General features: G+C 43.1%; 6 protein-coding genes across 8 annotated transcripts in view; 2 read left to right on the top strand and 4 right to left on the bottom strand.

The window, feature by feature from the left end:
• LOC120026075 (E3 ubiquitin-protein ligase RNF165-like) overlaps nt 1-747 on the bottom strand; it is a 17401-nt gene extending 16654 nt beyond the window's left edge. For both annotated transcript variants that reach the window (XR_005473059.1, XM_038970865.1), the window contains exon 1: nt 623-747. Coding sequence is in view for 1 of the 2 variants with exons in the window: in XM_038970865.1 (XP_038826793.1) it covers nt 623-683 (61 nt within the window). In the remaining variant the exon portion in view is untranslated. The remainder of the gene's footprint in view (nt 1-622) is intronic.
• Nucleotides 748-3044: 2297 nt separating this feature from the next.
• Nucleotides 3045-20276, bottom strand: c31h18orf25 (chromosome 31 C18orf25 homolog). Of its 2 annotated transcripts, XM_038970304.1 has the most exons (5): nt 20100-20276; nt 17265-18140; nt 6799-6990; nt 6114-6225; nt 3045-5755 (listed from the first exon to the last, which is right to left on the bottom strand). In XM_038970304.1, the coding sequence occupies exons 2-5, from the start codon at nt 18073-18075 to the stop codon at nt 5557-5559; spliced, it is 1314 nt and encodes a 437-aa protein (XP_038826232.1). In that variant the 5' UTR covers nt 18076-18140; nt 20100-20276; the 3' UTR covers nt 3045-5556. The 2 variants fall into 2 exon arrangements, with proteins under 2 accessions (XP_038826232.1, XP_038826233.1); XM_038970305.1 differs by lacking the exons at nt 3045-5755; nt 6114-6225; nt 6799-6990 and adding an exon at nt 9356-11406.
• Nucleotides 20277-30110: 9834 nt separating this feature from the next.
• haus1 (HAUS augmin-like complex, subunit 1) lies at nt 30111-32230 on the bottom strand. Its single transcript, XM_038970414.1, has 9 exons — nt 32119-32230; nt 31806-31980; nt 31454-31589; nt 31213-31347; nt 30985-31108; nt 30671-30736; nt 30514-30585; nt 30365-30412; nt 30111-30269 (listed from the first exon to the last, which is right to left on the bottom strand). The coding sequence occupies exons 1-9, from the start codon at nt 32137-32139 to the stop codon at nt 30192-30194; spliced, it is 855 nt and encodes a 284-aa protein (XP_038826342.1). The 5' UTR covers nt 32140-32230; the 3' UTR covers nt 30111-30191.
• A 296-nt stretch (nt 32231-32526) lies between these two features.
• Nucleotides 32527-38492, top strand: atp5fa1 (ATP synthase F1 subunit alpha). The gene is made up of 11 exons (XM_038970413.1): nt 32527-32663; nt 33851-33929; nt 34178-34347; nt 34661-34834; nt 35531-35697; nt 36263-36563; nt 36762-36986; nt 37206-37313; nt 37625-37769; nt 37995-38145; nt 38275-38492. The coding sequence occupies exons 1-11, from the start codon at nt 32604-32606 to the stop codon at nt 38351-38353; spliced, it is 1659 nt and encodes a 552-aa protein (XP_038826341.1). The 5' UTR covers nt 32527-32603; the 3' UTR covers nt 38354-38492.
• A 710-nt stretch (nt 38493-39202) lies between these two features.
• Nucleotides 39203-59254, top strand: LOC120025772 (transitional endoplasmic reticulum ATPase). Its single transcript, XM_038970412.1, has 18 exons — nt 39203-39345; nt 44184-44295; nt 44500-44672; nt 44793-44935; nt 45473-45603; nt 45842-45973; nt 46158-46260; nt 46525-46658; nt 53613-53748; nt 53987-54099; nt 54253-54417; nt 54651-54773; nt 56287-56499; nt 56727-56905; nt 57140-57269; nt 57548-57703; nt 58069-58223; nt 58727-59254. Exons 1-18 carry the CDS (start codon nt 39329-39331, stop codon nt 58830-58832), a joined length of 2421 nt encoding a protein of 806 aa, XP_038826340.1. The 5' UTR covers nt 39203-39328; the 3' UTR covers nt 58833-59254.
• A 6919-nt stretch (nt 59255-66173) lies between these two features.
• On the bottom strand, nt 66174-70106 carry LOC120026123 (dnaJ homolog subfamily B member 5-like). Its single transcript, XM_038970945.1, has 4 exons — nt 69938-70106; nt 68719-68974; nt 67922-68490; nt 66174-67061 (listed from the first exon to the last, which is right to left on the bottom strand). The coding sequence occupies exons 1-4, from the start codon at nt 70034-70036 to the stop codon at nt 66828-66830; spliced, it is 1158 nt and encodes a 385-aa protein (XP_038826873.1). The 5' UTR covers nt 70037-70106; the 3' UTR covers nt 66174-66827.
• Between the last annotated feature and the right edge of the window lie 18 nt (nt 70107-70124).

Consider the following 70124-nt stretch of genomic DNA (forward strand, 5'->3'; position numbering starts at 1 on the left):
CTCGCCTACACCAAAATGGATAAACAATTGATGTCACTGATGTCATGTTCGCTAACCAGCTGTCTGGTCAGATTAAAAACACACAGCTGTTACGGTATTAGTAGAGGGTGCAAAATATAATTAACCGTTAGAGTGGGACAAATTGGGAGAAACGCCACTAGCTAGTTAGCTAACGTTACATCCAAAATGACGGTATTCTACTGACTACTCGCGCGTCTATAACCAAAATATTAGCCTGTCCAGATAAACTAGCTAGCTGTCTTGTTTAGCTAGTTACCATTTTGTTTAGTTGGCTTGAGAGGATAACGTTTGACAATAATAAGTGTAAGCTAGAACGGATGGCAAAACATTAACGTTACTAATTCGTTATAGCTGTATTAGCTACATAGCTAACTATTTTGCATATGTCGTTTGACATGGTTCGATTACAACCTTCACTGCAAACCCGGATTTTATTCGCTCGAGCGCAGCTGACTGGCTGTCTGGTTAGCTCAGCAGCTAGCTTTCTGGCCAGCTAGCATTATTAGCTTGGCCATTGCAGATGACAGCTAGTTAGCTTTAATATTTACATATATAGGAACGAGAAGAGACAAAAATGGATAGAATAAAGAAATAACTTTACCTCTATTTCTTACAGAGCCAAATACGGGAAGAACCAAATATCCAACATGTACTAACACCATCCTGGCTCCCTTTGTTGTATCACTAGCCTGTGAGACAGATGGTCCATGGAAATGGTCCCTTCCAATCCCTGCACATTCAAACGGGACAGCCTTCTCAGCTGCATCTCAGACAAAGACAGAATGAACCAATCAATGAACACCTCTGTTCGGAAGCCTCTTCATGTGGCACCCGGGACAGCCAATCAGATTAGAGACCAGTCTTTCGCAAATAAACGGAACGTCTTATCGACGCCCGCTCTAGTCTATCAAGCTCAGATCCAGTTTTGAATATCATTGCATTTATTTCATACCAATACACCTTACTGTGAAAAATGTACAGATTTTGCCATGTTCCTATACCCCAGGACTTGTTTGTTGTAGGTATATTGTAAGCAAGGCTATGATAGAAGGATAAATTGTCATGCCATGGCATCCTGGCTAGACTCAAGTCTGCACCACCAGAATTAAGACAGGAGCTGAGCAGAGGTGTATACTACAATGCAGGATCAATGAGTTAGCGAGGTAACTTGGATTAAGCAACCAGAAATAACAATTGATTTTATGGCACATAAAAAAAAGCTACATTTAGATATGTATTTTTGTTTTTTAATCAATCAGACCATGCCCATTTCCATCCTATATCAAAATATTTAGGCAAGTTAGCTGGCTAACTCCATGATCCTGCATTGTAGTATACCCCTCAGGTCTGACATGGGAACAGATGGAGAGGGGAGGTGGAGGGGTCATTAAACTCAGCCCCATATGTCACTCTCTACTCAGTGGCAACCCTTAGGCCGCCTAGCCTACCACAATCCCCATATAATCACCTCTGGTCTTACACAAAGGACCCTAAGCTCTGCTACTGCACCCCCAGCTGTCCATTTTCTCTCTAGGCCTTTATGGAGGTCATGCTCCAGCCGTTGGATCTCATTTACACATAAAATTCATATCATATTGAGTGAACAACACTTTCACATCGCCGCTATCAAACTGACCCTTAATTTAGTGTGACACCAGTAGACACACAGGTCATATGGATCAATTCAGCAAAAAAAGGGCTAACCCTTCCTATGCATTGTTCCCCAATGAGAGGTTTGGTTGATTGTGTATTCTTGGTACAAAATATGAATATTCAGACACACAAATAGCACTACACTGATCTACAAATCCCCATCACATAGCTATCATCTATATATAAAAGGGTAGACCTGCACACAGAATTTTCGGAGTTAAGCCATGACATATTTGTAGAATACTGTGTGTAGGCTACAATGTTATGCAAAGTGACATCTCAGTAGTCCTCCAGCAGGCAGCAGCTACCGGAAGTGAACTCAACACTATTTCCATACCTATGTTATATACTGTATGGCTTTAAATTGATTGCGGTACACACACACACGTCCCTTTCAAAAGTCTAACAAAGTGAAAACTTACATGTTCCTGAATGGCATTGCAAAGGTGTGATATAACCTTATAGACTTGTGGACAGTAAACAACATTGAATAACCTAGTATTTTACTTACTTATTGGTCCTTACCAATGGTACTTCCATGAACATTCCTTTGTGATTTCTGCTGGCAGAGGGCCCTCTGGTGGTCAGGTGTGTACTCTACAATCACAGATGTGATTGCAACTGCACAAACTAAAGGCTACTCAAATATGCAAACACCTCCTTCAGAGCTGCATAAAATACCAGCACAGAACAATTTAATTTATTTTGTAGGCTAGTAAAATATTAGCAATTCTTCTTCTGCTCACCAATGACAAGAGGACTAGCTGTGGAAATTAGCATACAGCTGTGGTGGTGCCCTCAGGATGAGCAGAAGGGCTCCAGGGTTGAGGTTACGATAGGCATATTGCACAGCTCCGGTCTCTCCACATGTCCCCCTAGCAGCCAGTGCCTCTTTGCCTTACCTTTGACCCTGTCCCTTTGTGGGTGAGGGGTCGTATTGTTCATGAAGAGAGGGATTTGTCTAGACAGCCTGGCCGAAGGCCAGAAAGGAACAATGAGTGATCAGCGGAACCTCAACCCCCATAGCTTCTCGTGGTTACAGACACGCACACACATGATCATGCATACCCTTCTACACACGTGTTGTACATTGATAGATTAACACCTTTTCCATATGCACAAAATTGCTATTGACATGCTCACAAGCCCATGCCAATGTTCTCACAGGCACCTGTCATGTACGGCACAAATGAGTGTCAAAGAGAGATGGGTCAGCATACAAGCATTTTAGGATGAATATCGGTAGTCACTAATAAGACATTTATCAATTTTCCCCCAACAAACAAATTATCTAGTCAAACTGGGTTAAGTGAATGTGATAAGGGAGCAAACCAATTGGGTAAAAAAATCAATCAACAAAGTACTTAAATAATAGTCCATTTATTTAGTTTTAAAATTGTTTCCTTTTAGTCCTACAGACATATCATTTCAAGGAAGTCAGGGACTTGCAGACGCGACAAAATATTAACACTAATTTCTTGTTAATTTAAAATACTGACAGTAAAATAAACAAAAATAAACAGAATAAAATAGTTAAAATTACTGAGAACGGGTTGAAACAATGTTTTACTTGACAAAAAAAGAAATGGTATGTGCAACCCTACTTGAGCATCGCTGCCCTAGTTTCATACAGAAAGCAATCCACTAAGCCTAAAGGCATGAGCAATGTCTTACTTTACTGACATTTAACAGAAATCATAATGAAGAGCTAGCTACACGACACGAATGGGCTTAGAAGTGCTGCATGCAAGAGGTCTGGAATAAAAGCGTATTTTTCAGTGCTATCTGCATACAGTGGAGAAAACTGGCCAGTTAAGAGTCAAAGTGATACTGAAATGTTGATATAATTATGACGTCATCATCTAATTTATACAGCGTTTTGCTCTGCGAGGAGAGTGATGTCGTTCAAGTTGAACTCAACTCATCAAGAATAAATTCAGAGCTCAAAATAATTTTATAGGTGCAAAGGAAAATAAGTTGTCAAAAGCTTAAATATCACAAGTCTCTAAGGTTAAGTCTTTCGTTGACAAACGTTCCATTAGACTTTTGGTTCAGTTCCTGGTGTCGAGTAGGACTTTTCCACTTTCTGTGACCAGCAGGAGTGAATTAAATGCTTCAATATAACCCTCTCATGAGGGAGAGAGAGACCAGGGAGGTTCATGCAGTTCAATTGGATCTGATGTGTCATATTGGACCATTGGTAAAAACTAACCAGGCCTGCAGTACTGCATGAGTACAATAAACACAAGAACCACAGGGAGAGTCCTGAGGAATCAGGGTTAAAACCATTCATACATTAAATAGGTCTCTCTATAAAGCCCCCAAATGGACACAAACTCACCTGTACTTTGCTTCTTAATATCTATGTAGTAAATTCACATCTATTATTAAAATATCTTTTTTTGTAGAGACAGTAAAAATCTGCCATGCTTTAAGATAAAAGAATATACATGATTCTGAAAGAAAATAGTGCACATTCCAAGGCATTCAGGCCATCTTTGCTTTGCAATGTTCAATGGAAGATACATTTTCTCAGTTGTAAAAAGGGGGTCCCGAGAGGTTAGGAGGAGAGATATCTCATTCACACTGATATACACACAATCCATATAAAATGCAACCAGTCAGCCCTGCATGGTCATACATTCACTGACTACCAGAACGACAACTGGGACACTATCACTGTTCTCCATAGCAACAGCTTGGCTCAACAGACACAGTAGACCTGTCTTACAGTAATAGTACCGTACATAGCCTGCACTGCCGGAGGACTGCAGCAACTGCCTGAGTACTGTGTGTCTGACCACTTGCTACCCAGAGAGGAGAAAGAAGAGAACTGAACAGACCAGACCTGGGTTTCTGTACAGCACTTCGAGATATTAGCTGATGTACGAAGGGCTATATAAAATAAAATTGATTGATTGATTGACCAGTGTTGTGGTTTGTTTCCTTGAATAAGACAAAAAAAAGAGTTGATCTAGCTAGCTTAGAACTTGATTCAGTTTCTATCTTAAACACATATGCTCCAATCATTGACAGCAAAATTATCAATAGTACAAATTATATATATAATATATATATATACATTTTTTTACTAATCACCTTCTTTAAGCACAATAGGGTAAACAACATAATCAATGTAGTTTGACCAGTGAGGGTAGAGCCAGTGTTAAAATCTTAACATATACCTAAGTGACATCTCTACTGGAGTACGGAGCAGGTCAGGTCAAGCCACCAAAGCTCCGTCACATGCCGGCATATCATGCTGCAGACAGTGTACCAGCTGCCGTTAAGTATCGACTGTAAGCCCAATCCAGTCAGCTGGAGAATAGGACACCAGTCTGTAGTGCAGCAGATTTGAGCTACTGATACTGCCCTACCCTCATGCAGCAGCTTCAAGTCCTATGTTACAGCTAGCGGACAGACAGAACACAGTGCCTACCTATGTACGGACAACAGTCCTCAGGATCAATGAGGTCCAGGACAGGGAGAATATTGCTATGTGTTTTACTGTAACACCTCTGTATGGTTCAACCTGCACTAGTGTCTTGCCCTCTTGATTATGTATTTTAAATCCATGATCAGGGAATCATCTTTGTTAAAATGGCTTTGATAGAAGGTTCTACAGTAGGTTAATAACATCAGAGGAAGTCCATGAGGCTGCATCTCTAATTACACCATACTCCCTATATAGCTCACTCCATTTGACCAGAGCCCTATGAGGTATAGAGAATAGTGCGCTATATAGGGAATAGGGTGTCATTTGAGACGCAGCCCATGAGTCACAGGTGGTGGCTGTACCACTCCGGAAGGGCCTTTGCCGTGGTGGGGAGAGGCTGGAGGAGGAGGAGAGGGGAGTAAGGAAGTCTTCAGTGCACGAGTTGCTCAGAGTAGGTATTTATGTCTGGTGTCCTCGTCCAAAGTGAGGTCCACTACCTCCGGAGGGGACACCCAGTTGGGCTGGGGGGACACGGTAGTCCAGAGCTGGGAGGATTGCCTCGTGCTGTTGTTGAGCTGCTCCAGTGAGTTGGGCTTCCAGGCAGAGGACAGGCTCTGAATTACCCCGCCCCGAGGATGGGCACATCTGTTAAGAGAAAGGGCACAATAACACAACAAGGACATTAGAGCAATGTTAGAGAAACATTAGGGTAACAACATTATACTGACGACTTAGTAACGAAAACTGTTTGTTCATTGCAGTGCACCAGTTCCATGACAGTCCCAAGCAGCCATTGCCTTTATGAGCTGTTGACGGTGTTGGTGTTACACAGTAAAACTATATTGACCGTTTTGTTGCGGCAATAAAACATGACTGCATGACCATAACTCTTGAAGTAACATGTTGTAGACCAACACCATATAAGGATTACAGTTTTGTAGTGGTTGTAGTGCAGGCAAATCTGCCCTCGACGTGTGTTGCAAGTTATGCTTTCTGAACTCACCTTGTGTTTTCTTGCACTCCTACTATTTCTACCTCACTGTCTGAGGAGGGGATGTTGATGTGGCCCTTGTGTCGAGGGGGTTCCCTGTGGGCCAGCTCTGCCTCCATGTGACCTGCAACACAACAACACATAAGACATTTTAGAACGTACAGGGACATGTAGAATAGCAGTACACCTCACAGACACAGACATTAACAAAAACAAAAGTCATTGAAAAATGATGCAATCCACCCCTCTGGAAGTTTGATGGACACAAATATCTGGTTTACTCTTCATTGCAGCAGATATCTATGTAAATTTACATCTATGTCAATTGACCAACTGAATTTCTATGAAATACGTGTACAGCAAGACAAAAAATAAAAGGCAAACAGAAAAAACGCATTTGCAGCACCTGAAAGGAAAACACCTGTACTGTAGACAGCCTGTATCATTTCTGCTTCGAACTCCTAAGATCCCCCTTTTCAACCGTGGAGCACAGTACAAAACGTATGTTTTATTCAACTGCTCTTCCACCATGTTTTCATCTCTGAGATGTTGGTTCCTAGTACCTAGGCTACTGGTTGCACCAACATTATCCCTGTTAAACAATCTCCTTGTGCCTGTCACTGTTTGCGGATTATACAGTAAGTCTTCCCAGAGAGAGTAAACATTTTCAGTGTGCTACACCGGGTTTGTAACTGACCTGCTGAGAGAGAGCACAGATGCTGTACTCTTACTGCCCCAGAGTTTGCTGCCATATCCTGGTCCCTGTGTGTTTTTAGCCTTTCATGTGTTATCACGGTGGTCCGGCGCACTCGCTCCGCAGTCACACTTAAGTTCTCCTGGTTAGAATCAGTGTCTGAAATATCATAGTGGCACACTACGGGAGTCCCGTCTGTAGAAACAGAAAACACTTCATTATTCAAACCACTTCGTCTCACAGGTTAGCGAACTTCAGTGCTCACAGTAGAAAGTAGCTACCTCCATCAGCACAATAATTGCATTGCTAGTATAGCAGCTCATGATAGGATTTCAGCCGTGGTATCTGAGTGGATCAGAGACATACATACCCTCACCCTACAACTTCCAATATCTTATTTGATATTCCCGACTGCTAAATGCCACCTGCCATGCATGATGAATGAAAAAAAACATTTCAGCTGTAAATATATTTGTTGTCAGACAATTAACAAGTTAGGTTGAATAGTAATAATTTAACTAATTGCCTCGTAATAAAGCATTAGTATATAGCAAATATGCCTACATAACTGCTTTGTTTTGCTCAACTGTAAATGTTTGAATACAATATCTAGGCTACGAGCCTTATTCAAAATGTCAAGATGACTGACATCAAACTGAAGATGTTCAGAATTCATAGAATGTGTATCTGTGCCCAGAGTTACATGTGTAATTGGCACATCTGATGTGCAACTATAGCCTATTCTGTGTGTTTTATGCATGACCTACTGATATATAGTCTGCAATTAACTCATAAACAGATTACATAATTTATTTTAGGTATCCTTTAATGCTTTTCAAATAACAGCCACTCACAAAAAAAATAACTACCAACGGATGCAATCATTACAAACAACTAAAAATCTGAAATGTTCTTTATACAGTTCAAAACTTGTAATTATCATGTGTATGCAATAAAGCAAGTAAACAAATTAGCAGCAGTTTGACCAGTTATCAAAAACAAAAAAGCTGCTCCCAAAAAATAAGATAAAATGTAACAAAGGGTTAACTTAGTTATGTTGTAGAAAAACCCTGGTAGAGTATTGGGGGACATGCGTCGGTCGAGTGTCTGCTCTGTTCTACCCTGTAAGAGAAGTCAGTTACACATAGCCTAAGCCACATGCCTGAGGGTCATCTAGACCAGGTTTTCCCAACCGCGGTCCTGGGAACCTTGCTGTGTAGTGCTAGGGCAAAAACCTGCACCCAGAGGGAGCCCCAGGACCAGGTTTGGGAAACTGATCTAGACAGCATACTTTGAGAGCGCAGACAGTGCAGTATGGGAGTCAAGTCAAGAGCAAAATGGGCACCAGTGTTACAGTGGATGCCAGGCACTCAAGTCTAATACAGCCACAAAGTCATAATGACTAAACACCCATTTCTAAAATTGATCTTCTTAAAAATCTGACTTTAAACCTAACCTTATCCCCAATTTTAACCACACTGCTAACCTTTTCCAGGCTGGTCAGGATTAGGAACAACTCCTGATCCTCATAACTAGTGAAGATAAAAGGAGCTCCAAATGTATTGGGACAGCGACATGTTTTTGCTTCTGTACTCCAGCACTTTGGATTTGAAATTATGCCTATGCAGGTTAAAGTACAGACTGTCAGCTTTAGTTTAAGGGCATTTTCATCTGTATCGGGTGAACCGTTTACAAAATCACATCACCTTTTTGTACATAGTCCCCCAACTTTAGGGGATCAAATGTATTGGGACACTTCACTTGTATTAAAGTAGTCAAAGGTTTAGTATTTGGTCACATATTCCTAGCACACAATTACATTAAGCTTGTGACAAAACAAACTTGGATGCATTTGCTGATTGTTTGAGTTTCAAATTATTTTGTGCCCAATAGAAAATGGTAAATAATGTATTGTGTTATTTTGGAGTCACTTTTATTATAAATAAGAATAGTTTCTAAACATGTCTACATTAAAATGACAAAAAGTGCTGTAATTTCTAAACAGTTCAGCCAATATGTATAAAAACACACAAATTAAAGCCGACAGTCTGCAGCTTAACCTCAGTCATTGTATCACTGTAAATCCAAAGTGCTGGAGTACAGAGTCCCCCCCCCCCCCAAAAACAAAACGTGTCACTGTCCCAATAGTTTGAGCTCACTGTAAACCAAGATTCTCTCTTTGGTAAACAAGCTTGTGTGTTGTATAGCTTTATTTAACTCTGCGTCATTGGAAAAGAGCTTGCAAGTAAACATTTCACTATAAGGGCTACTACACCTGTTGTACTCAGCGCATGTGACAAATACAATTTGATTTTAATACCGGTCCACAATGGAAAATGACCATGAAGGTATTTGATGCACTTGTATTTATAAAAAAAAAAAAAAAAATTCAGGCTCTTTTATGTGAGCTGCTGACATGATACAATACTGTGGTAAACAAATGGAAGACCATTTACAGTACTGGGATCCAAACAGGACAAGGCGGCAAACTAAATATGTCAGATGAACTGTGCGTCATGAATTTGAAGGCAGGAGACGAGAGCTGGACCAAGTCCTGTTAACATAAAACCAAAAGGAAGTTGTCACTCTCTACAATTCATGAGCATACGAGCAAAGGTTTACCTTGCACACACAGGCTAATCAAAAGTTATTCTTTGACATTTGCACATATACATGAAGGGAAGTTCACATGCAAACAGTAAAACTTTATGCAGATTAAACAGTGTGAAATTGAGAACTGTGTAGCTATATTTTATATGCAGTACATTTTCATGTGCAAATTACAATGCTCCAAAAGACCACGGCCCTATTGAATATGCTTCCAGCTATGTTCCTTTAGCTATGTCCTGGATGTGTAGGTAGTGTTTGAAGAAGTCATTCTTGTTTTTATAAGTAGCTGGAGAAGGTTATTCAGACTCAAGCAATCACAGGATCTGAACCAGAAAAGGCTGCATTGTCACCTGTATGTTATGTAGGCCTATGTAGAAACCAGTAATCATTAACATGCGCTATACTTTTCTGGAGCCCAAACTATATATTGATAGTGTGAAACCTGGTTTCAGTTTGATAAAAGTCATCAATACAACTACTATTAAAAAAATAATAATAAAAAAGGCCGAATTTGCTTTAAGCACAGGCCAGATTGGCAGAAAAACTATTTTAAGGATATGGACAGACATGAGGCTCTTGATATGTTACTCCTATTCAGCACAAAAGATCCCACACCCACGATATCCACACGGAAAAAAAAGTCTCTCCACTGCCATCATAGTATTAGGCCTAATCTTTCACAGTCTCAGTGCTACCACAACAGAAGTTCAGGTCAAATAAAAAAAATAATACTTCTCTACCTACATATAAAAGTTTAACAATGTTCTGATTTGGACATCCAATTTCAAGGAATTGTATGGGGCTGAATATATTGCGTTAAGAATGTAATTCTCTCTAGAATGTTTACTGTTAGTAAAGCTATGCCACTAAAGTAAAAGGCTGTGAAAACATTGACAAGTATTTAAATCAATTACTAACCCAGTGCCCAGCGGATGTGGCTTTAAGTAAAATGGCACAATGACAACGTTCTTATTCCCAGCATTCCGTATGACAAGGCACATGCCATGAAGCAGCCCCCTGCACAAGTGACTGTCTGGGGTTCTGTAACGCACGTTATTGTATGAACTGACACAGTATGTTAGCTGGTAAACATGTATACTCTTGGAATAGGCATACTGAAAGCAATACAATGAGAGCCCTGACTTGACAGTCGGTCGATAAAATATGCATTGTCCATGTCAATGATGCATTTTTTTTCTATAAGTTGCAGTTAAAGTAAATTGGCTCCAGGAACCATTTAGATTTTTAAAAAACGCATTCAAAAGACTTAGATCTCACAGTGATTCAGCACCCACAGCTGCCATGAGCCACAAAGCTCATGGAGGACTTGAGTGTCACAGTCAAGGCCATGCTTACCATGTTAATTATGTAACACACATATTAGGGACTTCCAGTAGAATTGGAGGGTTGGTGATTAAAACCCCCCCCCCAAGAAAGTGGAAATTAGATAAGCACATTTGCCGTCATCACCGTATGTGTGATGGTAGTGGAACTTTATCCATTTGGAAAATACAGCACTAAAACCACTCCACAAGTCCAACAAGGGAATCTAAACGTTCAAGAGGCCGGGGTCTGGAACGTCCAGATTTCCATTTTGGGTAGCAGGCACTACATCAGGCAGGATGTTGTTGTTGAGGGGGTCAGGGGCCAAGCTGCTCATGGTGACGTTGGCGTTCTCTCGGGCCAACATGTACGCCGCCATTGTCTCCTGCGACTCCGAGGAGGGCAGGAAGGAGCTGGACGGGCGCGGCGCCCTGTGGCGGTGCCGATGGTGCCGCCCGGGGGCGTCGCTCGAGTGGATGGACGAGTCGACGCTGTCATCCGAGTCGAGGCGCGTCAGCTTCTCCATCCAGACGCGGAAGCGCTCTTCTGTCTGCCGCTGCATCACAGCGAAGCGAGTCATGGCCTCCTCCAGCACGCTGCCAATGCTGTTCCTGTCCCACGAGCCACCGCCGTCCAGCAGGCCCTGCATCTGAGCGCTCACTCCGGATCCCTCCGCAGCTTTAAAGACATTGAGGCCAAGCCATAAGAAACACAGTAGCACTTCATGTTCGCTGGTGGACTGTTTGTTTTATTTATAATTATTTAAAAAAATAGAAAAATGACAAGTTTCGTTGACGTGCAGATCGACTTTTTCATGCTGATGGACTACGTTCATGCAGTTGTAGCAGTCAGGTCTGTGTACGGAATGCAGTAATGGTTGATAAAATGGAGTCCTATAGATCCACCATAGACAGAAATTGGTGTTAAGAGATTTAGTTGCTGTAACTCATTGTAGCAAGTGTTTACTGAAGATTAACCGTGCATAGTTTGTGATAAGATAGACAACCAGGAAAACTTTAACTATGTACGCACCTACAGCGTAAGAAATAACCCAGACAGACACAGCACCAAGGTTTTGACATTTCTCCTTGGACATCAAATGTACTTAAACAAGCTAGACATAACTTATTTGAACTAGCAACAATTTCAAAATGCGATTCACATAAAATATGTCTACCTACGCACATCTAGAAGAGTTATGCAGTTGTGGTAATCAAGGAAAGCGAAGGGGGAAAATGTCAGTTACAGCTGACTATTGCCATGTTCTCTACAAATTATCTTACATACTACAATAGCCCTGCTTGAGTGCAGGCAGAGCAATGCACCACCATCTCCATGTTATGGCAGTGATTTAACCCAGTCTAAATTAGAACAACAACGCTACCTCAAACTAATATCAATGTTGTCACCCCAATGCCAAGATGCAACGTCAAAACCCACTTTATCAAACCAGATAGCAACATCATTGACATACCAAGTCTTAGAAAGAGGAAATAACTCAATATAAAGTCACGAGTTTAAAGCAATATAGATCTTCATTTGATCTGCAGTACAAGTCTTACTGTATTTGATCCATTGTACTCATTGAAGTTGAGCAACACATCCTTATTGTAAATCAAATCTTTCCCTCCAATTATCAGGAAATCAAGTCACAGGGAAGTCAAACACAAGGGCCACCAATAAAACAATGTACAAATAACACAACACAAGATAACTAATCTTAAGTGTGTTGTCAAATATATCCTAGCCTATGATAGATTTTTTTGCTAACTTCGACAAGATGCTGTGGTTAATTTATGCATTTTGAAATGACGACATCCTAAAATGGACACCGCATTCCCAAACACAGCAGTGAATCAGATGCCTATTACAACCTATTACACTTGAAGCATCTGTTTAACAGTAATCCAGAGCCTTGACAAACAACTACATCGAGACCTACTGCGCTGAAAACAGGCACAGCTTCAGTCTAAGACACTGGACTGGAGCCTAGGGGAATCTCAAAGGGCCACATTCAAATAATTCAACAGAAGTTCAACCGAACCAGCACGATAAGGTGCTACGTGGCAAAGGTATGGTGAATTAATGGAAGGCTCTGGGGATGGAGACATCTCATTCCATTAATCCTCAATCTCTATTTTGACCAAGGACAGGAAGAAGTCAATCACATTACAATGGACAGTGGCGCCTTCGATGTGAATGACACATTTACTACTATGTTTATGTCACAGCTTTGAGATACTCCTACTGTATGTTTATCACAAGGTTACTACCACACAGTGAATTCATATACTGTTGTAAAAAACAGCTCGCTATGGCAGCACAGACTGGAAAAGTAGAAGTAAAACAATGACCCAATTATAACTCAGTAAATGGTATCTACATTCCACACAACATGCAAACAATGAGTTTAAAAAGAACATTTCCTACGGGTGGATTACGTGGTGAAGACATGATAGGTTGTAACCTTCAAAATGCATGGTGAATGGAGACAAATTAACAGTTATTAAAACAATTTACATTCAGTGATGCCTGTGCTAGAAGCCATTGAAGATTAGCAAACATTCATAAACAGAAGCGTCAGTGTGTTTGCATTGGCCCGGGGATGCTATGGTTACTCGACATCTCTGGTAAACGTATGTGAAATGATTCATGTGAGATGTCTGTGGCAACTGTTTACGAGAAATTGTCAAAATTACCTGTGATGTCTGTAGTAAATTGTGATTATTACCTTATGGTGCACTAAACGTGGGTTACTTGGAATCCCTGTAGTACATGGGTCTTTCTATAGAGTAGGGTACCAGGATTTCCTATGCTGGAAAACTTGTTACAGCTGTTAAGCCATTTTTTTCTTCATGTCATTGCATTAAGGGGGGAAAATACAGTAGCCATTTTACATAAAATTCACAAGTTGATTTAAGAACTGTTTATCCCTTTCTCATGATTAGCAACTTGACGGATTTGTCCAAAAATCATGTGACAAGACATTACTTTTCTGTCCTTGCATTTATGGCAGTGTAAGTTGTCCTTATATCATATATTTTCATTAATTAGTTCAATTAGACATTGAACCCTGTAGTTGTTCTGTATAGAGATTTCAGAACTGCAATGTAACTACTTAAATGTTGTGTCTCCTTGTGTAATGGGGTGAAAACAGTTTATGGGCACACAAATCTCCCAAAAATGTATGTGATTGCAAACTCGAATGCTTTTAAAAGAAAGAGTCACCTTACCTTGATACTGAAAATCTAAAGCGAGAGTCATTAACGTGGTTCTTCAATAATTATGCATAATACATGTTGGATGCGCATTTGGTGTCTAGCTGTTTAACTATGCTGTGATATTTTCACACATCTGATCCAGGAAGGAATTTTCTGAATGACAGTCAAATGATGAACAGCTGTTGTGATAGCACATGTGATGAAACAGCCCAAGTGCTGGAAAAAGAGGTGCCCGCAAAAGAAATACCCAAAATATTTAGGGTCTCTCATTCCTTACGCTGATGAAGACCGTTGTGCCTGGATCTACATTGGATCTAATATCCCATGGAGAATTGATGTTGATAATCTGTTGTCTGCTAGATTTAGAGAATGGTCTCATTAGATTTAACAGAAAGTGTCAGAGTAATGAGTATGTTTTTGTGCCTTGGATTGGACGAGTCGGTTTGCAATTGCATACGATAGACAATTGTGCAACACCAAACTCTATTCCTGTTCATTATTCTGGATATAATGACAACAAATGACATAGCCTAATAGGCATCTTCACAACATAACCTGGTAATGAAATAACATGACAAATACATGTTAGTTTCCATGATACACCTGCAATTTTAAGCAATACAATGGGCTTGAAGCAGCCTACCTAAACTTGAAGAACAGATATTCAAGTACTGGAATATGCCTACCTTGAAAAATCAGACATTTACTAGAATTTGGTGCTTGAAAAGTCCTTGTAAATTATTGTAGCCAATTTATAAGTTCTCCTGCTTCCTGATAATTATCTGCGATTTCCTTTTGGATCCATTTCGTGAGAGATGTGGCCACTTCTGTTTCTTTCCAACCATTTCAATTGATGGGTGTTGCGCTACTCTGTTGCGGTAAAACCACATGCAGTGATTATGAAGACGACAAGATCGAATGCTGGCATCAACTTGGCTTTCCATACAAATCCTTCCATTATAAAAGGAACTGGGGTTTTAGCCACTTTCTCATGACAAAAACAGCCTGGCTTAATTGTGTGCCTGCTTCGGGCCACATAGGACACAGAAAAAGAATCATGCATTCATCCAGTTCATTTGCCTAGTTAAATAATTTTATTTACTTTTCTTTCTTAAAAAAAAAAAATTTGTCAGACAAGTCCACAGTATTCTCACATTTTAGAATGTAATTTTAATATCAATGCCTAAAAAAAATGCATTATTCTTAAAGTGGTAACGGCCTAGTTTGACAGTTCTATATTATGCCCTATATGTTCAATTATATAAATTATACAATTGTATAACACAGATCCTTGAAAAGTACAATAAAGGGCTTGAAAAAGTCTGAAAGACCTTGAATATGACTTGCCAATGTCGGTAAACCCTGCTTTAAGGATGTATAGTCCTGTTGTAGTATATATGTAGAGTTAACCGGCAATTGGCATATTCATCCAAGTACACATGTGGAACTGCATAAAACTTTTTATTTTTATTTATTTCAACCCATCTTGAAATGTTTATCCCAACGTCACACATTGGCCCCATTATTTATAGAAAGACCCAAATGCATTAAACATGGGATATACAGTGTCTCCGGAAAGTAGTCAGCCCCCTTTACCTTTTCTACATTTTGTTATGTTACAGCCTTAATATAAAATTGATTAAAAATGGCACCCCCCTCAATCTACACACAATATCTCATAATGACAAAGCAAAGACAGTTTATTTTTTTATGTTTGAAAATGCATTAAGAATAAAAACTGAAATCTCACATAAGTATTCAGACCCTTTAGTCAGTGCTTTGTTGAAGCACCTTTGGCAGCGATTACAGCATCGAGTCTTCTTGGGTATGATGCTACCAGCTTGGCACACCTGTATTTGAGGCACAAATTTGGCACACCTCTTCTCTGCAGATCCTCTCAAGCTCTGTGAAGTTGGATGGGAAGCGTTGCTGCACAGCTATTAACAGGTCTCTCCAGAGATGTTCGATCTGGTTCAAGTCCAAGTCCCGGTCCTGGTTGGGCCACTCAAGGACATTGAGACTTGTCACGAAGCCCCTCCTGTGTTGTCTTGGCTGTGTGTGTGTGTAGGGTTGTTGTCCTGTTGGAAGGTAAACCTTTGCCCCAGTCTGAGGTCCCGAGCGCTCTGGGTCAGGTTTTCTTCAAGGATCTCTCTGTACTTTGCGCCGTTCATCTTTCCCTCGATCCTGACTAGTCTCCAAGTCTCTGCCGCTGAAAAAAACAAACATTCCCACAGCATGATGCTGCCACCACGCTTCACCATAGGGATGGTGCTAGATTTCCTCCAGACGTGACGCTTGGCATTCAGACCAAAGAGATCAATATTGGTTTCATCAGACCAGATAATCTTGTTGTTCACAGCTTCCGTCTGGCCACTCTACCATAAAGGCCTAATTGGTGGAGTGCTGCAGAGATGGTTGTCCTTCTGGAAGGTTCTCCCACACTCACAGAGTGACTCGAGCTCTGTCAGTGACCATCGGGTTCTTCGTCACCTCCCTGACCAAAGCCCTTCTCCCCCGATTGTTCAGCTTGGCCAGATCTTTGAAGTCTTGGTGGTTTCAAACTTCTTACATTTAAGAATGACGGAGGCCACTGTGTTGTTGGGGACCTTCAATGCTGCAGACATTTTTTGGTACACTTCCCCAGATCTATGCCTCGACACAATCCTGTCTTAGAGCTTAAACAATTCCTTTGACTTTTTGGCTTGGTTTTTGCTGACATGCACTGTCAACTGTGGGACCTTATATAGACATGTGTGCCTTTTCAAATCATGTCCAATCAATTTAATTGACCACAGGTGGACTCCAATCAAGTTGCAGAAACATCTTAAGGATGATCAATGGAAACAGGATGCACCTGAGCGCAATCTTGAGTCTCATAGCAAATGGTCTGAATACTTATGTACATAAGGTACTTGTTTATTTTTGAATACATTTGCAAACACTTCAAAAAACCTTTCGCTTTGTCATTATGGGGTACTGTGTGTAGATAGATGAGGACATATATATATATATTTTTTTCCCCCCATCCATTTTAGAATAAGGCTGTAACGTAACAATGTGGAAAAAGGGAAGGGGTCTGAATATTTTCTGAATGCACCGTATGTGTGGTGAATATTATCCCATGTGAGTTGGGTTCGGTTAAATGTGTCTGGTGGTGATTGTTACCTGGGATGTCTGTGGTGATTGTTACCTGGGATGTCTGTGGTGATTGTTACCTGGGATGTCTGTGGTGATTGTTACCTGGGATGTCTGTGGTGATTGTTACCTGGGATGTCTGTGGTGATTGTTACCTGGGATGTCTGTGGTGATTGTTACCTGGGATGTCTGTGGTGATTGTCTTGCCGCCTGATGTCTCGTCGTCGTCTTCAGAGGAGCTGGTGCTGGAGTCACAGGTGAGGTCGCTGTCGCTCGTACTACTGTCCTGCAGCAGGTTGTATTTCTTCCTTGCCGCAGCCTCACGCTTCTGCCTAAGCAGCCGAATACGCTCCTTGTGCTTTTGGCTCCGGTGACCTTTGACTTTAGCCAGCCGGCCGTTGGTCTGCTTCTCGACGCCTGCTCCACCCACCACAGCGGGCTGGCAGCGGTTTTTCTTGGCTGCCATTGTGTTGGTGGACATCTCGCTTTCAGAACGTGAACGACGGGACTTTCGCCCACTTGATGCAGATGTTTGACCCTCTGCTGCAAGTCTGGTGTCGGCCCCGGGCTCTGTGGAGCCCCCCTCCACTGTCGCACGTGAGGCGGATCCCTCCTCACCAGAGGAGAGTGTGTCCGAGTCGGCCAGGTGGCCGCTGGAGGAGGGCGAGAGCATGCAGGGGTTGGAGGAGTCGCTCTCGTAGGCACGGCCCGAGGTGGGCTTGTCGCTGCCGGTGGAGGCGTGCGGAGACTCAGGGGAGTTCCTTCTCAGCTCCATCATGAGGCAGGGCATGGAGAGAAGGCTGGGTTCACCCTCAGTCTGCAGGGGGCTGTCCCCCTCCTTTTCTCCTGGAGGAGAGCTGGTGGTCTCTGTTTTAAGGGGCTCCTCCTGCTCCCCCCTGACAGCAGCAGCTGACCCCCCCTGCACGGGGCACTCTGAGAAGATCTCAGCATCCACAAACTCCTCTGTCTTCTCAGTGTCTGCCATCTTCATGCTAGTTGAGCGTAGGGCCCCGTGGTCTGACTGTTTTAAACAGGTGGACCAGGACAGGAACTCACCTGGAACAACAATATACGATATCACAGAGATTTAACTTTGGTTCAAAAAGACCTACTCTTGCACCCACTATAATATTGATATATCTTTAAGACTGAACACATTCGAAATTAATCATCCCCTTGCAGGATCTTTAAAATGACGCAATACAACAGACCGATTTGTGAAAGGTGTAACTCGGTGTTTCCCAACTCCGGTCCTCAAGTACCCCCAACAGCACTTATTTGTCTTGTAGCCCTAAACAAACATACCTGATTCAACTTATTGAGGGCCTGATGATTAGTTGACACGTTGAATCAGGCATGTTTGACAGGGTCAACAATAAAAATGTGTACCTTTGAGGTACATGAGGAGAGGAGATGGGAACCACTGAAAACTTTTCAATTAAATACCAGCAGCCTACAACAGTACCAAAAGGCAAATTAGCACTAATTAATCTGGCTGCATTTACAGCTGTAGTGGGGTGTGTTTACATTTGAGTCATTTAGCATACGTTCTTGTGCAGAGTGACTTACATGAGCTATTAGGGTTAAGTTTGCTCACAGGGACAGACCGATTTTTCACATAGTCGGCTCTGGGATTTGAACCAGCAACCTTTCGGTTACTGGACCAAAGCTGTTAACCGCTTATCTGCTGGTTATCTGCCGCCCAAAAACCAATAATGAATCAAAAGGGTAACATGGGTATTTGGTAGCATTCTCACATAAGGTTATCACCTAGATTCTGGCAACATCTGTTCTACTGGTTTAACTTTGAACCCCCACATGTGGTCAGCTTACAAATATCTGCTGGTTCCAAACGTATGTTACCATTGTGTGGAATGTTGGTCACATACCTGTAGGGAGAAGACACCTACAAATAGTGAGCTTCTTCTTTCAAACTGTATCATGAACTCTTCATTGCTCAAATTCACAGCATTCCACCAAAATACACCTAAACTTTAGATAGATGTGGCCCAGCTAGTAGACCGTCGTTGAATATATTACCCAAAGTTGTGCTATGGTGCTTTCAAGACAACTGGGAACTTGGGGGGGGGGGGGGAACAGTATAATCATGATGTCAGAGATATTCAGGTCGGAGCTCTAGAAGGATGCCCGAGTTTCCGACTTGGAATTCCGAGTTGCATGACCGTTCAAAAAGTTCCCAGTTGGAGCTCGTTTTTGTCCGAATTCCCAGTTATTTTCAATGCACTGAAGTCGGATATTTCAGAGTACCCCAGTTGTTTTGAACGCGGCATTATAACAGTAGTTATGTGGCTATTTAGAATGGTGTCATAACACCACTGTGTGGGCAACAACGAAACTCAAGTCCGGGGATCTTTGCGCCACACCTTCCAGTAGCCCAGGAAAAGAGCAAGTTCAGACAGAGCCTCATCTATCAAGTATGAATAACATAACTGACCGTTTTACCACAAAAACACGACATGTTGATCTACGTAGCTACCTGGATTGCTAGCTCGACAACATAACTAACAAACAATTAAACGCCACTATCAATTGGCTGGCTAGCAAGCAAAACATAGAAGCTAACGTCAACTACGCTAAACATAAAACAAACCAGCATCGCGGAAGCTGGCTTCCTTCATCCTTAGCGTTAGCTATCTAGCTTGATGGTAGCTTACCCGTCTGGCTAGGTAGCTAGCTAACAGGGAAAATATTAAGGCAAACTATGGTGAGGGCTTCGTTGGCTATCGAGTTAGCTTTGACTAACGACGTTAGCTAGTTTGCTAAGCAAGTTTCCCTTAAAACGAGTTGGAGTTGCTAGGGGGATTTCTAAACATAGTCCACCATCCATGCATGCATTTGTGATACCGCTAGCACGAACTTGATAGGCAACTAGTTAGCTACCTAAAATGGAAGCGACGTATGCTAACGACGATTCCATTTTAACGTAGCCCAGCAGCTAGCCAGCCAGTTCGCACTGACGGGGTAGCTAATTTGATAGCTAAACTAGCAACTTACTTGTGTATTAGGTTATACGCTTGTTTCTTCAGTGTCCGACTTCTGTGACATCTTCATTAATTTGAACGTATCACGCATGCGAGATATACAACTAATAAAGTAAATTTGGCTTGCAAAGTGAACCTTGGTCCACTAACGAATACCAGCTAGCTACTTATTTCAAAATGTCCCCATCAGCCGTTGTTCACATACAAATGTGTGCGTCACTTCCATGCGTGAGTGACATAGAAAAATAATTAGCGCCTCCGTGAGTCTAGGGAGAGGTATGCCGCGTTTATGACAACTAGGAACTCGAAAAAAAAAAAAACCGAGCTTCGACTGGTAAAAATCGTTTATCGGTCACTCCGAATTCCAAGTCGGAAACGCAGGCATCTTTCTAAAGCTCCGACTTGAAAATCACGTGTGTCATTATTAGAGCTAGTTTTTATTAACATTTCCGACAAGATAGAACTGCCAAAGGGGGCGCAGTTGCAATCTACTGCAGAGATAGTATGACAGAACTCTGCAAGCTATCCAGGTCTGTGCCCCAAAAATTATACTTCTATTTTTAAAAATCCACCTTTCCAGAAACAAGTCTCTCACAGTTGCAGCTTGTTATAGACCCCCTTCAGCCCCCAGCTGTGACCTGGACACAATATGTGAATTGATTGCTCCCATCTATCTAACAGTACGAACTCTGAAGGTGACTTAAACTGGGACATACTTAACACCCCGGCCATCCTACAATCGAAGCTAGATGCCCTCAATCTAACACAAATTATCAAGGAACCTACCAGGTACAACCCTAAATCAGTAACCACGGGCACCCTCATAGAAATCATCCTGACTAACTTGCCCTCTAAATACACCTCTGCTGTCTTCAACCAGGATCTCAGCGATCACTGCCTCATTGCCTGTGTGCATAATTGGTCCGCCGCGGTCAAACGACCACCCCTCATCACTGTCAAACGCTCCCTAAAACACTTCAGCGAGCAGGCCTTTCTAATCGACCTGGCCCAGGTATCCTGGAAGGATATTGATCTCGTCAGTAGAGGATGCCTGGTTGCTCTTTAAAAGTGCTTTCCTCACCATCTTAAATAAGCATGCCCCGTTCAAAAAATGTAGAGCTAAGAACAGATATAGCCCTTGGTTCACCCCAAACTTGACTGCCCTTGACCAGCACAAAAACATCTTGTGGCGTTCTGCAATAGCATCGAATAGCCCCCGCGATATGCAGAAACAAATACACTCAGTCAGTTTGAAAAAGCTAGCCTTAGCTTTCCTAACAGAAATTTGCATCCTGTAGCACTAATTTCAAAAAGTTTTGGGACACTAAAGTCCATGGAGAATAAGAGCACCTCCTCCCAGCTGCCCACTGCACTGAGAATAGGAAACACTGTCGCCACCAATAAATCTACGATAATCGATAATTTCAATAAGCATTTTTCTACGGCTGGCCATGCTTTACAACTGGCTACCCCTACCCCGGCCAACATCTCAGCACCCCCTGAAGTAACTTGCCCCCCGCTTCTCCTTCACCCAAATCCAGACAGCTGATGTTCTGAATGAGCTGCAAAATCTGGATCCCTACAAATCAGCTGGGCTAGACAATCTGGACCCTCTCTTTCTAAAATTATCCGCAGAAATTGTTGCAACCCCTATTACTAGCCTATTCAACCTCTCGTTCGTATTGTCTGAGATCCCCAAAGATTGGAAAGCTGTCACGGTCAACCCCCTCTTCAAAGGGGGAGACACTCTAGACCCAAACTGTTATAGACCTATATCCATCCCTCCCTGCCTTTCTAAAATCTTCAAAAGCCAAGTTAACAAAACAGATCACCGACCATTTCAAATCCCACCGTACCGTCTCCACTATGCAATCTGGTTTCCGAGCTGGTCATGGGTGCACCTCAGCCACGCTCAAGGTCCTAAATGATATCATAACCGCCATTGATAAAAGACAGTACTGTGCAGCCGTCTTCATCGACCTGGCCAAGGCTTTCAACTCTGGTCAATCACCGCATTTTTAAAATCGGCAGACTCAATAGCCTTGGTTTCTCAAATGACTGCCTTGCCTGGTTCACCAACTACTTCTCAGATAGAGTTCAGTGTGTCAAATTGGAGGGCCTGTTGTCTGGACCTCTGGCAGTCTCTATGGGGGTGTCACAGGGTTCAATTCTCGGGCAGACACTTTCCTCTGTATATATCAATGATGTCACTCTTGCTGCTGGTGATTCTCTGATCCACCTCTACGCAGACAACACCATTCTGTATACATCTGGCCCTTCTTTGGACACTGTGTTAACAAACCCCCAAAACGAGCTTCAATGCCAGACAACACTCCTTCCGTGGCCTCCAACTGCTAGTAAAACTAAGTGCATGCTCTTCAACCGATTGCTGCCCACACCCGCCCGCCCGACTAGCATCACTAATCTGGGCGGTTCTGACTTAGAATGTGGACAACTACAAATACCTAGGTTAGACTATAAACTCTCCTTCCAGACTCACATTAAGCATCTCCAATCCAAAATTAAATCTAGAATCGGCTTCCTATTTCGCAACAAAGCCTCCTTCATTCATGCCACCAAACATACCCTTGTAAAACTGACTATCCTACCGATCCTTGACTTCGGCGATGTCATTTACAAAATGGCCTCCAACACTCTACTCTGCAAACTGGATGTAGTCTATCACAGTGCCACCCGTTTTATCACCAAAGCCCCATATACTACCCAACACTGCGACCTGTATGCTCGTTGGCTGGTCCTCACTACATATTAGTCACCAAACCCACAAGCCCCAGGTCATCTATAAAAGTCTTTGCTGGGTAAAGCCCCACATTATCTCAACTCACTGGTCACCATAGCAACACCCACCCGTAGCACGCGCTCCAGCAGGTATATTGCACTTGTCATCCCCAAAGCCAACACTTCCTTTGGCCGCCTTTCCTTCCAGTTCTCTGCTGCCAATGACTGGAACGAATTGCAAAAATCACTGAAGCTGGAGACTTATTCTCCCTCTCTAACTTTAAGCATCAGCTGTCAGAGCAGTTTACCAATTACTGTACACAGCCAATCTGTAAATAATGCACCCAACTACCTCATCCCCATATTGTTATTTATCCTCTTGCTCTTTTGCACCCCAGTATCTCTACTTGCACATCATTATCTGCACATCTATTACTCCAGTGTTAATGCTAAATTGTAATTATTTCACCTCTATGGCCCATTTATTGCCTTACCTCCCTACATTTGCACACACTGTACATAGATTTTTCTATTGTGTTATTGACTGTACATTTGTTTATGTGTAACTCTGTGTTGTTTTTGTCGCACTGCTTTGCTTTATCTTGGCCAGGTCGCAGTTGTAAATGAGAACTTGTTCTCAGCTGGCCTACCTGGTTAAATAAAGGTGAAATAAATAAACAAAGGTTAAGTATGTAACCATGGTTATGTGAGCTATATGGATCGCTCCAATATATTGGTATCACTCCGCAGCGGAGGGATACATCCGAGGTGAGGATTAACTCCAGTGTAGACCTGTGTCACGGCTGGGGTCTGCCTCTATATATAGACCCAATGGCCGCTACACATGTTCTCTACATAATTTGAGGCGCCTCTAGCACCTTAGAAGATTGGAGTGATCCACATAGCTCACATAACCGTGGTTACAGTACGTAACCTTCGTTATGTTTCACTATATTGGATCACTCCAATATATTGGTATACCCGTACCAGATTTAGTCGGTGCTTGAGGGACCTGGCCAGACAGCGGCGAAGTCCCAGTGCGGAACCGAGACGCAGGGGCCGTCAATGTAGAAGGGAGGGTCCCGGCACAGTCCCCGGAAGGGGAGGCGATCAACCGCAGAGGGAGGTGCCACATTTACCCGATAGTACCTAGCAAAGGCACAAGAGGAAGCCCAGCTGGCCGCAGTACAGATATCAGCGAGGGGCACTCCTCTCAGTAGAGCCCAGGACGCAGCCACACCTCATGTTGAATGTGCCACCACAGACCCCAGCACTGGCCTGCCAGCCAGGCAGTATGCTGTCGTATTCGTGTCCATGATCTAGGGACAAAAAAAGGGACAAACCCCCTTCATAAACCTGGAGACCAAGGGATGTCGCCCCACTGGCCTGACCATCCACCCCACATGGCAGGTGTCGTTCAGCAGCCAAGCCCATAGACTGAGGCGGTGCAGTCTCGGATGCCACGGAGTTTCCCCGGCCTGAGACAGGTCAGGTCTCAGGGGCAGTTGCCAAGGTGTCCCAGACAACAGAGACAGGATAAGGCTGAACCAAGGTCGTCTGGGCCAGTATGGGGCCACCAGCAGCAGACGATGCTCCACCATCCTCATCCTGTCCAGCACAGTCTGGATCAGGGGAAAAGGGGGGAATGTGTAAAGCTCCATCCCTGGCCAATCATGAGCCAGAACATCCAAGCCCAGAGGCCCTGGTGGCTCCGACATGGAGTACCACATGGGGCAGTGTGCATTGTCCAAGCAAACAGGTCCAGCTGCGCCCTCCCGAACTTATCCCACAGGTGCTGCACCACCTGGGGTTGTAAGCTCCAGTTCCAAGGTGGCGGGCTGTCCCTCGAGAGCATATCCGCTGCCACATTCAAGATGCCAGGTACGTGTGCTGCCCGTAGAGATGCTAGACATCCCTGAGCCCAGAGAAGGAGAAGGAGCTCCCGTGCCATAAGATGATGGCGGTGGGACCTCAGTCGACCCTGATGGTTGATGTAAGCCACCACTGTGGTGTTGTCCATTCTCACCAGGACAGGTCTTCCCTTCAGATGTGGAAGGAAAGACCAGAGCCAGCAGTACAGCTCAGAACTCTAGTGTATTGATTTGACTGCCGCTCCAAGGGGATGGCCAACAGCCGCTGGCCGACCTACCCTTGCTCACCCCCCAGCCGCTCTGGGAGGCGTCTGTGCTGACCAGCTCCCAGCGGAACATCCTCAGCATATCCACCCCATCTGAGAGAAAGGAGCGACAGCGCCACCTCAACAATGCCCCGAGGCACTGTGCGGTCATCCACAGCTGTTGGTGACGGTGGTGCTTCGGGTGCAGCCGGAGGGAGTTGAACCACCGTTGAAGAGGCTGGAGATGGAGCAGGCCCAGGGGAATCAGCAACGAGGCCGCCGTCAGCAAGCCCAACAGGCGTTGGCAGGTCAGGGCAGATATGACCCGCCCCTGCCGAAAGTGGTCGAGGCAAGATAAGATCGCCTAAACCCTTCTGGTGAGCTCACATGAGGACTGAGTCCAGTTCCATGCCAATAAAGGCCACCCTCTGGGTGGGCGTCAGATGACTTTGTCATTACAGTAAATGCCCAGTCCACCAATGTGGGTCAGGAGCATGTCTCTGTCTGACAGGACCTGGGTCCTGGTTGGGGCAAAAATCAGCCAATTGTTCAGGTAATTGAGGATCAACAATCCTCAGGATGTGAGAGGTGCCAGGACAGCGTCCATGCACTTTGTGAAAGTGTGGGGTGCCAAGGAGAGGCCAAAGGGAAGCGAATCGGAGGTACTGCCAATGAGCTGGGTGAACAGGAACATGGAAGTACGCATCCCTCAGGTCGAGCGTCACAAACCACTGGTTCCTGGACACGGCTTGCAACACGCGGGCCGGGGACAGCATGTGGAACCTCAGTACCTTCTAGTATCCATCGAGGTTGCGGAGGTCCAGAATTGGTCAAAACCCTCCGTCTCTTTTTGGGACCACAAAATAAGTGGAGTAGAACCCATCTAGCCTTTCTGATGTCTCGATCCTGCAGATGGCACCCTTGTCCAGGAGTGAGGAGATCTCCAGTCGCAGGGTTCTCTTCAGGGGGTAGGCCACCGTGGTGACCCAAAAACCCCTGAAGGATGGGGGCCGGCACCGGAATTGGAGTCGGTACCCCTCGAGCATTGTGGACAACACCCAGGGGGACTCCACACCCATCTCCCACTTTGTTCTTTGAGACCGGGAGAAGCGGCTGAGGCCGGTGAAAAGTGGGTCAGGGGTCCTGCCGGGGCCCGCCTCTCATCTGGCGCCCCAAGCGCCTGGTCCCCCAGGCACGTCCCTAAGGCGGTGACGGTTGACAGGTTGTTGCTTCACCGCACACGCTGTGCCCCTCCCCGCTGTCGTCCCTCAGCACGAGGCGATGGGGCAGGAGAGGGACCACACTGTTGTTCGGGTGCAGGTGGGTGGCAACGGTTCGTCTGCCTTGGACCCGGAACCTGAGGGGGCATGAACTGTCTCAGGGTCTAACGGTCCCTACGAACCTTATCGGTCTGCTCCAGAAAGTCATCAACCCCTGGGCCAAACATCAGCCCTGGGGTGATGGGGAGAGTGGCAAATGTGCTCTGGACAGCAGCTGGCAGACGGGATTGGGCCAGACAGAGATGGTGCTGGGAGGTAACCACCAGTGCCATGGCCCATCCGTTGGCCCGGGCCACATCCCTCTGGAGCAGGGAAAGCAGGCGAGACACCTCCATCGCTTCCTGGAGGAGCTCCTCTGTGCCCTCCTGTAGCCGGGGCAACAGAGTCTGCAGGTAGGCCTGCAGCAGCATGGTCGCGTTGGTAAGGTGGCCAAGAGAGCAGAGGGACCCATATGTGGTTTTCAAGTCCACATCAAAGACTCTGGGGGGTCCCGGCTTTAGTCGCATGTTCCGCCCTATAATCTCCCGGTCCAGGAGGACCATGGCAGCTATCATGGTGTCCATGGTAGGGAACTCCCAGAAGCCGATTGACTCTGCGCCCGCAACATAACTCCATGGTCCAGTCTCTGCTGTGAGTTGGAAGTGCTACCTGGCAGAGGCCCAGCTCTCCTGCAAGGCCTCACAGACTCAGCAGAGATGGGGACAGATGGAGAATCATCATCGTCCACCAGTTTTGATGTCCAGTGCAGTGGCTACCCGAGTGAGTAGGCTCCTGGGGGGTGGTGAAGCCCTGCTGCTGGCTTCTGATGGCCTGTCAGCCTGGTAGCCCTGCTGTGGTGCCAGTTTCATCCCCCAGGAACAGCCCATCACTGGCCAACAAGGAACAGCTGTCATCGCCATCGAAGCTATCAACCTCCTGACTCAGGGCATGCGCCCTCTGCTCAAGGTGGTCCGAGTGGTCCGACTCCTGCCCCCGTCCAGGACTGGCAGCAGATGGGCTCCGCCTGCGTTGGCTCTGGCCACACTTCCTGGGAGGGGTACTGGGCCCAGTAGAGGGACTAACAGCTTGCTGGCGCACCACTCCTTAGTGAGGGAGCTCGTCCCCAGCCTGAGCCCGAGCCTGGCCGACCCACTCGCACATGGCCTCCAATCCCGCCAGGCGCAGGTGTTCTGAGAACACCACACAAACAGGCATCCAGTAGGGCGCTCCACCACCCTCTATGGTGGCTCAAACTCAGGCAGTGCATACACCAGGTATGCGGATCCCCAGGGGGGAAGCCTCCCTCACACCTGTCACAAAGAAAAGCCATAAGCTCAGCCAAGCCAACAATGCCACGGAGCAGGTGTCCGATGCCCTGGAAGAGTTTATGTAGTGACCCGATTGAAGGAATAGGAACCCGGTGAGGGACAATTACCCAGTACCTCTGCAAAAAATGGGGAAGACCCGCGTGGGAAAAGCAGGCAGACTAAAAAACAGCAACCAGGTAATGGATTTGATTTATTTGTTTTACACCAGCTGCAATATTACCTAACCGGTTTAATATCCAAGCAGTAAAAACAGCACCATATGATGGTAATTCCATTAATTTAAGGAACTCCAAAGTTAATGTCTCAACGTAGTGTAAAGCCCACCACAATACTCTTACACTCTGCAAGGGAAAGAACAAGAAAAAACCCCACAGGGCAGCATGTTAAAGCAATTCACAACACACACATAGAACAAGCCAGTCGGCAAGTTGTGTAAGGTAAATTACAGTTTGTGGCCGCAAGAGCCTCCATACTAATGGATGCACACGGAGTCGTAGTGTAACGCTAACGAAACACAAGTATGACAAACCACGAGCGGAAGATACAGATCAACCACGCGCAACAGGTGGAGCACTCAAGAGGGGCTGGCCATGTGGCCAACTGCTCCAGGCTGCAAACAGCCAGTGAGTATACTTCCACGCAAGATATTACACTTACCAGTGACTTACCAAGCGAACTTCAGAAAGTCTGTACCTCATCTTCAAATAATATTTTTGCAGTTATCTCCTTGCGAATGATTTTGCCGAAGATTGCATCTCCGCCAAGAAAATGAAAGAGAACGTGTGTCGCGGCCATTGGGGTCTATATATGGGGGCAGACCCCAGCCGTGACTCAGGTGTACCTGGGAGTAAATCTGTAAATCCTAACCTCGGATGTATCCTTCCGCTGCGGAGTGATACCAATATATTGGAGTGATCCAATATAGTGAAACATAACATAATCAGTACTACTTGTTGTAGGTGCACACAATCTTGGCTTTACATTAAAACGGCGATATATAAATTCTACCATAGTAGACGTTAGACCTTGGCTAGTAGAAAGGGTCAAAAGTAATTTTTCAACTAAGCTGTTCTTGCAAATAAACGTATTTTTCCGAATGGAGGGCAGAAAAGGTATCTTATGTCTGTGTTCAGTTTCATATGGTTCTCCAAAAACCAGAGAATATTCCTTTTGCATGTGTGTAGATCTCACAGAAAGCTGCTGAGGGGAGGACAGCACATCATGGATAGAAGTGAGCAAATGGCATTGCATTAAACACATGGACACCATGTGTGTGTATTTGATACCATTCCACCAACTCTGCTCCAGCAATTACAACGAACCCCATCCTCCCCAATTAAGGTGCCAACAACCTCCTGTGGTAGGTCTTTGTTTTGGTCGGACTGTGTGATGTGCTACCAGGCCAGCGCATCACACAGTGCGACCAAAACAAAGATCTACACACATGCAAGAGGCATTTCTCACTATCTTTATGAATATTCTGTTTTTTTGGCTAACAATCTGCAACTGAAGGTATAACGGCTACAATGGAAGAATTCACTATTTCCGTTTTAGTGTATAGCTAACACCATCTATGATGCACACACTGTATTTTGGTTTAAACATATCACTAATTTAAGAAAACTACACTGAGTGTACAAAACATTAAGAATACCTGCTCTTTCCATAACATAAACTGACTAGGTAAATGCATGTGAAAGCTAGGATCCCTTATGATGGTAACTCTGTTAAATCCACTTCATTCAGTGTAGATGAAAGGTTAAATAATAATTTTTAAGCCTTGCGCCATGTGTATGCCATTGAGGTTGAATGGGCATTGTAAATAAGAATTTGTTCTTAAATGACTTGCAGTTAAATCAAGGTTAAATAAAAAGCAGGGTATGGTAGTAGATGCCAGGCACACCTGTTTGAGTGTGTCAAGAACTGCAAAACTGCTGAGTTTTTCACACTTATTAGTTTCCTGTGTGTATCAAGAATGGTCCACCACCCAAAGGTCATCCAGCCAACTTGAAACAACTGTGGGAAGCAATGGAGTCAACATGGGTCAGCATCCCTGTGGACAGCTTTTGACACTGTAGAGTCCATGCCCTGACTAATTGAAGGCAAAAATGGGTGCTCCTAATGTTTAGCAAACTCAGTGTAAAAGGCACTGTGCACCTAATGTTTTGTACAGTGGAAGAGGCACGGTATGGTCAATCCGTCATCTGCATTTGCCGTGCAGCATTTATGGTGATACGGCCTTTGCAGACGTCATGGCATTCATACATCTTGCACTTCACAGAGCAGTGGAGTAGAGCTGTTGTCAAGGAATTGAGTTTGCGTTTATACAGGACCTCCTGCCCCCACCTACCGTCAAACAATCATGTAAATGCAGAGATATATGGAGCTCTACGCATTGTTACAACATTTGGGATGCGCACAGCGATGCAGAGCTCAATCTGGACCCTGCATGCCTCCGGAAGCTCCGTGATTGCATCACATCTTCCAAAACGGAGCCCCCAACCACATTTTAGATCCCGTAAGACAAATAAGTTCCCTGTTTAGTTAACACATATAGCCCAAGCAGCCCATGACAAGTTGGATGAAAAACATATTACGATTTCCATTGACATTTATTATCATTACATATACTTTCTACAATTACAATCCCCCAAATTCATGTGTCATTTTAAAGGGTGCCCTTTAGGCAAGGAGGAATTCATGAAGTCCACCTTCATCTCCAGTTCAGCATCAACTGCAGTCTTAAACAAGGAGAAAACAGTTCAATTCAAATATAATTGACAATGTACAGTAACATCACAATATTCCTGTTGTATTGTAGAATGGCAAAACTCACCAATTCTCGCTTTGCCTCTTCAATTTTCACTTGAGCAAGAGATGGACTCTAGGGAACAACGATATCATTAAGCAGAGCATATCACCAAAATAAAAAAAGGAAAATGTAAATTAAATGTAGTTTAAAAAATAAAAAAAACATTTCTTAACTGGGCTCAAATCTCTGTAGGGTTCGAGTTTCTTTGACAAAGGTAGAATTTCTTGTTTCAACGTGTAAACTTGCTGCAAAGGGAAGATCAGAAACTCATTGCAATACATTTCACAGCAAAGCAGAACAGCCAACACGTCCATCATAACATGAGGATACCTCACATAGCTCCATCAGAGCTTGGTGGGAGATCCGATTCTCCATGTGTCTGGATGTTAGCTGGTCCTGAGGGTGAGAGAATGAAAATGCATGGCTTATGACAAAAGCCAAAAGAATAACAAATGCATTTCTACCAGTCAAAAAGCCCTAACCACCTGACAATGTTTTCAAGGTTGACTTTTGACTTCCTAGGTCAATAAATCAAAAGCTACCCCAATCCAACATCTCAAAACCAGAAAGGATATCTTGACCTGTGAAGAAAAAGAGAGTAAACATTAACAGCACATAAGATGACAGAAGTCAAAGGTTCTGACCTCTGCCTTCTTGTTTCGGTATGAGAGGTCTTTGGATTTTGCTTTGACAAAGTCCATATTCAGCAGTCTTTCTTCTGCTTTGGCACTCTCCACCTCTTGAGCTTTCATTGTTTTCTTGATGTCCCTGTAATCAGATGATTACGTAAATTAATGAACTCTAAAGCTTTACAGATGTGCGCATTTAAAATAATGTAACATTTCAGGTTCATGACTGTGTGATCCTCTTACTCTTGGAAGGTTTTCCGTAGAACAAGAACGGCCCCAAGTTTATTTCTGAGGGCATTAAGCTCCCTATCAAGTCTCCTGTCCATCTTTTCAGATTCCAGAAGCTCATTGGTCAAGTTATTCACCGCTGGCACAAAGCTAAACAAACAGCATGGATGTAAGATTATTTTCTTGCAAGTTTATCATGAGAATCCATCTTGTATGGCTTTCTGTGAGTGCCACTGTGTGTACATCAGTGCATTACCTGCTCAGAGATGTGTCTCGGACGCCAAGTACCTTAGCGTTTGCCACCAATGCTGACAGGTAGTCTGATGCAGGTTTTGACAAGCTTCCAGAGGATAAGCCCACTCCTTGTAATACAACATTCTGGAGATGAACACCTAGAAAGATTGATTTAAAATCAAAGGAACGACATTAAAGTGCAAAAAAGAAAGACCCTGTGCACAGCTGTGTGTCTAGACAACATTACTGTATTGACATGTCAGCCAGAGTGGGGCTTGAAGTTGAACCAGTGACACATAATATTCCCCAAGTGTCTCAATCATTCAGGTTACCGCTTAAGATTAATTTAACAGTACATGCAATGTTCACTTTACCATCAGCCTGATACTCAGAAGTTTTCTGTTTCTGATCCTCAATGAGCAGGGAAGTCTCATTGCATCGAACTTCACTTGCTTCTGCAAGCTGGTACAGTATGTCGACAGTCCGTGTGTTAACTTCATATTCTGGAATAGTTTGATCTCCAAAGACTGTGCTGAGCCACTTGCTCACCTGAAAAGTGTAAACAAACACCAAGTTTACAGCTAACTCACTAGCTTGTTAGCATAGATTTACAGCCCTGAGAGATGGTTTAAAAAGAGACATTTATTAAAATAAGAGCACAATCAACATCTCTGGTATTAACACTACCTTCTTGTTTTTTTCACACATATCAACGGGCAGCCCAGACAAACAATACAGTAAAAGACTGACTCTCGGCTGAGAGAAGCTTTCTGAAAGTAATGGGAATCCTGACTATGAACCGAAACGTTTCCCGCCCACCGTTCATTCTACAGCTTCCGGTTTGCGATGTATTTGATTGGATGTTTGAAATAGACCAGCCAATGAGAAAAAAACTCTTTATTTAAAACAGAAGTAGTGTTTGGTCTGCCCAAGAGTGTTCAAATAGATTATTGACATAAACAAGATTGTATCCGACTTTATGATGACAATATTCATATCCAATAATCTTATCTAATAATAAATCCAGTTGATAGCATTAATTAAACAATTATTTCATATGATTTTGCAAATATTTCCGGTTCACAGTATCCTTTTTTTACCCTGTCCATCTTCTTTACGTGATTTAACCAGTACGTGTAGTTGGACAAATCCGCGTAGAAACATCAATAGCTATGCTGTCAGTTCGCGTTGCCGCGGCCCTTGTCCGCACCCTTCCCCGACGGACTGGATTTGTAAGATTTTTTGTGTTGTCTGAGTTGTGTTTTTATACTTTTTGAAAGAGTTATTGCCGCGTTCACGTGCTAGTCGGAAACTGGGAAACTCTGAATTGCCAGACTTAATAACCGGATGTAGTTATACACATGCCGCGTTTAACGAATCAGCAAGGGTTAGTGCTATCTGGGATCCTACCCTAACCTTAATCGTAAACCATACCATTTTAAAATGGTAACTTCAATGGGGTATGGACGTCCCAAGGATCCCAGATTGCATGGACAAATTAACAAATCGGACATTTCCGAGTTTCCTAGTTCCGACTAGCAAGTGAACACGTCATCTATATGTTCGAATATTGGGAAATTACGAGTCCGTGCATGCAGACGACCACCTTGGACTGTTTACACAAGCTATCGCCACCTAACGTTAGATAAATATAATTTTAAAAGTCTATACCGGTAGTGGTATTTGTAGTTTTGACACATTGATATAGCCGTGTGATCAATCAACCAGTCAAGTGACTATGGATGTCTCATAGGGCGGCGCACAATTGTCCCAGCGTCGTCCGGGTTTGGCCGTAATTGTAAATAAGAATTTGTTCTTAACTGACTTGCCTAATTAAATAAATGTTACACACGTCATTGAGTATGATGAGGTGGGGTTAGTAAACTGGGAAAAATATTTTTGAACAGTCATCCAACTCGGAATTTCAAGTCGGAATCTCGGGCAACTTTCTAGAGCTGCGGCCTTAAGATCACTGATGTCATATTTTTACCCTTTTCCGGAGTTCCCAGTTTTCTTGAAAGCACCCAGTTTTTTTACCTCCGATGACCAGATCAAAATGACAGTAGTTCACCCAACGGCGTTACACTATAGTCAATGTTGTAATGTTATGTATCTTGTCAGCCAAGTTGCACAACTTTTATTTGTTTGTTATACATGCTCAGTGCATTTTGTTGATCGTTTGCCAATTAATGATGCCTATCAACATGGCAGCTCATCCACTGACAGTTGACAGTGAGAAGAAGCAAGAGAAATAGGAGGCACAGTTTAATGGCAGGGTCATTTTAAACTTGTATGGTAAACTAGTAACACTGTATCATTACTCTATTCAAAATATGAAAACATGATGCAGATTTGAGGGTCACTATTTTGCATTTAAAGGATTTAAATTGTAACATGATCTCAACCACTGTCCTTGCAGGTTTCCAAAAATGTTTATGCTGCTGCATGTGTAGGAGCCAGGCACCTGCACAACACAAAGCCATGGATGGCCAAGAAGGGTCAGAGTTCTTGACTGATACATGTTGCCAAACTTTGTAGTAGCAAAGTCCCTTGAGAAAGTGGATTTTACTAAGACATTTTCTATGGCTTGGGGGTAGGAACAACCGGTATTGTCTTGAGCAGCCCATGTTGCCATTCAAAACTTATTCTCGGTAGAAGTAGCATCTTTATCTTCATGGCATCTTCTCAGTTTCCTCGAAGTCTGATTACTTGTTTACCTCTCAAATGTCATGCATGTGTACTGCAGGAACAGCAGAGGTCTCGTCCATTCTGGAGGAGAAGATCCTGGGGGCTGACACAATCGCTGACCTGGAGGAGACTGGTCGCGTGCTGTCCATCGGTGACGGTATTGCCAGAGTGTACGGTCTCAGGAACGTGCAGGCTGAGGAGATGGTGGAGTTCTCCTCCGGGCTTAAGGTGAGGCTGTCAGTGGGGTGTGATGACTTGCAAGCTGATGATGACATAACAAATCTTTGCGGGGGGGTTATATATACTGCAGTTGTACCATTGATCAAGTGCCATGCTCAACGGTGATGTCTGTCAACATGCCTAGTAGATTATTGCATGAAAAGTAAATCACTAAATGAGGTGGATAGCTGAGAGTTTGTCATTCGGTTTATTTCTTTCTACTATTCTCGCATAACGCTATCCAGCGACGTGTTGTTGTCTGCTGGTCTATTCCACCGAAACTCTGAACTCTTGAGTAACAGTGTTCTCTAATCTCATCCAGGGCATGTCTCTGAACTTGGAGCCCGACAATGTCGGTGTTGTGGTGTTCGGTAATGACAAGCTCATCAAGGAGGGCGATATCGTCAAGAGAACCGGAGCCATCGTGGACGTGCCCGTCGGTGAACAGCTGCTGGGTCGTGTGGTGGACGCTCTGGGAAATGCCATCGACGGCAAGGTCAGGACTTGCCCTGAGGTTTACTCGTAGGTTATGATAAGCAATAGGATTTACAGCGTTAAACTGAGCCTCAGTGTTAGGTTGGCACGACCAGCAGGGTGAACCAAAGGCATTGCAGACGAGTGCAATGCATGATGATGCACTCGCATAGGATCAGCACATGTGCATGCGTATGCTTCTCACTCCTGCTATGCTGTGTGATGACTGCAGAGAAGATTAGCCTATCGCTGCTTGCTCTTTGTTGATGTCAGCACTATACTGCTGTTTATGTTGTGCATTACTGCGTCTACTTTTGAGAATATTCTGGGCCTAGATCAGTGTTTTTCAACCTATTGTCTGCTGACATCTGGTGGTCCGCGGGGGTACTGCATGTGGTTCGAATGTTTTATTTTGTAGATAAATAAGTTGGGACTATAATGTTAAACCATTTTTATATTACTTATCACAATGCAAATTGTTTAGCAAAAATCCATATGTAATAATAGGCCTTTAATCTGTTAGTTGCTGATGAAATGTATTCCAAATCTGACCGCTAAGATATTTTATGGAAAAAAGATATCTGCAACTCCGCAAATGGTGGTCCTCAAATTTTGACAGTTATTTGGTGGTCCCCAGAAAGGAAAAGGTACCGCTGGCCTAGATAACTGATAGTGATGGGTGTAAAGTAATATTTTCTTTGCTACTGCTTCTTTGTAGGGTCCCCTTGGGTCCAGCATCCGTAGGCGTGTGGGTCTTAAGGCCCCTGGCATCATCCCCCGTATTTCTGTGAGAGAGCCCATGCAGACTGGCATCAAGGCCGTGGACAGCCTGGTGCCCATTGGCCGAGGTCAGCGTGAGCTGATCATCGGTGACAGGCAGACTGGGTAAGACTATAGCCCTACCGGTGTGAATATTTTAGTGACGGGCTAGGCTCTGTATTCAATTCCTAGACCATGTGAATTTGAGTTGTAGTAGTTGCTAATGCCTGGGGAAATTGGAGGGGGAAAATTTAAGTAATGTCTGTCTTATCCACTTATGTCTTATTCCTAAACCAGCAGTTCATCTTGTTATTGAGGACAATGGTCAAGTAAAGGCCTGTTAATCAGCTCCTTGTGTTTTTCATGGTAGACATGTCATATGTCGACTTATGGTCATACGTGTGTAGTGGATGCGGAAATCATCTGTAGCAAATTGGCTGGAGTACATCGGTGACCTCACACCTTCCCTAAGATCTAAAGGCAAGTGTCGCTCACAGAGTGACAGACTAGTCACTTGGTGTGTTGGCTAAGATGGTTGGCTTTGAGTTGTGTGTGTGTTGTGCAGAAGGTTGCTTGTTCGTTCCCCGCTTGGAGCAGAACAGAATGCACTGCTGTTACACATGCATGTTTTGTCATTCACTTGAGTTTTTATAAATGATACAATCTTCATTCCAGTGTCTTTCCTTCGTAGCAAAACCGCCATTGCCATCGACACCATCATCAACCAGAAGCGCTTCAACGACGGCACTGATGAGAAGAAGAAGCTGTACTGCATCTACGTCGCCATTGGTCAGAAGAGATCCACCGTGGCCCAGCTAGTGAAGAGGCTGACTGACGCCGACGCCATGAAGTACACCATCGTGGTGTCCGCCACAGCCTCCGATGCCGCTCCCCTGCAGTACCTGGCCCCTTACTCTGGCTGCTCCATGGGAGAGTTCTTCAGAGACAACGGCAAGCACGCCCTCATCATCTACGACGATTTGTCCAAGCAGGTCAGTTCAAGCGATGGGGCTCGGAGGTCGATATGTGATTAAGGTTGATCTTAAATAACTCTATTCCTCAGTTAATACACTACTTCCACCAGCCCTATGCGGCTCTGACAATGCAGTAAAACACTATGGGGTATAGGGTGGCACTTATTTTATGCTCAACCTTCATGTGACGCAAACCTTGCTTCCCACCTGTCACAGGCTGTGGCTTACCGTCAGATGTCCCTGCTGCTACGTCGTCCCCCCGGTCGTGAGGCCTACCCCGGGGATGTGTTCTACCTCCATTCTCGTTTGCTAGAGAGAGCAGCCAAGATGAACGAAAACTTCGGAGGCGGGTCCCTCACCGCCCTGCCCGTCATTGAGACCCAGGCCGGTGACGTTTCTGCCTACATTCCAACCAATGTCATCTCCATCACAGACGGACAGGTGTGCTAAAAGATGGATTTCATAATTAATCAGGAGCTGAAAATATAATTGTAACGATCTGATTTAAATAGAGCTACCTCAAACCTATCCTCGCATTTATTCCTGATTTGCCATTTTTGGTAATGGCACTTGTCATTTTAGGATTGATTGACTGTTTCGGTGTTTACTCTATTGAAACACTGAACCCATGACTCCACTCATGCTTATTTTTTCTCTCAGATATTCTTGGAGACTGAGTTGTTCTACAAAGGTATTCGACCAGCCATCAACGTAGGTCTGTCTGTGTCACGTGTCGGCTCTGCCGCCCAGACCAAAGCCATGAAGCAGGTGGGCGACTAATTTCTTTCCCCAGTATTTGTCATTTGGCTTTAGGAACCTGCCTTAGAAACTCACAAGAAGGGGAAAGCGTCCCACTTTTGACTCCCGAGTGGCGCAGCATCTCAGTGCAAGAGGCGTCACTACAGTCCCTGGTTCGAAACCAGGCTGTATCATATCCGGCTGTGATTGGGAGTCCCATAGTGCGGCGCACAATTGGCCCAGCGTCGTCCAGGTTTGGCCGGGGTAGGCCGTCATTGTAAATAAGAATTTGTTCTTTACTGACTTAAAAAAATGACTGATCCTGTTTCCTCCCTGGTAAGGTGGCTGGTACCATGAAGCTGGAGCTGGCCCAGTACCGTGAGGTGGCTGCCTTTGCACAGTTTGGTTCCGACTTGGACGCTGCCACCCAGCAGCTTCTGAACCGTGGTGTTCGCCTTACTGAGCTCCTCAAGCAGGGGCAGTACTGTGAGTATCTCCTAGGATGCGATGTTCTAGTCACATTTGTATGATTTTAATCAACTGAAATGTTGATTAACATGTGCACGGTACCTGTTGAATAAATTGCTTGTGTAGATGAAACTGAGCTCTGTATTTCCACCTGGTCGTCCTTGGTAAAGTTTGCTCTGTTCACTGCTGTGCTTTATTTATTCCTTTGCCTATGTGACTGACTGCATTCTTTTTGACCTGCAGGCCCCATGGCCATTGAGGAGCAGGTTACAGTCATCTATGCTGGTGTGAGGGGACACTTGGACAAAATGGACCCAACCAAGATCACAAAGTTTGAGAAGGCTTTTCTTCAACATGTTCTCAGCCAGCACCAGGACCTCCTAGCACAAATTAGGTAAATCAAATCAACTACCACCACGTTTTTGCCAGCTTTAGCTTTGTTCGGTATTGTTATTGGACTCCTTTTGTACGTTATCGTACCATGGCGTGAACATATTTTAACACCTTTTGTTTCTGCTTGCAGAGCTGATGGCAAAATCTCAGAAACCGCAGATGCCCAGCTTAAGCAGATCGTCTTGACCTTCCTGGCAAGCTTTGAGTAGTCTTATTTTTGGTCAACTATTTTGTCAATGTTGCATAGTGCGGATGTTAAACTTCAAAAACAAATCTGAAAATAAAGTGGCATTTGATATTACTGTACAGATGTCTCCTAACAGAGAATAAAGTCGTTCTACTCCAGGACCCATGGATCTTTTTTTGACTGGCTCTCATCCTCTCTCTTCCAGAAGTAAATTTTGGCCATTTATCAGACTTACCGTGTCCAAAGTGACTTACAATCAGTGCATTCAACCTGGAAAGGTGATGAAGAGTAGCCTGGCTGGTGTGACCCACGTGACTACACAGAGCTGGTGTCAGCCAGACTAGATGAGAGTCACATACCAAGATAATCCAGTAAACACTTCAAATGAGCACAAATTAAGTGTTCACTTTTTACTGCAAAATGCTGGATATCTCACTGACTCACTTTTTCCCAAGTGATTTGAAGTAATGATAAAATACAGCAATTTAAGTGTATCAATTATCCTCAGAAGCCATATTTAGTTGGCCTACTCACTGAAAGGCCCTCAAAAGCATTATATATAAATAAATAAAACCTTTGGCCAGAAAAAGCACATGTTTGTTTCCCAGACATCAATGATGGATAGTCATATAATAGTGTTTTTAATAAGAATCCCTGTCTAGGTTATGCTTCACAATCAAAGCATTATCAATAACTTTGAAGTCCCATCTGAATTTGGAACCACGTCACCTATGGCATAATGTCAACAGCAGCGCCGATCAGAGGGTGCGTTCGTAAATTCACTCTGGCTATCTACTCCGATTTCAGAGAACTCGTCTGTGTGCCAGAGCGCAGAATAATTTATGAATTTACGAACACACTTATCGCTCGCTGGCCCTCCAGGGTGAATTTACGAACGCACCCAGAGTTAGCTGTTGGTGTTGCACTCACTGAAGAGAAACACACGAGAAGAGGAAGAAATCAGGTTTTATTTGTTGGACATACCAAGCGGAGCACCATGGCTTCAGGTGGAGAGTAAGTTGGCGTTGCTAACTAATCTTGGTTTTAACTTTACCTAGATAGAATCCGGTAACCAATAACGTTCGCTTTGTTAGCTAGCTTTCGGTTTCTAGTACAAATAACTAGCTAGCTAGCTACTAACGCTACCTTTTAGCTAAGATCGGTATGTGTTTTATATGGATGTAGCTAGGCATATAACTAGTAAAAGAGAACAGAGAATACATGCAAATAATACTGTTACACAGAGTTATGGCCGCAAGATTATACCAGTGCCGGTTAGCAAGCTAACTTTAGCTAGCCATGTCAAAAATAAAAGCCAGCCATCTACCAAACTGTTAGCTAGCAGCTTAGGTAGTTAACGTTAGCTAGCTACGTAGCTAGCTAACTGACAGCGACATGAATGTGTTTGTCATGTTGTGCCAACATTTGCTAAGTGATGTGTATGTATCTAGCTAACGTTTGCTAATTTGACAGTGAATTTGCTATAGCTACCTACATTAGCAAACTCGTGCTAATGACTGTCCACTAGCTCTCGCAGTTTTTCTTGCTGTGTCATGTGGGGCCTGCACAGCTGAATTTGATGTAAACGTTTAGCAAAACATTAGCATTTTGTACAGTAAACACCAGTGATGCTCCCTTTTTCCCGTTCAAGAGTAAATATCATCTTATGTAGTTAGTTATATGGTACCTAATAGCTACTACTACTCTCCTCTCCTCTAGGATATTGTTGAATTTATATTTAATGTCTTGGAGGCAATTGATTTAGGGGTCCTGCCTACTTCTATGACAAGGCCTAATTTCTGTAATCCACAAACCAAACAAAGATCCTATGATAGAAAATTGGAGACCAATCATATTAATGAACAATGATGGAAAACTACTTGCATCCATCTTTGCAGAAAGACTTTAAAAGGGTATTGACCAAATCATTGATGATACCCAGTCTGGTTTTATGAAGGGCAGCCATATGTAATAATATCCGACTAGTGTTGGACTTGATAGATTATAATGAGCACATTATGGAAGATGGCTTTATTTTATTTGACACTTTATAATAATAGCAACAGCTCTTAAATTATCCCATGGAACCTCTGAGATTCGATATTAGACGCAGAATTAAATAAGGATGCCCAATTTCTCCTTATTTGTATTGGTCACAAGTTATGGCACTTCATATCAATAAGGATAGTTTTAGAGGTATTCAGATACAAGATAAAGAGAAAATGTTAACAATTGGTTGAGGACACCACTTTTTTTTTGTAAGATCATAATGAAGTCACGACAGCGATTGAGTGTATTAATGCCTTCTCACATGTATCTGGTTTTTCTCTGAATATTAGGAAATGTGAATTATTTGTGTTGAAAAGATGTGACTTAAACTCTATGTAATATCCATGTAAAAGATGTGATCACATATCTTGGTATTAAAGTTTGCAAAGATCAGAAAGGGCCAACTTAAATTTCTCTCCTATTGTAGAGAAAATTGTAAAAATATTTAACTCCTGGTTATTAAGTGATCTTTATCTGGATGTGTACTTTCGTCAAAATCTGAAGGTCTGTCCAGATTAGTTTATACCTCCCTTAACTTGGATGTTCGTCTGTCAGTAACTAAAATGGTTGATCCTAAATTCTTTAACTTCATATGGAGGAATTAACCTTATTATTTGAGAAAAGCTGTAATATGTAGTACCCAAAGTGAGGGAGGGTTGAATGCTCAGGATTTTAAAACCGCAAATATAATCTTTAAGATCAAATGCATACAAAACAATTTAAGAAATAAGGATTGCATTTGGAATATAATCCCTAATTTAATATTCCAACAGATTGGTGGTCTAGAATTTTTACGCAAATGCAACTTTGATGTGACTAAGATCCCTATTAAGCTTGCTAACTTTAATAAACAAGTACTTCTAACTTGGAACCTTATGTACAAACAACTTTTCCCCACATAGTAGATATACAAGCTGTGATAATATAGACATACAAAAACAAGTCTTTGTTTTTCCAGAACTAGTTTGACAACAACATTATCTGGGTTAAACAGTTATCAAATAATGATGGACAACCATATGATTATCCAGAATTCATGAGAACACACAATGTTACATTCACTACTGAGGAGTTTCAAATAGTTAAAAAGGTGCTATTCTTCTTTCAGGAGAATATAACAATACTCAAAGTGCAACTGCTGAGGATTTTGTAGCATCAATTCAGCTAGAAGGAATTTACATTTTCCACACACACACACACACACACACACACACACACACACACACACACACACACACACACACACACACACACACACACACACACACAGTGCATTCGGAAACTACTTCACTTTTTCCACATTGTTACATTACAGCCTTATTCTAAAATGGATTGAATTGTTTTCTCCCTCAATCTACACACAATACCCCATTATAACAAAGCAAAAACAGGTTTTTAGAAATGTTTGTAAATGTATTGAAAATAAAAAAACATTTACATAAGTATTCAGACCCTTTACTCAGTACTTTGTTGAAGCACCTTTGGCAGCGATTACTGCCTCGAGTCTTGTTGGGTATGACGCTACAAGATTGGCACACCTGTATTTGGGGAGTTTCTCTCATTCTCTGCAGATCCTCTCAAGCTCTGTCAGGTTGGATGGGGAGCATCGCTGCACAGCTATTTTCAGGTCTCTCCAGAGATGTTAGATCGGGTTCAAGTCCGGGCTCTGGCTGGACCACTCAAGGACATTGAGACTTGTCCCGAAGCCGCTCCTGAGTTGTCTAGGCTGTGTGCCTAGGGTCGTTGTCCTGTTGGAAGGCGAACCTTCGCCCCAGTCTGAGGTCCTGAGTGCTCTGGTGCAAGTATTCATCAAGGATCTCTTTGTACTTTGCTCTGTTCATCTTTCCCTCGATCCTGCCTAGTCTCCCAGTCCCTGCCGCTGAAAAACATCCCCACAGGATGATGCTGCCACAACCATTCTTCACTGTAGGGATGGTGCCAGGTTTCCTCCAGACGTGACGCTTGGCATTCAGGCCAAATAGTTAAATATTGGTTTCATCAGACGAGAGAATCTTGTTTCTCATGGTCAGAGTCCTTTAGGTGCTTTTTGTCAAAATCCAAGCGGGCTCTCATGTGCCTTTTACTGAGGAGTGTCTTCCCATCTGGCCACTCTACCATAAAGGCCTGATCGTTGTGTTCCTGGAAGGTTCTCCCATCCCCACAGAGGAACTCTGGAGCTCTGTCAGAGTGACCATCGAGTTCCTGACCAAGGCCCTTCTCCCCCCGATTGCTCAGTTTGGCCTGGCGGCCAGCTCTAGGAAGAGTCTTGGTGGTTCCAAACTTCTTCCATTTAAGAATGATGGAGGCCACTGTGTTCTTGGTGACCTTCAATGCTGCAGAAATTGTTTGGTACCCTTCCCCAGATCTGTGCCTCGACACAATCCTGTCTCGGAGCGCTACGGACAATTCCTTCAACCTTACGGCTTGGTTTTTGCTCTGACCTGCATTGTCAACTGTGGAACCTTTTATACAGACAGGTATGCCTTTCAAAATCATGTCCAGTCAATTTAATTGACCACAGGTGGACTCCAATCAAGTTGTAGAAACATCTCAAGGATGATCAATGGAAACAGGATGTACGCGAGTTCAATTTCGAGTCTCGTAGCAAAGGGTTTGAAAACTTAATTAAATAAGGTATGTTTTATTTTTAATACATTTCCAAAAATGTCCAAACCTGTTTTTGCTTTGTGATTATGGGGTATTGTGTGTAGATGAGGGAAAACATTTTTTTAACATAAAATGTCAAAGGGTCTGAATACTTTCCGAATGCACTGTGTAATGAAATCTCTGTCAAGATGTTACTATTCCCTCTGCTGGAATATACTGGAATGTAGCCCTAGGACAAGTGAACTGGAACAAAGTCTTGTTGTCTGGGAAATATTGTCTATCTAATAAGGTGAAAGTATCATACAAACTCATTCATAGAATCTACCCCGTTAAGACCTTTTATTGTACACAGATTAAAAATGGCTATTGATAACAAATGTGCATTTTATAGTTGTCCCAGAGACTCTTGACCATTTATTTTGGGACTGTTCTTATTTCAGAAGATTGTAGTGAGTTAGAAGATTTTCTTTTAAAATAAACTACTATTAATGTAAATTTGAAATACTTATATTTTGATCCAAATGATATGGACCCCGATTTGAACTTTCATTGTTAATGTTTATTTTTCATGGAAGATTCTTTATCCATAAAATGAAGTGGGCGGAGAACAAACCCGTCTTCACATTGTTTAAGATATAATTGAAACATTAGTTTGAAATGATCAGTAAGTTTAAAATCAAAAAAGCAATACATACCATAATATTTTTTGACAAATTGAAAATGTATCTCCACATTTAATACCCCTGTGTCTGTTTGTTTACCGTTTGTATATTTCTGTTTTTCTATTTGTTTTATTGTTCATAAAAGGAATAATACTCTACTTTCCTGTTAACTCTGCTAACTAGCTAACAGTGTGGCAGATTACATTTCAAAACCCATCAAAATAGAATGGCTGCCCATTCTAGTAGTTAGTTTCACTACTGTATAATTAGAAACTGAAAGCAACTGGCCAATAGTTATTCTAAGTTTCTATCTCTAGTCAGTAGGCACACTTTACTTTTCACCCAAAGAGACTACAGTTGATTTGATATAATAAGCTCATTACATCACACTAAGGATTAAAGGAAACCCTTTTATCGCTTAGCAAAACTTTCCAACAGTCAACTAGCTTGTCAGTATGTACTCCCAGGTTTAATGATCAAGTATGTTACATCTTGCCAGCTGATATATTTAGCATCTCTTTGATTTTCCCTCAGATCGAAAAATGATGATCTATCCACAGCGATTTTAAAGCAAAAGACCAGGCCTAACCGGTTGGTTGTGGATGAATCTCTCAATGAGGACAACAGTGTGGTCTCGCTGTCTCAGGTGAGTCATTAGTGGGGTGAATGAATGGGGCTGGGACATTTTAGTGAACCCCCAGTCTGCACTGAGTGATACATATTTATTTCACCGGTAACTCACTCGTTCCAGTTGTGCGGGCTGTGTTAGACTGTTACATCTTCACTGTGGGAGGTTCTATGTTAAATCAATAGGATTTAGTGTCTGACTGATTCTTCTGTCCTGCCCTAGGCCAAGATGGACGAGTTGCAGTTGTTCAGGGGAGACACAGTGCTGATGAAAGGAAAGAAGAGACGGGAGACGGTCTGCATCGTGCTCTCTGATGACACCTGCTCCGACGAGAAGGTCCGCATGAACAGAGTGGTCCGCAACAACCTAAGAGTCCGCCTGGGAGATGTTATCAGGTGAGATGGAACTGGATAACTTTGGCATCAATGCAGCATCATGTGTAAAACCAGACCTCTGCTTCTCCTTCAATGTACAGTAAAGCCCTGACATAATTCATTCTTTTGGTGGTCCCACAGTATTCAGCCATGCCCAGACGTGAAGTACGGGAAGCGGATCCACGTTCTGCCCATTGATGACACTGTGGAGGGGATCACAGGGAACCTGTTTGAGGTCTACCTCAAGCCCTACTTCCTGGAGGCCTACAGGCCCATCAGGAAAGGTAACAGTGATCCAAACTCGGTCCTGTGGCCCCCCCTGCATGTTTTGTTTTTTGTCCTAGCACCACACAGCTAATTTAAATAATCAAAGCTTGATGATCAGTTGGTTATTTTAATCAGCTATGTAGTGCTAGGGCAAAAACCAAAACATACAACCAGGATGGGCCCAGGACCGAGTTTGGGAAACTGTGATCCAAAGGACAACCTGGGGTGTGTTAAGGCAGTGACCATATGGGATAAAACGTTTTGAAACTGAGGAGGTACTTCCTCCACTTGAACATGACCCTGTACTCCAGAATATGTTCAGGGTCATGTTCATTAAGGCATGATTTCTTAATGGAAAACAAGTATTTTTTTTAAATTTGATAAGTACAGATGGTCCCTCCCTGTTTCACTTCGATTCAGAGTTTTCTTCCGATTTGTGTGTACTGAACAACCCTTGTTTGCTGGCACAGCCAGTGTGTCTCACAATATGATTATGAAAAACGCCAAGGCCAGAGGATTAAGCATGTGGGTCAATGCTTAATCTCTGTTTGTAGGGGACATCTTCCTGGTGAGGGGAGGAATGCGAGCTGTGGAGTTCAAGGTAGTGGAGACGGACCCCAACCCCTACTGCATCGTGGCCCCAGACACAGTCATCCACTGTGAGGGGGAGCCCATCAAACGAGAGGTACGGCTATATTCAGTACCAGCACTGCTGCAGTTTTCTATATCTTCAGTTGGATCTTGTGCATGAGAGCAAGTTAACATCAAAGCTGGAGTTTTCAGAAAAGGGATTTTTCTTGATTATTCAGTAATTCCAGATTTTTTTCTGATCGTAGAAAACAATTTCTTACATTTGTATGCCATCTGTAGCCTTTTGCCCTAGTTTCTTATGCTTTACTAACCACATCTATTTCTGTGTTTAGGATGAAGAGGAGTCTCTGAATGAGGTTGGCTATGATGACATTGGTGGTGTGAGGAAGCAGCTGGCCCAGATTAAGGAGATGGTGGAGCTGCCCCTGAGACACCCAGCACTGTTCAAGGCCATCGGCGTCAAGGTGAGCTAAATACACCTCTCATCCTTCACGTCAAACCTTGTGTACAATTATTAGATAAATGCCTAAAACTGGTTTCTTGTTTTAACCATACATTTTGATTTGGTTTGTTTATGCAGGTGAATGAATTGCTGTTGAATTACATTTTCATGTAAAACATTTTTTATCACTTCTAATTTTCATTCAGCCTCCAAGGGGAATCCTGCTGTACGGACCCCCTGGAACAGGAAAGACTCTGATCGCCCGTGCTGTGGCAAATGAGACTGGAGCCTTCTTTTTCCTTATAAATGGTGAGAGACTGAAGGACAAAAGCTTTTGTAATTTTTCATCAGCATTTCGTTAAATTCCATTTAAATTCAGTCAATGCATGAAGTGGATTGAAATTCCATTAAAAATACTTAAATGTTTTTAGTTGGAATTTCAATGCAACTGACTGAATTTTTAATTGATTGACCCTAAATCTGTTGTTCATTGATGGTCAGAATTACACATTCAGTGTGTTTGTTGTCAGGATGTTTCCTAATAGTTGAACTTGTGCCTGCTAAATGTTTCAGGGCCTGAGATCATGAGTAAACTGGCCGGAGAGTCTGAGAGTAACCTGAGGAAGGCCTTCGAGGAGGCTGAGAAGAATGCCCCGGCCATCATCTTCATTGATGAACTGGACGCCATTGCACCAAAAAGAGAAAAGGTAGGTCTTCTGATACAGTTTCCTTCTCATCCAATAGACCAATGTTCTTCAATCCTGTCCCAAGTCATGTTCGTTAGGGAGAAAGTTTTGAAACTGAGTGAAACGGGAAGGTACTACTCAAGTTTTGCTACAATGTGTCCTACTGAACACAACCCTGGAGGCCCACAGGGTGTGCAGGCTTTTTTTCAAGCCCAGCTCAAACACTTTTTTTGAGTTGAATCAGGTGTGGTAGCACAGGGCTAGGACAAAAGCCTGCACGCCCAGTTGAACATTTGTGATACTTATGCTAAAATGTTTATTCTCCTGAGCCATTTACTGTGTTCGTATTCTTATCTTTTATTATTTCTAAAAGTTGCATTGTCGAGAAGGAACCTGCAAGTAGTAGTGGAGAGGCGCATGTGCGTACCGATAGGATGCATGGGGTGTGAGTAGCTCCGTTTTGTACCGATAAAACTTGTTATATGTAAAAGCCAGACAACAAAGTTTTTAAATCAAGCCTCTAAAAATCAATATATCCCCAAGCAACTGGGACAGAGTGAGAGGTCAGTTATGTACAACAGCAACCCAATCAGTTGGTTAAGCGAACGCGACGACACAAATTAAACAAGCCATGGCTTCCCCCAGAGGAAAAGACAAGGAGCAACTTGGAGATGCAAACGATGGTAATGAACAGCTAAAGGATATCCAGGAAAACATAGCTAAAATGCTCTCAATGCCCATCAAAACAAACAAACTGCTACAAGCTGTTAAAAAAGTAGTCTATTGTGTCATACATGCACATACAAGGTGTGTGCATGAATGAACAAGACCACAAAATTAGCCTTGTGGAAACAAAGTTGCAAACTTTAGATTAATTGTATCAGCAAGAAATCAGAATGAGACGAAACAGGAGAATATTGTCCTGCCGGAAGACGAGGAAAAGGGAGACGTTTCCAGCTACGTGGTCAAATTGATAAAAGGAACTTGATGTGAATGTATCACCAGAGGATCTGGAACGATAGCATAGGATGGCGTGAAACAGAAATACCCTCGCATGGTAATCGTCAAGCTGTGGAACAATCAGACCAAAGTCAACATGCTGACTGCACAGGGGTGAAAGGAGATCAAAATCCATGGCTAGTCCATTCGATTCATCCAGGACCTGTCTGCTAGGCTGAGAAAAAACCCGCAAGGATTACATTCCCATCTATCACTGGAAGAGAACGCAACGGAAGGAATTCACAAGCACTGATGAAGCCCTAAACAAGCTACAAGAAACCTTTCCTGTTGAAGGAGAGCCACCTGCCCTGAGGAGAGGAAGGATCGGGAAAAAGTGATAAGCACACTAGGCTACATACAATAACCTGATCTTGGGCGTCACATACAATATTCTTTCCCCCTCCCCCAATACCATATTATACTTTCCCCAAGTAACAGTTCTTCTCCAGGAAGTAACGATAGAAGTAGCTGATGCCAATGGGTTACATGGACACTGAAAAGGAAATATAGCATGTATGTCAATAACTATTCTGTGGGTGGGTGGATGTTTGCCTCTGCATATAAATGGGAGTGTGAAGGAGGGTGGATATGTGTAGGGGGGGGAGAATGGGTATGGATGCATAAGGGTATATGTTGTATGTGAATGAAGGAGAATGGATGAGTAAGTCCATGTATGGGTGTAAATGTGTCAGAAGAAGGGAGGGTGGAGAGTAGAGGTCGACCGATTAATTAGGGCCGATTAATTAGGGCCGATTTCAAGTTTTCATAACAATCGGTAATCGGTATTTTTGGACACCGATTTGCCGAATAAAAAAATTAAATAAATAAAATTATTTATTTTTTACACCTTTTATTTAACTAGGCAAGTCAGTTAAGAACACATTCTTATTTTCAATGACGGCCTAGGAACGGTGGGTTAACTGCCTTGTTCAGGGGCAGAACGACAGATTTTTACCTTGTCAGCTCGGGGATTCGTTTTTGCAACCTTCCGGTTACTAGTCCAACGCTCTAACCACCTGCCTTACATTGCACTCCACGAGGAGCCTGCGTGGCAGGCTGACTACCTGTTACGCGAGGGCAGCAAGAAGCCAAGGTAAGTTGCTAGCTAACATTAAACTTATCTTATAAAAAACAATCAATCTTAACATAATCACTAGTTAACTACACATGGTTGATGATATAACTAGTTTATCTAGCGTGTCCTGCGTTGCATATAATCGATGCGGTGCCTGTTAATTTATCATCGAATCACAGCCTACTTCGACAAACGGGTGATGATTTAACAAGCGCATTTGCAAAAAAAGCACTGTCGTTGCACCAATGTACCTAACCATAAACATCAATGCCTTTATTTAAAATCAATACACAAGTATATATTTTTAAACCTGCATATTTAGTTAATATTGCCTGCTAACATGAATTTCTTATAACTAGGGAAATTGTGTCACCTCTCTTGCGTTCCGTGCAAGCAGTCAGGGTATATGCAGCAGTTTGGGCCACCTGGCTCATTGCGAACTGTGTGAAGTCCATTTATTCCTAACAAAGGCCGTAATTAATTTGCCAGAATTGTACATAATTATGACATAACATTGAAGGTTGTGCAATGTAACAGCAATATTTAGACTTAGGGTTGCCACCCGTTAGATAAAATACGGAACGGTAACGTATTTCACTGAAAGAATAAACGTTTTGTTTTCGAAATGATATTTTCCGGATTCGACCATTTTAATGACCAAAGGCTCGTATTTCTGTGTGTTATTATGTTATAATTAAGTCTATGATTTGATAGAGCAGTCTAACTGAGCGATGGTAGGCACCAGCAGGCTCGTAAGCATTCATTCAAACAGCACTTTCATGCGTTTGCCAGCAGCTCTTCGCAATTCTTCAAGCATTGCGCTGTTTATGACTTCAAGCCTATCAACTCCCGAGATTAGGCTGGTGTAACCGATGTGAAATGGCTAGCTAGTTAGCGGGGTGCGCGCTAATAGCGTTTCAAACGTCACTCGCTCTGAGACTTGGAGTGGTTGTTCCCCTTGCTCTGCATGGTTAACGCTGCTTCGAGGGTGGCTGTTGTCAATGTGTTCCTGGTTTGAGCCCAGGTAGGAGCGAGGAGAGGGACGGAAGCTATACTGTTACACTGGCAATACTAAAGTGCCTATAAGAACATCCAATAGTCAAAGGTATATGAAATACAAATCGTATAGAGAGAAATAGTCCTATAATTCCTATAATAACTACAACCTAAAACTTCTTACCTAGGAATATTGAAGACTCATGTTAAAAGGAACCACCAGCTTTCATATGTTCTCATGTTTTGAGCAAGGAACTTAAACGTTAGCTTTTTTACATAGCACATATTGCACTTTTACTTTCTTCTCCAACACTTTGTTTTTGCATTATTTAAACCAAATTGAACGTTTCATTATTTATTTGAGGCTAAATTGATATTATTGATGTATTATATTAAGTTAAAATAAGTGTTCATTCAGTATTGTTGTAATTGTCATTATTACAAATTAAAAATAAATTAAAAAATTGGCTTTTTTGGTCCTCCAATAATCGGTATCGGCGTTGAAAAATCATAATCGGTCGACCTCTAGTGGAGAGGGACAAGATTGGCTTGGTAAATAGGGGAGGAAGAATTTATCTATAGTGTAATTGTATTTATTTTTGTGACTTGCAAACTTGCTGTAAAATAAGAGTCCTGGCCAAATTAGTAGAGGTCAAGTGATTATTCCTTGTTTGCCAACCAATGGTGGTTATTGGTGAGAGTGGAGATGGGCTCTGAGGGATTGGGATGGGGGAGCTGGGAGGGCATCAGACATACTTCCCTGAAGTATGTGTGGTGCCTCCACTCATCTCACTTCTCTCGGTGGACCCACTCTCCCCAGAGAGTTGCTTCCTAAGTGGACAGTTTGATTTCACAGAAGTGTGATTGACTTGGAGTTACATTGTGTTGTTTAAGTGTTCCCTTTATTTTTTTGAGCAGTGTATGTAAACAAAAAATGAAGACCTTTACAAATGTGGACAAAGAAAAGCAGACCCCCAACATAATGTGGGATGTTTTTAAGGCGTACATTATCAATCTCCTAATCTCATACTCTGCAAAAGTCAAATCTTGAGTTAGAAATGTAAATTAAAGAAATACATCTTTGAAAAAGCCCATTTAAAAAAATAAGATTTACATGGTAAAGAAGGAAATACAATTTCTGAATTTTAAGCAGGAATTTACTCCTTGAAGAGAGCCAAAAACTACAGGTTAAACTCAAAGCATACTATTTAATGGCAAACAAACCTGGTAAACACCTCGCAGCCCTCGCAAAATGAATACGCCAAACCAGTTAGTTTCAAAAGGATAAGGATACAAACGCTTTAAATCAGAAACAATGCTATTAATAATTTTAAAAGCTTTATTAAAATAACCGTTGGTCTGATCCTATAGCCGCCTTAGACTCAACAACCTTCACGCAACTATCAGCAGAAAATTACTAAAAATGGAAATCACCCAACAATAAATATATTAGACAATTAAAACATTCATGGAGAAAAGCACCAGGGATGGATGGCTTTCCCATAACATTTTATTTGATATTCTAGGACAAAGTAGCGCCCCTATTTATTCAAATGACAACACGCATCACTAAATTCAGTGCTTCTGAGTTCCATGTATCAAACTGTTATTTCAGTTATATTAAAACCAGGAAAATCTGGAGTCTGTAAAATAACAAAATTCTTAAACAACGGTATGGCAGAAGTATTACCAGACTTGACACACAATCAAACAGGGTTAGTTAAAAATAGACACTTACAAACAAATACAAAAACATGTTTTAGTATAATACAATGTGCTAAGAAACAAAATGGCGATTCATCAATAATGACTATTGATGCCGAAAAGGCTTTCGACCGTCTTGAATGGCCTTTTCTATTAACTTTTTGAAGCATTCAACTTTCCAGCTGATAATACATTTCGCAAAAATATATACAAATGATACATTATCTGATGAAATTGCTTTAGAAATTGGTACGAGGCAGTAGTCTCCACCCTCCTGTTTTGGACTGGCAATGGAACCGCTTGCAAAAATAATTAAACAGGACCTAAATGTAACAGGTATTAGTAAACATGAGTATAAACTAAACTTATTTGACGACAATCTCCTGATAGACCTGAATAATATTAAACTCAATGCCTCCTTGTTAAAAATATTCTCAGAATATTTTAAGTTCTCAGGATATAAAATTTACGTGGAGAAAAAACCCAGAAAAGGCAATAGGAAAAATAACTGATGGACACAAAAAATATTAAACGTAGGATGCTTAAGTGACAACACATTCTAATATTGAAACTCTTTGCTACGAGACTCGAAATTGAACTCCGGTGCATCCTGTTTCCATTGGTCATCCTTGATGTTTCTACAACTGGATTGGAATCCACCTGTGGTAAATTCAATTGATTGGACATGATTTGGAACGGTGCACACCTGTCTAAATAAGGTCCCACAGTTGACAGTGTATGTCAGAGCAAAAACCAAGCCATGAGATCGAAGAGTTGTCCGTATCGCTCCAAGACAGGATTGTGTCGAGGCACAGATCTGGGGAAGGGTAGCAAAAAATGTCTACAGTATTGAAGGTCCCCAAGAACACAGTGGCCTCCATAATTCTTACATGGAAGAAGTTTGGAACCACCAAGACTTCCAAGAGCTGGCCGCTTGGCGAAACTTAGCAATCGGGGGAGAAGGGCCTTGGTCAGGAACTCGATGGCCACACTGACAGAGCTCCAGAGTTCCTCTGTGGGGATGGGAGAACCTTCCAGAAAGACAACCATCGGGTCTTTATGGAGGATGACCAGATGGGAAGACACTCCTCAGTAAAAGGTACATGAGAGCCCGCTTGGAGTTTGCCAAAAAGCACCTAAAGGACTCTGACCATGAGAAACAAGATTCTCTCGTCTGATGAAACCAATATTTAACTATTTGGCCTGAATGCCAAGCGTCACGTCTGGAGGAAACCTGGCACCATCCCTACGGTGAAGCATGGTGGTGGTAGCATCATGTTGTGAGGATGTTTTTCAGCGGCAGGGATTGGGAGACTAGTCAAGATCGAGGCAAAGATGAACAGAGCAAAGTACAGAGATCCTGATGAAAACCTGCTCCAGGGTGCTCAAGTCCTCAGACTGGGACGAAGGTTCACCTTCCAACAGGACAACAACCCTAAGCACACAGCCAAGACAACGCAGGAGTCTGAATGTCCTTGAGTGGCCCAGCCAGAGCCCGGACTTGAACATCTCTGAAGAGACCTGAAAATAGCTGTGCAACGAAGCTCCCCAGCCAACCTGACAGAGCTTGAGAGGATCTGCAGAAAAGAATGGGAGAAACTCCCCCAAATACAGGTGTGCCAAGCTTGTAGCGTCATACCCAAGAAGACTTTAGGTTGTAATCACTGCCAAAGGTACTTCAACAAAGGACTGAGTAAATGGTCTGAATACTTAGGTAAATGTGATCAGTTTACTTCATTTTTTAGTAAAAAATGTAAATGAACCTGTTTTTGCTTTGTCATTATGGGGTATTGTGTGTCAATTGAGGGGGAAAACTGTTTAATCTATTTTGGAATAAGGCTGTTACGTAACAAAGGGGTCTGAATACTTTCTGAATGCACTGGTTGTTTGTAACATCGAATTGTAATACATATAGAATCGCAGTACATATTGTATCGGCACCTAAGTATCGTGATATTGTATCATAAGGTCCCTATCAATTCCCAACCCTACCTGCAAGTAAGTATTTTGTTGGACGGTGTACATCATGTGTGTCCTGTACATATGACTAATACAACTTAAAACTTGGGTCTCTAGGACCAGGGTTGAATGACACTACAGTATATTCTCTATAAGATGAAACTCTTATACTCTCTACCATAAACTTGACCTCCTTGGGGTCAACAGAAAAAGTAATTAACCCTCTATTTTGTCCTGTGTAGACACACGGTGAGGTGGAGAGGCGCATCGTGTCCCAACTCCTCACACTCATGGACGGCCTTAAGCAGCGTGCTCACGTCATCGTCATGGCAGCCACCAACAGACCCAACAGCATTGACGCCGCCCTCAGGCGATTTGGTAAGATCCCTCAGTGCACTTGTAGACCTAGAATGTAACAGTTTCACTTCTTAAATCAAGTTCTTAGTTTTACCAGAGGTCTCTTGTATTTGACTAATATCTTCATCCTTTTTTAAAATTCTTTGTCATTACTGCTTGTGAATCAGCAGGGTTGGTGGTAACAGAAATACAATGGAATTGAATCTATTTATATGCTGGTTAGTGAGGCTGACCTTAACTGTGTGATGTTTCTCCTCAGGGCGTTTTGACAGGGAGGTGGACATTGGCATTCCTGACGCAACAGGCAGACTGGAGATCCTCCAGATCCATACCAAGAACATGAAACTGTCCGACGACGTCGACCTCGAGCAGGTGTGTGTATAACACTGCTGTAATTTACAGAGTGAGGTTGTCAATTAAACATGTTGTGTATGTAATGTAGAATGAAAAGTTGTGAGTGGGTTTAAGTGAAGTCCCTGCCATGTTGATACTGTATGTGTGACCATGTCTGTCTGTGTCCTCCAGGTTGCCAATCAGACTCACGGCCACGTGGGTGCTGACCTGGCTGCTCTGTGCTCTGAAGCCGCTCTGCAGGCCATCAGGAAGAAGATGGATCTCATTGACCTTGAGGACGAGACCATCGACGCAGAGGTCATGAACTCCCTTGCCGTCACCATGGACGACTTCAGAGTAATGAACTGGATTATTTTCTCCAACACACACAGCACTCAAAGTAGCTTCTACTGCACTGAGAACTTTATTCACCCTTCTGTTTTTCATCACTATGCAAATCTGCAGCATCCAGTATTTGTCTTTTTGCTAATGGTCTGAGGACAGCCGTACCTATTGAGCATTAGAACCAGTCGTAGCAGAGAATCGTTAAGCCAGCTGGACTAACCAGTTGTATGTGGGTTGTGTTTCAGTGGGCTCTAAGCCAGAGCAACCCATCTGCCCTGAGAGAGACTGTGGTGGAGGTGCCCAACATCAGCTGGGAGGACATCGGTGGTCTGGAAGATGTCAAGAGGGAACTCCAGGAGCTTGTACAGGTAGGCCATGTTCTAGTCGTGGGGTATGTTACTGATGAGATGCAGATTTATATACCATGAAAGCTAATGTAATTTGTTGATTTTGTATCATTCATTGAAAGAGTGAGGAGTCCGAATGATGAATCCCTTCACAGGTGTTATCATTCTACAATGGTCCCCTGCAGCGTACGATTAGACCGCTTATTTAGAACGTCCAGTTTTGATGACGCAACAGTCAGCATTTGAGCTAGCCACACTTTTTTTCCCCTCACAGAAACATTTGGCACAAACAGTCCTTAAAAAGTTATGTCCTGAACGTGACCAGTTTATTGTAATTTTCAGACATTCACAGAAGTAGCGATAGCATACACAATCATCCAAACCGGAAAATGTAGCCTACACTAGTCCTAGCGCTAACTGAGGAAAGATTGGCGTATTTAGATAACTCTCGGCTGTCAAACCACAATATGAATTAGCTAATAGCAATTACTATAAATAATTCATCACATGTGAGCTCACAATTGATTTAAATAATTGAGTAAATCACTTTCTAGAAATCGTAAGTAATCAGACCATGGGTAGTTTGTGCGCGCCGCCATGTTTGTTTTTTCGCGTCAACCAAAGATACGAGGAGTTTGGTCTGTTTGCAAGTATGCATGTTGAAGAGGGTGTGTCGTCTACGATAATTCACTTCCCTTCATTCACTTCCGGAAGTTTACCCTTAACATCTTTTGTCTGACAGACGTTTACGTGACACCCAGAATGCATTGTATGATGTCAACAAACATGGCGCCACACATAGCTGGCAAATAGCTTAGCATTAGCTCATTATAATCAGTAGAACATTCAAAAAAGTATTTTACACACATCATAGGTGTCCATTACAATCTATGCAATAATCAGAATGCCTTATTTGTCAACAGTACTTGAAAACATGTGAATAAAACTGTAAATACATTATGCTCCATACATACCTACTGTATGCTACAGTAGAAACGACAAAACGATATACAGGAAATAAGGCACTAACTTTGATAGGAACGCACACATGTCCAAAGTTATTATTTGCAAGGAAAACATCAAGCAAGGCAATGCAAGCACCAAACAGAATTTTCCAATTTGTGCAATGTCTGCATACTTGATCTGTGGAAACATTGGTGAAGTGCTTGAGCTCTCCTCGAAGAGAGAAGTTTGTCTTGGTCAGTAAAGCCTCAGACATAAATTGTCCTCAACACTGAAATTAGTTACTTCTATGTGAATTAATGAGGAGGCGGAACAGACCTCAATTAAAATTGTTGTTTAAAAAAATACTACTTGTTAGAAAATCATTTTTAATTGTCAAGTGGAAAAATAGCCTATAGATAATTAGCAGGCAGCTAATTATCACATTTTGGAACAGTGAGTGCATTCTGACATCACGTGCATAAAACAACTCCTGCTGAGGCGACCGTTAGAGATATTTGGAACTCTCATGTGAAAAGCTTAATTAATGGTTTGTCTAACCTTCACGATCTTCTTTTCTTCTTCTCTTCAGTACCCAGTGGAGCACCCAGACAAGTTCTTGAAGTTCGGCATGACCCCATCCAAGGGCGTGCTGTTCTACGGACCCCCAGGTTGCGGTAAGACCCTGCTGGCCAAGGCCATCGCCAACGAGTGCCAGGCCAACTTCATCTCCATCAAAGGGCCCGAGTTGCTCACCATGTGGTTCGGCGAGTCTGAGGCCAATGTCCGAGAGATCTTCGACAAGGTAAGGCTAAACCGATTTATCAAGATCCCTCTAACCTCATATTTACCTGTATTTTATGTTGTATTTTTTTTTAAATCAATTGTATGACATCTAATTTGTGTGTTACACATGCACAAAAGATGGTTAATAAATGTGAAATGCTTATTCTCCTTTTCCATTGCAAAACGTTTTCTGTTGTGTGCCCCAATGAACCTATATCGTACCCTCCTAAACCCTCGATCTTCCAGGCTCGCCAGGCCGCCCCCTGCGTGCTCTTCTTTGACGAGCTGGACTCCATCGCCAAGGCGCGTGGCGGCAACGCGGGTGATGGTGGCGGAGCAGCCGACCGCGTCATCAACCAGATCCTGACGGAGATGGACGGCATGTCCAGCAAGAAGAATGTCTTCATCATTGGCGCCACCAACAGGTTGGCCATCTTCACCCCTTACTCTGCTTCACTGTTAATCTGAGTTTAAAAAACATTTCTAGCACTAGGCTTGCTGCTCTACGCAATATTTTATGGTTTTACTTGCAATGATGATATGTGGTAGTCTTCCCGACCTCAGTTGATTGCACTTTGTTCTTAGGTGGACAATAAGGTACTGTAAAATGAGATAGAAATGTAGGTTAAGCTAAATGACTAAACTGTGTGCCGTACTAGGCCTGATATCATTGACCCGGCCATCCTGAGGCCCGGCAGACTGGACCAGCTCATCTACATCCCCCTGCCAGATGAGAAGTCCCGCATCAACATCCTCGGAGCCAACCTCAGGAAGTCACCAATCGCCAAGGCAAGCCTCTATCTATTTATATGTGTATCTGGCCATGCGCTGACTGAACTGTTTTTCCCACCTCGGTCAGCATGTTCTGATTTGAGGGGTTGGGGCTCATTAAATGTCTTCATTCCAGGCTGGGCTACATGTAATGGGTAGAAAATGGGTTTGTGGGAAAAGTTGTTGATATGGAAATTGCTGTGTGTGTGAAACAAATGTATTTTATAATCCCATTTACTGTTTGATCTTTGTCTGGAAGTTGTTTTAATACTCCCTCTACCCCTGTATGATTAAAGGATGTGGACCTGGATTTCTTGGCCAAGATGACCAATGGTTTCTCTGGAGCTGACCTGACAGAGATCTGCCAGAGGGCCTGTAAGATGGCCATCAGGGAGTCCATCGAGAACGAGATCAGGAGGGAGAGGGAGAGGCAGACCAACCCCTCAGCCATGGTGAGTTTAGTCACTAATGAATCTGTATTTGTTCAATGACGCAGTCTAGACTATAGCTAACTTTGTGCATGTGAAGCCTGGGTAATGTAGGATCTGGGCTTATCACCAGCAGATTTAATTTCAGGAAGACACAAAACAACATTGCTGTATTCAATATTAAATGACTGAGTAAATCAACTGGGACACTTTGATTTCTATTCATTATGGATACACAGGAAGTATTTATTTTGCAAGGGAGAAGGGATGATGCATTTAACCTTAAACTGATTTACACACATACTGAAGGAAGAGAAGGCGTGATTGTATTTTATAGATACATTTTTTAACCCCCCCTTCACCTCTTTCTATCCCTCTTGCCCCCACAGGAAGTGGAGGAGGACGACCCTGTCCCAGAGATCCGTAAGGACCACTTTGAGGAGGCCATGCGTTTCGCCCGCCGCTCCGTCAGCGACAACGACATCCGCAAATACGAGATGTTCGCCCAGACGTTACAGCAGAGCAGAGGCTTCGGAAGTTTCCGGTAAGCAAAATGCACATAATACACAGTATTATTCAACACCATCATCCACTATCTCCGCTCCCATATATCCTAGATAATTTATAGTCTATATATGTAACAGTATAACTTTAGACCGTCCCCTCGCCCCGACACGGGCGCGAACCAGGGACCCTCTGCACACATCAACAACAGTCACCCACGAAGCATCGTTACCCATCGCTCCACAAAAGCCACGGCCCTTGCAGAGCAAGGGGAACCACTACTTCTATGTTTCAGAGCAAGTGACGTAACCGACTGAAAGGCTGCTAGCGCACACCACCGCTAACTAGCTAGCCATTTCACATTCGTTACATATACACCACCATTGGGAATGTTCATTCAACTTTTCTTACAAAATACGTCTATTCTATGTACAGCTAACAAGCCATGTGTTTTACATAAGGAATGTACTGGCAATACCAAGCTGGCGCCCCCTGATATGTACTGTAATGAGCTAAACAATTCCTCTCCTGTCCTCGTCTCAGGTTCCCCACTAACTCTGCGCCAGGGGCCGGGCCCAGCCAGGGCTCTGCTGGTGGCAGCGGTGGCACAGTCTTCAACGAGGACAACGACGATGACCTCTATGGTTAAACCACACCATGACCCACAGTGGACCAAAACACAACCACTCCGTGGACCAAAGTTTCCTCATATACATTCTGGCAAATCTGTACAATGCCGCACAATATACACAAATATTTCCATGACCTAAAACAAAAAAAATCCCATTATTTACAAACCTTTCTCATCCCCCTTTAATAGTTAGACAGCATGTTGCAGCTTGTCTGTTCTGGCATTTGCAGGACTTTTTCAAACCTTGTATGGATTTAAGGAGGGGGGGCAGAAGCCAGTGTGAGTACATCTGGCTTCATATGTGCAACTAATGAAGGATATAAAACTAGCCTGTTAGAGGGAGGGGAATTGCTTATGACTTGTAATGTATGAATATATAGGGTTTAAAACATTTAAATTGAATTGTACGAAATTAAAACAATAAATTAACTCGTGAATAGTGGATGTCAGTTTGCAATTTGTACATTTTTGGATAGATCTTTGAAAAGGGAATGAACTTCAACCATGAAACCAATCAATTATTTTGGGGAAATATGTATTGCTTGCAATACAATCTTTATTGACAACTTTAGTAGTGGATGAAATCAAATGTTCAAGCAATTTTAGTGCATATAATAAATGTGCTTATTCAAGTGTAACAAACCATGTGAATAGTAGAAGTGTCTGACAATGAATATACATGAGTGATTTACAAAAGTGAGTGCAGTTCTTTACAAAACTGATGGGTGGGGGGGCAGTTACATTTGGCTAAATGGAAAAAGTGATAATCTGTGTTAGTGCGCTTTTTAGAATTAAATATTTGGAGAAAAATATGTAGCCTAATAATAAATAAATATTAAAAAGTTCTCTGGCATCATACCCAATAATGCTTGGTATGCAATGCAGGCATGTGATGTTTCTGTTTGGGTATGTTTTTCTCCCTCACATAGCACGGGTCGTAATAGTCCCATTCCATTCCGGAGTCCCAAAAACCGTTGTTGAGACCGTCGCTGTCCGCGGATAAAATCCGGAGCGAGACACCTGGAGAAACGCTTGCGTAATTAGCTTGGCAGTGATGGAAAAGGTATCCAGTTGTCATACTTGAGTAAAAGTAATGATACCTTGATAGAAAATGACTCTAGTAAAAGACACCCAGTCAGTAAAATACTTGAGTAAAAGTATTTGGTTTTAAATATTCTTAAGCGTCAAAAGTAAAAGTATAAATAATTTAAAATGCTTTAAAATTATGCAAACCGGATTGCCCTTTTTTTCCTTATTACGGGGATAGCAAGGGGCACACCAACACTCAGACAATTCCAACACTCAGACATAATTTACAAACGAAACGTGTTTAGCGAGTCCGTCAGAGGCAGTAGGGATGACAGGGACGTTCTCTTGATACATTTAGTACGTGAATTGGACCATCTTCCTGTCGTGTTAAGCGTTCAAAATGTAAGGAGTAGCCTACTTTTGGGTGTCAGGGAAAATGTAGAGTAAAAAGTACACTTATTTCGGAATGTAGTAGTACTTAAGTAGTACTTTAAAGTATTTTTACACCACTGTAGGCAGGCTGTGAGAGGCCATCGCTTTCTAATGGTGGAGAAAATGTGATATTCATACTTCATGTAAATGTAAAACCGCTATGTTCTAGTAGGCCTAATGATAACTCACCTGCGCTTGCTCCAAAGTCGCTGTCCAATCCAGGGCCCATGGTGGAAGAGTTGTCAGATACAACAAAGCATGACATCTCTGGAGGTATGTTACTGGAATATTCACATTCGAAGTCAACCATATCAAACTGGTGTTCTCCTATGTTGTTCAATAGCTCCATGGTGCTGCACCGACGCATGGGCCTCTGGTCAGATGTTACCTGCGTGCGTAAAAAGTCATTCATCACATGTATCCAAGACAGACTTCAAGGGTTACAAACTAATTTTAGGCTAGAAACCACGAACTAACCGTTGAGTGTGGATTATTTAGCGCAGGCGAGTTGGGTGGTACAAGGTTAGGCCGTTCTACCTCTGAATCACTTGACTGCGGTAGGACAGGGGCGCTTCTGCGCCAGTTCATTTTGTTCCTGCTGTACATTCGTGACCTACGCGTCGGGTCGACCCTGGAGGTGGCCAATATGGTGCTCTGCGTCCTCAGGGACTCCAAGAAACCGCCTGTGGACCCGTCCGGCCGGATGAATCGGATTCTCTGGTCCACTGCTGCCCTCTCCTTTGACGAAGTTCTTGAAGAGTTCGAGGGCTGTGCCAGAATAGTCTCTGAAACCGAGATGTAAGCCCTTTTCCCATCTTGATTTGGCAACAATGGCGTCTCGGATATTCTGGTCATTCTCTGGCGCGTCGACAGAGTAGACTGTAACATACTCTCGTAGTCCTCTCGTTGTCTTTTTCTGTTCTTCTTTGAACAAATTTGTAACTTGTAACCCAGAAACAAACAGTTCAACAGCAATAGAAGAACCACACACGGTAAGAATAGGATCATAAGTAGAGTTAAACTGGTAATTGGCAAACCATCACTCCGATTTGAGGGTGGTGTTGATGGGCCTATTTGCGACATTTCATCACAAATAGTTTATAGGATCCAATTCCAGAACACATAAGATTTGTGATTTTTGTTCAAAATTGCTTATCCTAATTGGTTATTTTCTGTGAGCGCGCAGGTGTTTTGTGGCACCAATCAATTTCACTATCCTGCGTTTGTGATTGAACTCTGCACAATGAGTGCTTGGATTTTGTGCTTGGTATCTTAGATTTGCTGCTTCAAGATCTGTCCAATTTGTTTGTGTCAACACAATATATCTCTGCATTTAAATGAGCATATTTTACTCCCAAAATTAACCATTTGCCCACAGTCGAAATTCACTTGTACATATAGACAACCGAACGGAGGCCTACTCGAAAATGTTTGAGACAATCAGTTGTGTTGTGACAAGGTAGAGGTGGTATACAGAAGATAGCCCATTTGGTAAAAGACCAAGTCCGTATTATGGAAATAACAGCTCAAATAAGCAAAGAGAAACTACAGTCCATCATTACTTTAAGACATGAAGGTCAGTCAATTTGGAAAATTTAAAGAACTTTTAAAGTTTCTTCAAGTGCAGTTTTAGAAACCAAGCACTATGATGAAACTGGCTCTCATGAGGACCGCCACAGGAAAAGAAGACCCAGAGAGGATAAATTCATTAGTTACCAGCCTGAGAAATTGCAGCCCAAATAAATGCTTCACAGAGTTCAAGTAACAGACACATCTCAACATCAACTGTTCAGAGGAGACTGCGTGAATCAGGCCTTCATGGTTGAATTGCTGCAAAGAAACCACTACTCAAGGACACCAATAAGAAGGGACTTGCTTGGGCCAAGAAATATGAACAATGGACATTAGACGAGTGGAAATCTGTCCTTTGGCCTGATGAGTCCAAATTTGAGATTTTTGGTTCCAACCACTGTGTCTTTTTGAGACGCAGAGTAGGTTAACGGATGATATTTGCATGTGTGGTTTGCACCGTGAAGCATGGGGGAGGAGGTGTGGTAACACTGTCAGTGATTTATTTAAAATTCAAGGCACACTTAACCAGCATGACTACCACCACATTCTGCAGCAATACGCCATCCCATCTGGTTTGCGCTTAGTGGGACTATCATTTGTTTTTGAACAGGACAATGACCCATCACACCTCCAGGCTGTCTAAGAGCTATTTGACCAAGGAGAGTGATGGTGCTGCATCAGATGACCTGGCCTCCACAATCACCCGACCTCAACCCAATTGAGATGATTTGGGATGAGTTGGACCGCAGAGTGAAGGAAAAGCAGCCAACAAGTGCTCAGCATACGTGGGAACTCCTTCAAGACTGTTGGAAATGCCGCTAACCCTATTACGGGGGTTGAGTCACTGGCTTACTGGTGCTCTTCCATGCCGTCCCTAGGAGGGGTGCGTCACTTGAGTGGGTTGAGTCACTGACGTGATCTTCCTGTCCGGGTTGGCGCCCACCTCGGGTTCATGCCATGGGGGAGATCTTCGTAGGCTATACTCGGCCTTGTCTCAGGGTAGTAAGTTGGTGGTTGAAGATATCCCTCTAGTGGCGTGGGGGGGATGTGCTTTGGCAAAGTGGGTGGGGTTATATCCTGCCTGTTTGGCCCTGTACGGGGGTATCGTCGGATGGGACCACAGTGTCTCCCAACCCCTCCTGTCTCAGCCTCCAGTATTTATGCTGCAATAGTTTATGTTGGGGGGCTAGAGTCAGTCTGTTATATATGGAGTATTTATCCTGTCTTATCCGGTGTCCTGTGTGAATTTTAAGTATGCTCCCTCTAATTCTCTCTCTTTTTTTCTCTTTCTCTCTCTCTTTCTCTCGGAGGACCTAAGCCCAAGACCATGCCTCAAGACTACCTGGCCTGATGACTCCTTGCTGTTCTCAGTCCACCTGGTCGTGCTGCTGCTCCAGTTTCAACTGTTCTGCCTGCGGCTATGGAACCCTGACCTGTTCACCGGACGTGCTACCTTTTCCTGGACCTGCTGTTTTGGACTCTCTCTCTACCGCACCTGCTGTCTCTAACTCTGAATGATCGGCTATGAAAAGCCAACTGACATTTACTCCTGAGGTGCTGACCTGTTGCACCCTCTACAACCACTGTGGTTATTATTATCTGACCCTGCTGGTCGTCTATGAACGTTTGAACATCTTGGCCATGTACTGTTATAATTTCCACCTGGCACAGCCAGAAGAGGACTGGCCGCCCCTCAGAGCCTGGTTTCTCTCTAGGTTTCTTCCTAGGTTCCAGACTTTCTAGGGAGTTTTTCCTAGCCACTGTGCTGTTTGGGGTTTTAGGCTCGGTTTCTTAACAGCACTTTGTGACTTCGGCTGATGTAAAAAGGGCTTTATAAATAAATTGATTGATTCCAGGTGAAGCTGGTTGAGAGAATGCCAAGTGTGTGCAAAGCTGCCATCAAGGCAAAGGGTGGCTACTTTGAAGAATCTAAAATATATTTTGATTTGTTTAACACTTTTGGTTATTACATGATTCCATGTGTTATTTATTAGTTTTCATATCTTCACTATTCTACAATGTAGAAAATACTAAAAATAAAGAAAAACCCTTGAATGACTAGGTGTGTTAAATAGTTTATTTCACATTTTCAATAGGACAAGGACTTCCCTGTCGGCCTAACCCGGACAATGCTTGGCCAATTGTGAGCCGCCCCATGGGTCTCCCGGTCGCGGCCGTCTGCGACAGAGCCTGGACTCGAACCAGGATCTCTAGTGGCACAGCTAGTACTGCGATGCAGTGTCTTAGACCACTGCACCACTCGGGAGGCCCCTGTGTCTAAACTTTTAACTGGTACTGTATTTGTAGCCTGTGTCATTCTTCGAATGTGTGCTCTAGGACAGGAATTGCGGGGGCCTTTTTTTAAACTAAATTCCTAACGATTCTTCACATTTTTCCATGACCTATTCTTAATATGATATCTGATTGCGAATGACTAACAAAATTATTGGGGGACCCCTGGAGGTCAGGGCCCCTGGGCATGTGACCTGCGTGCCTGGTCGGTATTCAGCCATGATAGCTGACTAAACTAACTACCATTAAAAAAATATATATGGTTAATTGTTAGCTAATTGAGTGACCTCCATAACAAGAGAGGAACTGCTGATGCACATCCACATTTCTAAAATCGCACCGGTTGTATTTTACTGTTCTTACTCTCAATAAGTTGAGACCCTGACTGAGTTCCTAAAAAAATACATTTGATTCAATTTTATCGATAAACATTGTGATATTTTGCCCCTCCTCCGTCTCAAACCTGTGGTATGTGTGTGTTGGTCTGTGTGTTCTAGGGTGAGACTGACTCTCGACAATGGCTGCGTGCGATAAACCCTCTGGTCTCTGTTGTGTAAGACCCTGCATCGACCAAGGAGGAGTGGAGCTCTTGAGTCTTGCCTTTCAATACTTATTTTTCCCATTTTCTGCCTTGTTTGAAAGTAATGCTGTCCATAGTGCCATCTGTTTTTCAATCTTCTACTCCAAATTTAAAACAACTGAGTTTAAAACATTTTCCCTCCCCAAAGAAGGAAAGAGGGAAGGAAGGATTACATTCTTGCAAAAGGGGTTGCATCTTAATAGTGTAAGTCGCTTTCTCTCTGAAAAAGTTGAATAGGAAAATAAATATGCCCATACATAGTAGTACACATTGTATTAACCTATCCTGTGTTTAGAGCAGATGAAAAGAGAGGAGTTCAGGAAAGGAAGCTATTTTAGAATGTGGTATCTGATGATTCCTTTTAGCACCTCTCTTACTAGCATTTAACACTGAGTGGCAGTAGTTAGCTTAGCTAGGGTGGACTGTAATGGTGCAGCACAGTACTGCTCAACACCTACTGCAACCACTGAGGATCTGAAACAGTTTACCACAGTAATCTTTACTCAAGTACTTACATTGTATACTCTATTGCCCTTTCTAGCACAATATACACTTATTCCAGAAAGCACACCAGATATACCCTGGCATTATGTGGCTGAGCGATGAGGAGAAACAAATGTTTTTTGCGGAATATTTAGATAAAGCCTGGAATAAAAGAAAAAGGGCTACCTATAATTAAATTGTAAAAATATTCAGCTTCTATGTGGTAAATGGCACGTGTGTATATAGATTGTGTATAGGCTTGTCTCTCATATGAATCTTCTCTGTGCCAGACTAGGTTCAAATGCCTTCTGTTTCTTTTTTTCTGTATTTATCTGTATGTATGTATATCCTTTTACTGCTCTAGGGATATAATTATTGTTTGGATAACCTTTATTTACTATTATGTATTGATTTTTACCTTACATTTTTTCACTCTTTATGCAATGCGCAGTGCAGAGAACACCGGAAGAAGAATTGTCATTTAATTACCACAGTGAATTATTGTAATGTTTGTTTGTGTCAATTAATCCCATAAGGGATGGGTTGCCAACTGGTGATTTGACACGAAAATGAAATTTCATTCATTCACTTTTTATTTTTGGGTCAACTGCTTGATCTGCACTTGGATGTAGTCAGATAGCTCTCAGGCCTCATTGGTCTTCCATGTTTTTGTGGGAGGAGACTTTGTCTTGCCCAAGAGGTCTCTCCAACTCCTGCATCCATATTCAGATTGTTTGTGTTCAGCATTCCTATGAGGTTTATCTTATTTACTGTATTATACCTTTTGCTGTCTTCATAGTTCCACATCTTGTAGGCCGATTATCCATGTCCACCTATTATTTTGGAAATTTTTCAAATTGCCTGTGGCAATATGGACATGCTCTGCATGAATTGTCATTCATGACCGCTGCTACACATTTTATACGATAATCAAACACCAACACCATGAGTTAAAATTCTGGTATTTTCATTTATTTAACATGCTTTTCTTTGTGTCCATTTGTCAATTTAGAATAATACATTAACATCTGGTATAAGTTAAAGCACATATATACACAAACATTTCAAATGATTCAGTTGAACATTTGACAGAGGAATCTCTTTTAGAGACAAAGTTATACATATTTTTGTACACAAGTACATTTTTGTTATTGTAATAAATCAATGTAAAGGTGCAGTCATATGAAAACCATACAACCATAGCCTACAAGTGGTAGAATCATTTTGTCACGTGACTATCAACTACCTCAGGTTTCTGTAATAAGTCAAATGACTCGATTGGAATACCAAGTTCCTGATATAGGCAAGCAGTATACACAGTAACAGTACCTATTCCCCTTTCATTCAAGAGAAAGTCAGTAGATGTGCCCAGACACTCAGGAGTCAATTTGCCAGTTAAACTGTAAACCTTCTACTTGTGGCATTGTATCTGTTAAATATGCTTATGAAAAGTGCCTATAATCAAAAAAGCTTCCATCTGACCCTCTCCGGTGCCCTCTGCCATTGTCTCTAAACTGAGCACAGGGAGAAGCTGTGCTGGATTGTCATAGCACCTGGCAAGGCTGTGATTTTATTGGCTCAAACAGTAGGTCGTTAGCACGATAGCATGCTAGGACGTTAGCCCATTAGCACCCAGCGAGGCTATGTTTGATGATCTCTTTGGACTGGGGAGGGATCCTGTCAGGGAAGGCCACCTGGAATTCCACCACCAGGTCGCCACGTGTGGAGGGGGTCTTGGCGTGGGGCAGGCCCTCGCCCCTCAGCCGCCGGATGCCGCCGGGCTTGATGACGTCACTGCACGGCAGCGGCATCGTCCTGTTGTCCAGGGTGGGGACGTTGACTGTGCATCCACATAGAGCCTGGAAGGAAACAGAGAGGAAGATCGGATTTGTTAGTTTAACGGTTCCTTGTTTTATGTTGAGAGTCTTTGGTTACATAATACAGTACATGCAGCAGACGCCACACCAAAATTAGCTGCAGTTGGAACTTCTGAATGAATGTATGAAACTCTTACCTAACCATGGCAATTTTCCAAGTGAATGTGTTATATCACAGACTTGAATGTGGAGCATTTGCCCCCTAAAGACAATGCTTTGCTCTGTTATGCAACAATAAGTGTTACAAATATCATACCGGTTATCTTCTCTCTATTCTGGCTGTGCGTGTGGGTGTCGGTACTCAACAGAGTGACTGAGTGGGGCCATGGGAAGATGGAGAGGAGCTCTTTGAAGAGGCTGCCATGTCTGTGAACGCTCTCATGCTAATCTGAGGAGCGTAGGACGTGGGAGTGAGTGATTGCGAGCCAGAGAGAGAGGGCGAGAGGAAGCTAAAGGCTGGCAGAGGAGTCAGTGAGGGAGCGAAGTGAAAGAAGTGTGAGGGGGCGGCCGACACAGAGGCTATATTTAGCTACAGCTGCTGCTGCTCTCTGCAGGGTGCACTGCACTGTGTGTTCGTGGGGGTCTGTGAGCTGAGCTAAGGACAAGGTTGGAGCAGTGGTGGGTTAGCTGAGAGGGGCTCTGAATAGAACAGGGTTTTATCTATTCTATAGCCACCAATTTGAGTCATTGTCCAAAGTATGGAAGTGGCATACTTCAGCCGTGCCTTGAAACTTCATGTAATCCTACCTAAACTAAAAGTATGGCAGTGCTGTAATTCTGCTAAGACTTACTGTGTTATACACCCAAATAAATGTAGGGTTGACACACAAACACAAACTTACTTCTTTGAGGGTGATCTTGGCTGTATACACAATGTGGGACCCATCTCTCTTGTAGTGGGGGTGTTTCTTGTCCTTGAGAACGAAGGCCACGTCGGCGGGTATGTTGTTGGGCGTCTCATCGCCCTCTCTGGGGAAGGTGATCTTGGTACCTTCCTTCCACCCCTTCTTTACCACCACGTTCAGGACCTTGTCCTCGGTGCGCAGGCTGCGGCCGTCCGGGTTGAGACGGCGCCGTGTGATCTTCATGTGCTTGGTGCAGCCATGGAACACCTCTTCCAGGGTCACCAGGAGGTCGTGCACCACCGCCATGCCCTGCAGACGCCGACGCCCGCGCCGAAGCTTCTCGCCAGTGGGGCCATAGTTACTGTGGTAACCGCCGACGTGGCTGAAGGTGAAGCGGCTGAAGGGGTTGAAGAGCTCCTCCTCGCCGTCGGGCCCAAAGAAGATGTCGAAGTGGTCGGAGCCTTGGAAGAAGGAGGAGAATGTGGCATGGGCGTCACCGTGGTAACTGTACTGATGGGTGTTGTTCTCCTTGCCTGCCATGGACACTCCGCCTCCGTTCTTAAGACCTGAGACAAAAAAGGAAAAAAGACAGTTAGTACAGTTTACCCAGGCAGAAGATGTGTGATCTTGTCCAATGTTCCATCTTGTCCAATCTTCTATTCTACTTCCACTCTGAGACAAAGTTCTTACTCATGTATATTTGGCTTAACTACTTCTACTCAACTGACAAAGGCAAAGGGCCCTACTAGGCTACTGCTGGTTAAATGACAAGGGAAGGAAGGAAAGGCTCTCACCTTCTTCTCCAAACTGATCATAGATGACTCTCTTCTTGGGGTCGGTCAGAATCTCGTAAGCTTCTGCGATCTCCTTGAACTTGTCTGCTGCGTCAGCGGCGCTGTTCTTGTCGGGGTGAAACTTTAGGGCCATCTTCCTGTATCCCTTCTTGATCTCATCTTCGTTGGAGTCTGTCTCGACGCCCAGGACCTTGTAGAAATCCTTCCCCATAGGCTTGATGGACATAACAGGCACCTCTTGGTCCTTTTGGTTCTCCTGGAGAAACAGGATGAGAGAAGTAATACGTCAGATCTCTATATCCTACAGATGTCAACCCCCTTATAAAAGGACAAATGCCTGACTGAATTACGCCCACCAATAGATTCACTTTGTCCTTTCTTTAAAAGTCAGGTTCGAACTGTGCCTTAATGAAAAGATATGAAACCAGAGTTGGATAAGATGTGGTAGAAAGATAACTAATTCCCTGGCCTGTGGGTTCTAAACCGTCCTTATAGTGCTCTCATTGCCATGCCCATGATAATGCATTGCTAAGCATCCGGCATCTTTATGACACCCAGCAGGTGTGACATTCAACAGTTGATTGAGAATGACCAAGACAAATAGCACTGAGTCACCAATGATTATCAGGAAAGCCTACTGTGCTAGTTTGTACCAATATCAGAAGATGCATACTTGGAAATGTCAGTGTATTGAATACAAATGACCACAATATCAATGTATTCTTTAATATTGCATTCAGCCCATGAAAACAGTGTTATGTTAAAACTAGCCCATGGCAAATGCATTTATGACCATTTCAGTCTTACCGACTAAAATGCAGATATTTATCTGCTCACCTATAATACAGACAATGTGAATATAGGGGGAGCTCGTGTGTATGAGTATGGTGAAGCAGACTGCAGCTCCTACCACAGATCCTGGATGCACCCTGATTGTCTCAACTAGGCTACAATGTCTGCAGGATACTGGAGAACCCATTGCTCCCATACAAGTTGAACAGGCTATAGTTCGAAAGGAACATTCAATATTTGACATAAATCACTATGCTTAATCTCGAAGACTATTCTCAGCAATTAGCAAAATCTTTGAACTCACTGTCTTTTTAACGACACAACCATAAGGCACAATTAATGACTATATGCGTAAAATGAGCATTGATATAATTCATTACAATCAGTAAATTACTGAAATTAATACAATTGTAAAAATATAACTTACCCCTGATGAAGAGCCCGAGCTGTCATTCCTGTTCATAACGCGGACCTTGCACTTGACATTTTTCGTTTTCACTCCAAACTGTGTCCAAATCAGAACCATAGTGTTCGCTTATTGAGGAGCTGTCCGCTGTTCTGTGGTGCTGAACGTTTCTTAGCTGTTTTAGCTGTGCTTGAGCTGTTGGTTGACT

Source organism: Salvelinus namaycush, chromosome 31 (assembly GCF_016432855.1).
Source record: "Salvelinus namaycush isolate Seneca chromosome 31, SaNama_1.0, whole genome shotgun sequence".
Taxonomy (NCBI): domain Eukaryota; kingdom Metazoa; phylum Chordata; class Actinopteri; order Salmoniformes; family Salmonidae; genus Salvelinus; species Salvelinus namaycush.

Excerpts from the sequence above, each read along its gene's own strand:
- c31h18orf25 (XM_038970304.1), bottom strand. The coding sequence starts at position 18,075 with ATGAAGATGGCAGACACTGAGAAGACAGAGGAGTTTGTGGATGCTGAG. Across the intron at positions 6,991-17,264 it reads AATCACCACAGACATCCCAG|ACGGGACTCCCGTAGTGTGC; the intron begins GTAACAATCACC and ends CTGTTTCTACAG. Across the intron at positions 5,756-6,113 it reads GGAGTGCAAGAAAACACAAG|ATGTGCCCATCCTCGGGGCG; the intron begins GTGAGTTCAGAA and ends TTCTCTTAACAG.
- haus1 (XM_038970414.1), bottom strand. The coding sequence starts at position 32,139 with ATGTGTGAAAAAAACAAGAAG. Across the intron at positions 31,348-31,453 it reads CGAGACACATCTCTGAGCAG|CTTTGTGCCAGCGGTGAATA; the intron begins GTAATGCACTGA and ends CTGTTTGTTTAG. Across the intron at positions 31,109-31,212 it reads CTACGGAAAACCTTCCAAGA|GGACATCAAGAAAACAATGA; the intron begins GTAAGAGGATCA and ends ATCTGATTACAG.
- atp5fa1 (XM_038970413.1), top strand. The coding sequence starts at position 32,604 with ATGCTGTCAGTTCGCGTTGCCGCGGCCCTTGTCCGCACCCTTCCCCGA. Across the intron at positions 34,348-34,660 it reads AGTTCTCCTCCGGGCTTAAG|GGCATGTCTCTGAACTTGGA; the intron begins GTGAGGCTGTCA and ends AATCTCATCCAG. Across the intron at positions 38,146-38,274 it reads GACCTCCTAGCACAAATTAG|AGCTGATGGCAAAATCTCAG; the intron begins GTAAATCAAATC and ends TTCTGCTTGCAG.
- LOC120025772 (XM_038970412.1), top strand. Across the intron at positions 44,936-45,472 it reads CTACAGGCCCATCAGGAAAG|GGGACATCTTCCTGGTGAGG; the intron begins GTAACAGTGATC and ends CTCTGTTTGTAG. Across the intron at positions 54,418-54,650 it reads TCACCATGGACGACTTCAGA|TGGGCTCTAAGCCAGAGCAA; the intron begins GTAATGAACTGG and ends GTTGTGTTTCAG.
- LOC120026123 (XM_038970945.1), bottom strand. The coding sequence starts at position 70,036 with ATGGTTCTGATTTGGACACAGTTTGGAGTGAAAACGAAAAATGTCAAG. Across the intron at positions 68,975-69,937 it reads GCTCGGGCTCTTCATCAGGG|GAGAACCAAAAGGACCAAGA; the intron begins GTAAGTTATATT and ends CTGTTTCTCCAG. Across the intron at positions 67,062-67,921 it reads CCAAGATCACCCTCAAAGAA|GCTCTATGTGGATGCACAGT; the intron begins GTAAGTTTGTGT and ends GTTTCCTTCCAG.